Source organism: Oncorhynchus nerka, linkage group LG13, assembly GCF_034236695.1.
Source record: "Oncorhynchus nerka isolate Pitt River linkage group LG13, Oner_Uvic_2.0, whole genome shotgun sequence".
NCBI lineage: Eukaryota > Metazoa > Chordata > Actinopteri > Salmoniformes > Salmonidae > Oncorhynchus > Oncorhynchus nerka.
Window position 1 is genome coordinate 66,647,700 of NC_088408.1, and position 54,888 is coordinate 66,702,587.

Sequence of the window (54,888 nt, forward strand, 5' to 3'; positions counted from 1 at the left end):
CGTCGATTTTAAAACCCCATCAAAATATTTTTGTGTATAGAGCACACTTCTGACAAAACAGAATTATATTGAGACATCTCTAGTTTAAACAGACAGATTTTGATGGGAATTTGTTATGCATCGAGCAGAGCATTGGGGGGGGCTCAAGAGGATAAATTATTTTCATATTTTTTATGCCCAGCTCGTGAGGCCTGAGGCAATTGCCTCTTCTGCGTAATGGTAAATCTGTCAGTGGGGAGACTGCAATCCCTTTATCTGACAGACAGTACAGTATACTAGTCATGTCAAGCTTGAAAATCAATCCATTACTACCCCCTCTTCATCTTGTACTGTTTCTAAACCTTTTCATGAAAACCATGTTTGGAAAGACCGTTACAACTTAAAGCATTAGTAGAATGTTTAAAAATAATTTATTAGGAATTGTAGAAATGTTTAAGAGGGTTAACAGTGTTGACAAGAACCTTTCAGAGTAAACACAGAGTCCAAAGGCTGCAACACCATGGCAATCCATCAGCAGGCTTAGAAAAAATATCAACATCTACAACTTGGTGATAGAAATTGACAGCGCCTCTTGTTCTTAAACTAACCACAAAAGTAAAACACCTTATCTAACCTCCCATTGCAAAAAGGTAACATTTTTAAAAAAGTATATAGCTTCTCATGAGTTTCATGGCTCCAGGCTATCTCATCCAGTAGATGTACAGCGTATCGGTCAGTGTGGAGAAGGGGGGGTTGAGGAGAAATACATACAATCTCATCATGGAAGAGCCTCAGGACCACCTCTGAGTGTTCATTTAGCACTGAAACAAATGAACGAATCCTCTCCACACATCGACAGAGACAAGGACGTTCATTAACAAACCAAAACGAAGATGATAAATTCACATTTGCCACCAATGTATCCATTCCCTGACAATACATTTCACACCTAATTCCAGTGTGACCGCATAGCCATACAATGCACACACACACAAACGCGCAGTCACACAACACAATCTGCGAAAGAATCTAGCCGTGAAATCGTACCACTGTGAAACTGTTTTTACGACTGGTTCCTGCAGGTTTGTCCTTCATTTTCCTTTACAACCACCACATATTCAAAATGATCATTCTAAAAACAACAATAAAATAAGTTCCAAGTAAGGATGAAAGAAACAGTTTTAGGCCTACTCAAAAGAGGAATATCCCCACAAGCTTTGAATTCAAGCGTGAATTCACAGTATAGGAGCAAACCCTTTCACTCTGTCATACCTGGACCAGTCTCACAACTCAGAAAGCTAAAGATTAGGAATCACACAAATACACTATGATACTATGATATGTATGAGTCTGAGTGGCCAACGCCGAACAGTATGAATGAAAGTTAAAAAACATCTGCTGAAAACAAATACCATCACTGCCTTCCCAATACCCCTCATTTTTTTGCAGAATCCAAAAGGCAGTTATATTCACAATATTTTACAAAAAAACAGATATCACGCAGTCCAAATCTGACTGGAAATAGGCTCATGACTATCAATTTTGTTACTTTTATCATTATTAGTATAACAAATGTTTGTTAAAAACATACCAAGATATACATTTTTCAACTTTGTAATACATACAAAAAAAATATGGTATTATCAGCAATGTTCTGTATGTACTGAAAGATAAATATACATTTATTCAGTACAAATACTTGCTCCAGTCCTTCACACATTCCGTACCTGGAGATCACTTTTTCTCCCTCACTGCCACTCAATAAAACACCTTCTGACAAAAGAATCAAATGGAAAAAAAATAAAAAATTAAGACAAAAGAGTCAAATGAAATAAAATTTTAAAAAAGTAGCTAGAATTATCTGCATGTTTTTCTAATACAAGCAGAAATATATTTTTTTAAAGGTTGTTGTTCCTTTCTGCTAACTACAGTAACATGTTAGACAGGAGGGGATGTTAAGACCGAACACAGGAAGTCTGAAGAAAAGAGATCCTCAGTGGGAGGGGCGTGGACATCAGGGGTCAAGGGTCAGTGCTCCCACTGCACCTGCAGGGTCACACAGCCAGAGAGGAGTGTCAGACCAGTTCAAAGCTTTCCATCTCTCAGTTCACAGCTCTGCAGAGAAATTGAGACAATTTTCATGTGTCTATAGGCAACATTATATTGCTACAATAAATGTACAGTAAATTAGAGTGATTTATTTGAATGGAACATGACTCTTCTGAGTATGTGATGCTGTGGGTGGGTATAGTAGCAGACTCACTCTCTCAGTGGTAGCCATTAGTGAAGGCTGTAGCAATCAGAGGACCCTGTAGGGAGCAGTCAGACACAGGAGAGATTAGAGGGAGCACCCAGTCATCAGAACACAACCACCAACACTCAACATCCAACACTCTCAACATCCCCAACATCATATCACATTCAATAATACAACCCTCACCAAATGTGCAAGCAAAATCTGTCAAAATGGACAGTATATTACCCAAGAGCAACATTACTTGTTCCTTTGACTTGACAGTCACACATTGACAGCCAATTCTATGCTCATAACAGACCCCTTGAATGTATACGGTCATAACACAGGATTGGGCAGTATTGCAAGATGGATCTATGAACATGTGCCAAGATCAACATCTTAGGAGCACTGCTCTGTAGCATCGATAGTCTTCCCATGACAAACTGAACAGATAGTATGCAGACACATTTAGCATTTCCAAACATGAATAGGGTCTAAAATACCTACGTGATAAGGGCTGTGTCTTACCCCCAGACTATGGCCGAACCCAGTGTTTGGGGAGGGGCTTGCAGCGCTGAGGTAACTGCTGACAGCAGACTCCTGATTGGCTGCTGCATATAAGTCTGCCATTGGCCCAGGGCTGCCGAACCCCCCAGAGCGAGAGGGGGCGGAGCCTAAAATAACACACAGATGCAAATAAGTAGACAGACACATAATTAGTTACACAGGAGAAATACTGTACATCAAATTGGCAAACATTTCTCAACCCCTCATACATACCTCTTGCTACTGCTGCTGCCGCCACTGCCATTGGTCCGTATGCCGACAGAGGAATGGCTGATAGGGTAGAGGAGGTACAGCAGGTTTCAAATCCAGCTCGGGCTACCAACAGCTTTGACCTCTCTAGAGGTCATGTCCACCTCTAACATATGGGGCTACATTACCCACGACTCTGGTGTGTAATTAGTGTAGTAACTGGTGTCACTGTGTAATAACTGGTGTGTAGCACAGTAAAGAGGTGAGTAGCAGACGGACGGCATGCTGCTCGTAAAGGCCAGAGGAGGGACTGACCTGTGAGCTCAGAAGGGTGTGGCGATGTCAGAAGGGGGGTCCTCTCTAAATGGAATTCTAGAACAGAAACATCAGAGAGTGCTGTTGAAACAACACACCAGCGAGGTAAGGGACACACACACTGGCAGGGAACATACAACTAGGGTGACACCAAGGGAACACATCAATGAGATGGCGTAAGAGGAAGAAATGAAGAGCGAATGGGAAGTGGCAGATTTACATAGAAGAAAGATTCAGCTTAACTGGTGGTTCAAGCCGAATAAATTAGGATGGAATAAGAATATACTGCCCCCCCCACAAACATACCCACTCTTTTTCTTACGAACACATACAATCACACACAAAGCACATGTAATCCACTCCCTGATATTTATAAGCAGCAAATGACACTCAGAGTGCTTTATGAGCTTCCATGGAGGCTGTGTTGGTTAAAGACTCTGTGTTGTGGGAGCTATACACACTATGACGAGTCTAGACACACACCAAGTGAAGATGAATAGGATCACACAACCATCATTAAATGATTGGACTCTTCTACTACTCTGTGACCATCCAGGAACCTCACGAAATGGCCATGCTTGACTCAAGGGAGTATGAATGGGTGGAGGAGTAGGTTCTTACCAGGGAATTGATAGGTATATCCAGGGGTGATGCCAGTGTAACTTCGACTAGTATAAGTAGCTGTCTGAAACCCTGGGTAACCTATGGTGAAAGGACAGTCATGGGTCTGTGTTTGAGTGAAACAGTGCTGCCCCCTGCCTGTGAAAGAGGATACTGTCAATGTAACAACAGGTTCACAAAAACAATGCACTCAATAACATTCTTTATTCTAGATCAGCCAACAGTGTATGTTGTGTACGTATGCTCAGTTTAAAGTTGATCTAACTTAACAACTGTACCCTTGCCTAGAATTCCCTCTTGTCCTGCCAACGTCATTGGGAATATTGCAGTTCTCAGACTGAACAGTACATGAGTGTCATTTCCCCATCTTCAGAGGCATGCTTTAACCACTAAATTATATATATATATATATATATCATCAATAGCAATATTACATACATACATACATGCATGACTTTTTCCTAAGATCATACAGTCCATCAATTCCAGGGTACCTCAAACAAATTTGGTACAAAATGTTTTAATAGACTTGGCAGGTGCAAATATGAAAATATCTTATTAAGGGGAGATGATGTTATGAAGAGTATGTCATCTGTCCACTAGCGGTAGTAACCTCTGTGGTAAATCATCTCTTCATAATATAAAATATGATATTATGAGAGGATGTGTGATGGTATGGGGTAACAGGATGAGGGGCCACATCTTCGTCGACATTACTGTCGTCATCCTCGTCACTATGAGTTTACCCAGCATGCCGATGCCCAGCATAAAGGCATCCATGCCGTAGGGCATCACCCGAGAGCGCCCCCTGGCCGAGCCCGTGGGTGACATCACTTCCTTGGGCTGAGCCTTCTTACACTCCACCTGTCATGAATACACACGAGGGGGAACAAAACAGTCAACAATTACAACTAACAATTACAACTAACAGTTACATTGTGTATTGAATAACGAAGCCTTCTTAGCTCACCATTTTGCTGTTTATCTCATGGAAGTGCATCTCACACACTTTCTCCACCACATCCTCATTCTCAAACGTGACAAAGCCAAACCCTGGAGTGGACAAATACAAATAATGTATGTGAGGAGGGTCAGCTCATGAAGAGCTCGGCAACACCATTGATTAAAGCCCATTATTGAACATCTCAAACCCAAGTTTGGGGAAATCCATTCTGCTGTCTCTGGGGGTTAGTGTGTGGAGCTAATGCACGACTGCTAACCACCTTCCGTATTAGGTACTGTAGTAGCCGTTTAGTACGTTCGCACCCTCCCCCCTCTGGGGTGCTGTTCCTGGCTCATCCCCTCCTCCCTCCCCTCCCTGCTGGCCAGGTCAGCGAGCCTCCCTCCCTCCCTCCCTCAGCAGAGTAAAGCTGGTGGGCTGTCATAATCGATCAGTCCCAGGGTGGGTAGAAGGCGCTTTAGGAGGCTTTATCCTGATCCTCGATTAACAGACTGACTAATTAGCCTAGACGTGTTCCTCTCCTCCTACTCCGTTCCTCCTGTTCAGCCTATGAGGAGGAGATAGCTGATAGTTGCTTTATTCAGGAAAAGTATTACTTACTACGATTGTGATATGTGGTTGTCTTATCTAGCTACCTTAAGATGAACCCACTAACTGCAAGTCGCTCTGGATAAGAGCTTCTGCTAAATGACTTGAATGTAAAAAACTATTGAGGATACAGAGATGTAAGGCTTAGAGTACTGGGGGACTGGACAGAGAGAGGGTTTCTCAGTCTCACCTCTGTGTCTGTTGGTGGTCTTGTCAAACATGAGCATGGCATCATCAACCTAGAGGACACAGAGTTTTACACACATCACCTCACACAATGTACGCACGCGCCATATTGTCTGACCTCACCCCTTCTCAAGTTCTCCAGGGAGGCTCAGCAACAGATGGACAAAAGGGGCAGAGAGAGGAGGGGGACAGGTTTCAAAGGAGGGAGGGGAGCACAGTAGAGGAGGAGAAGAAAACAGAATAAACATCTTAAGAGGGGACATTAGTGATGCATGGGCACAAGATGGCCGCTAGAAAAGGTTTGATTCACAAACACAAAATCAATTCCCTTAGTTAGATGTCTTGCCTCTGAACTGCATAATTGGAATCTCTCTCTGAAAAAGAGGACATAATCCACCCTCGCTCCCCCTACTTTCCAAAGTTTGCCATTCCCATGGCAACTGTGCAAAAAGTTATCTTAAAAATCTTTATCTGGCATCAAGCATTATTTGTTAAGAGAAAGAGAATGTGAGAGAGTTTGAGAGATACAGACAGATAGACAGAGAAAGAGAGGAAGAGTGAGAGATGTAGATAGACAGAAGGTACAATAAGTAAGATAGAAATGTGGGCATGTATAATGTTGGATGTGGGGAAGAGGGACTGGGGAGAGAATACAGGTACAGACCGTGGTGAGGTAGAGATGGGTGTGTGAGAGAGAGGTGAAAGAAACTATCCTGAGATAGAGGTGGAGACAGAAAATGTGGGACTAAATTGGGAGGGAGGAGAACAGAGAGCGACAAAGAATGGGTGCAAGAGAACAAAGAGGTGTGGAGGCTTTGTCTTTTGGCACAGCCTTCCATAACTCCTATTCTCCTAGTGCCCTCTCTTCCTCTCCCTCTATACCTCCCTCCTTCACAGTAGAGGCCCAGGATTCATCTTCAGCTGAACACAGACCAATACATTTCAATACGAAATCGCATAAAAAAAAGCAACTGTCAAACACCTAATATGATTCAAATTAACTCCTGATTTAATTGCTAACTAATATTTTAGTAAAGCAAAATGTGTGCTTTCCACATTCAATATCTAATGCCTTTCAGTTTGCAATAAAGCCAAAGGCAGGTGCACATGGTTCCACCACCTATTTGCCAGAACCACTTATTCACACGCCTATACGGTTCCACGCAGAGCTGACACATTGTGTTAGTCAATGGGCGTGTGTCAGTGTGTGTGTGTGTGTGTGTTCGTGCTTGGGTCCACCCTTGGGTAGCTTGCACGAAGAAAGGTCAAGGGTGAGGGAGGAGGGCTTCCAGCCAGGGTGAAAGAAGACCTGTCAGTCTTAGCTCTCTCAAATCACTGACTCTTTCCACTCTGACATTTCCCTATCACCCCTCCTGTCTCCCTAACCAGGCCTGCCTCTTCACAGTCCAAGCACCATGACACAGACAATGTTGCTCCACAGTTTAGAGCACCAAACTTTAACCAAACTGTATATACTGAATTAGAAGGTGAATTATATGCTGAACTCTACAATCAGCAGGATGATAAAACTGTCCTTACACTTCAGGTATGTTTTTCACATCATCCCCACAAGTACCCAGTGCAATTAAAATGTACACAAGTTAAAACATCAATGTCCTCATTTAACTAAATGTTTCTTAGTATGTCAATAACCGTCCTTCAAAGCTATATATTTCAAACACGGGACATTTTAATGGTGCACTGGACAATATTCCCCTCTTACCCTGCTCATCCTCCCAGTCATTCTCTCCGCCCCCTTGTCCAGAGCAGGAGACAAAAGGTCCAGTGAGGCAGTCGAATCAGAAACTTCCATGGGTGGCTAGAGTTTACATTTCTCCATCTAGCCATCTCTCTCCATCTCATTCCATTAATGCAATTTTATGATTGGGAGTGAAGCACTTCATGTAGAAGTGGCCGTCATTGAAGAAAAGAAGGCCGTCATTGAAAATAAGAATTTGTTCTTAACTGACTTGCCTAGTTAAATAAAGCTCAAATAATAAGTGCCACTTACAGTAGTATGTGATAGGTACAGGAAGTATAGTTTAAATTATCAAGACTGAATTTAATATTACATAATCACAATGGCTAATGGTAAACTACATAAATTAGCTTTGCCTCAGCCTTTTATTGGGGTTGAAAGCTAATCTAGTTAGTATGCAGGCTCATTGGTTTATCTGATTTCCTACTGAATTTGCACCTTACTTTCTTGCATAGGTTACTTGCGACCACTATTTAAAGTTGTCTGTTTAAAATAGTTAGTGTCAACAAAAAGTAAGAAAAGTTTGAAGATTCAACAGAGTAGTAAGAGTGCACCACAGCGCACCTCCTTGTAAATATTGAACTCCTGTACAAACTAGCAAAATATTTGCCTAGCTTTGTTCAAAGACATAATAGTCCTTGCACCCGTTCTCCCTTCTGCCTTTGTTACCTCTTCATTTATTATCTCTGCTCTGCATTTCAAAGCCCTTGGAATCTATGGTGGGAAGCGTCAAAACTGAGTACAATACGGATATTCAAATAAAATCAAAAGCATAAGTTTGAAGAACTGAAGACAGACTGGAAGTGACACGTATGCTGGTTTGGGTCGGTTTGACCGTTGGTCAACCAGTGTTATTGTTACAAAACTCCTGGGTTGACACTCTCCAACCCCCCGCCCCTCCCCACCCTCAACACAAAACCCCTTGCCCGCTGAATTACTTGGGGACAATGGGCAAGCCGGGTCACCACGGTAACGGGCCAGGAGGGGGTTGGGGGTAGGAGCAGCTGTTACATCAGATTAATTCAAATTCTGATAATCCCTCCCCCTTCCCTACCATCACCAAAACTTTTTTCTCCCTCTTTTCCCTAACTAAAGTCTAATGCTCCATACCTCCATTCTACCCTCTCTATCCTTCTCCTCCACCCCTCCCACAAGTAACTCTCCTCCCTTCCAAAACAACTCTTCAATTGCACTTCATTTTTACCCTTAACCTCAGCAATCAGTTTCATCTAAACAACAAAGGTGTGAGACGGGTTGAAGAAAACAGTGGCATGGAGGATGATGCAACATCACACTCATCTCCACTCCCTCTCAACACAGTCCGAGACACAGATCCACACACGTCTACCTTCTACCTCACATTTCAATAGCTATATACCAGCTCCCATGCGGCTTACCTTTCCGAACTGCTCGAAATACGCCTTGACATCCTCAATGGTCGTGTTCACGGACAGACCTCCAACAAAAATCTTCTTGGTCCGAGTCACTAGCTGCAAGGAGAAATGGGTCCGTTCATGAATGGATGGAGAATAACGGGGATAACACCATGGATTAAGATGACCCTTTAACGGTGGCTGTAGATGGGTAGCCTGGTATTGTCCATCTCTATGATAAATTCAGATGCCAATGGAAAAAACCACCAGCAAGGCAAAGCTTCCAATTTACCTCAAAGCTCCTAAAAGACCCCTTTGCATGAAAAATAAAGGAGTCCGATGAAATAATTCTGCCCAAGTATTAGCACCTAATGTTTTTAGACTTTATGTTGATATTTATGTCATCACCACCAACAGTACATTATTAACATAGTTATTACATTGCTTATGTAGGAAATTACTACTGCTACCACCACCTGCATTACTGCCGGTGAACTTGCAGGTTACACGCTCTTCTGAATATACTAATGTACATTATTGTGCTGTATAAGGTGTTAACAAAAGCCACTTGATCACACAAGAGTGTACAGATCACATTGATGTCACAGCAGCAGTCATGTTCATCTCTTGACAAGGCATTAGGCCAGGATAGAATGTGAAAAGCTTAACATGGCAAGCACAGGCTAACCTGCTCCCTCCCAGCAATGCCATTCACACTGAACTCACAGGACTAAGCCCTGACGAACCATGACTAGACCGGCTCACTCACCTTGGGCTGGGCTCTACGAGGGAATGCAACTTTCGGATCAATCTAGAGGAGGGAGTTAAAAGAGGAGAAAGGCCAGTTTAGACACGCAGCTCAATACAGAGCCCATGGAATCAGGTAAATGTGAACCAAGTCCATGGTTGTGGTCTCCTTGGTGCTGCTCCTGGCCTCATCCTGTAAGGGTTCCTTATTAACACGGGTGTCCGGGTTACAATGCTGCACCAGTACATTAGGTCATTATGAAAGCTAGAGGTAAAAGACAACTAGAGGATAGACCCGAGGGATTGTTGTTTTCACAACATGGGAGGCACAGAAGGTGAAAAACATTCATGAGTATAACATTGACTTTCTCTTTGAAAGAATCTGCTGCTAGATTTGAAACTAAGAAGCTCTCGTTTTAACTTCATTGTAACCATAACCCCATTGGCCTAGCCAGGGTTGCTCTCAGTTCTATGAATACTTTTCCAACCCCTGAAGTGGTGGTTTATAGGTGTGCAGGTGGAACGAGTGGGAATGTTTTCCGGCATGCCTGCCTGCCTGCCTTCCACAGCCCTCACCTCCTCTCGTCACCAACGTGTGACCTCCTGGAATCTCACAAAGGCACTACAATCACAGACACATCTCACCTCTACAAAAAAAAGGAAGGACAGCGAAAGAGACACAGTAGGTGAAAGAAAGGGAGGGACAGCACAGAACAAGAGGAAGACGAGGAAGACGAGGAGGAGGGAGAATGGACTGACGTAGACAGAGGAGAAAGACGTCAACCTCACACACTGACAGCACATCAGCCTCATTTTGTTTGCTTTTCTCTCCCGCTAAGACATTACAATGATTTTGTGAGCTATTTAAAAGCCAACATTTCATAGTGTGTTTATCGCCATTCTTCCACACAGTTCTTCAGTAAACGTGGGAGCTAAGCTATCATTAACAGTGCAGAGACTGAAATATTGGACATGTTCAGGAAGACGATAATACTAAATTAATATAACGATAATAAATAACAAAAGCCAAACCATTGAATTCATATATTTCCTATTGACAATATAGTTGTTTGTTCAGATTGGATAAAGAGTAACTACACCATACAAATAAGATGCGACGATAGAGACTATAGTACAGGAATTAGAGACCTCTATATTATTAGTCTCTACTGATCTAATAGAACTAGACTATTCCACGCTGTACTGTTATGCTACAAGACAGTAAGACAGTACAGTGCTAAGAGCACTATATTAGTCCGTAACCATGACAGGGTAGAGTGGAACTACAGTAGAACTACAGTAGAGAGCTAGTGCCTCTGTGGTACACCACATGCGTTTACCAGAGTAAAGTACAGTTATGTCTACGTGTATAGTGTCGACATCACGGCAGGTTCTGTTGAGCAGAGTGAGAAGGCTCGGCTAGACTGAATGGTGTATAGGATGCAGTCTACTGTTTAGTTCTATGGTTGCTAGACTACTCTGATAGTCACCTCCGGTCACCAACCCTCCTGATGTCCAACACTCCTGTGCACATTCAAAAAACAAACAAACAGATACACACAAACAAAATCAACGTACAGCAACCAACACACACCCATGGGTGGAAAATATGGACATTAGACAGGTGAGGGAACTTTTTCATAAAATTATTTTTGAAAACAAAATGAATGACCCGAATAGAGAATTGATTGGAGAAAGATAAATGCCCCCCTTTTCTATATTTATGACACAAAGTAAAATACATAACCACAAACTGCAAAACATCCTGCTTTAAAAAAAATGTAATGATGACATATATATTGGATCATGCTAAACGTGGCAGAGGTGTTGGTGTCAGGGAGATAGGCCGTAACCTAGGCACACCGACTGTCCACAGAGCTGAGCCTTAGAAAAAGACAAGGGGGCTTATCAAATCAGGACAATCCATTTGACCAATTACAGTCCAACCATGCACTCTTTAAAATAAAGGTGCAAGTTGGAACCAAATAAGATTCTTGAGAGCGATGCTATAGGGGAACCATTTTAGGATTTCTGAAGAACCATAAATGGGATGGTTCTTTGAAGATGGTTCTTTGAATAACCATACAATATTGAATAGCCCTGCTGTAGTTTTAAGCCTTAATTGCATATTTCCCATGGCATATTTCCCAGGGTGCCTTTCGGGTGAATTCTAGCGTTACCAGTACCCCCCATGACTGTGTTTATTAGTGACAGAGACATGGCTGTTACATTCATTACTTTTCAGTCCTGTGGCATTCACCAAGTGAGGTCTTAGCTGAATATATTGTCATTAAAATTTAATTATTGAAGACAATACAATACATATTTCATAGGTCCTTCTATTGAGGGCCAGGTTTTACTCTAATTCAATGGCCTGAAACTCAGTTTATATGCCACATCAGCCCTGCAAATCACATTATGCTGGCTTGTGAAGTGATGTGCAATTCCTATTGGAATCCAGACAGAGTTGGGACATCCAACATTTTTGGAATTTGTATTAACACATCACCTGCATTCAGAATGACTGCCAGGTTTAGGAAGACTAAGATATGAGACAATCTTAAATATATAAACTGGAACAACCATAACGGGTGCAATAAGTCCAATAAATATGTTTTTTTAATGTTATTTATATTTGAGTAGCATAAGATTAATTCAATCAATGTACATGTAAAAACATAAATATTGACACAAACAACAACAAAAATCGACCTGCAATAGTGTGCTGGGAAATATGATAATAATGGGAACACCAACACTGGCATTCTTTTACACAATTGAGTGGTAATTTAACTCTTTACGGTGTTAATGTAACTCTTGAATCAACACTAGGAATGTTACACTGAAAGATCCATATTAATCACAGATGGGGTGATCCCACCTGACAACTTCCCGCACTCCCTTCCTCGCTCTCCTCGACGACCTCCTGGGTCAGCATGCTAGTCCCTTCACGTCAGGGCTAACTGAAACCCCTTATCCATACCAATTCTACAATCAATAGAACAAATGATTTTATGATCTCTCAAACTGCTTAGATTTGAATTGGACATTTTCTAGGACAGGTTAACAATCGGAAATCGGTATTTTTGGACACAGACTTGGCCTATTTTCTTTTTTTTTACACCTGTATTTAATTTTTATTTAACTGGGCAAGTCAGTTAAGAACACATTCTTATTTTCAATGGCGGCCTAGGAACAGTGGGTTAACTGCCTGTTCAGGGGCAGAACGACAGATTTTTACCTTGTCAGCTTGGGGATTCAATCTTGCAACCTTACAGTTAACTAGTCCAACGATCCAACCACTTGCCTCTCATTGCACTCCACGAGGAGGCTGCCTGTTACACAAATGCAGTAAGCCAAGGTAAGTTGCTAGCTAGCATTAAACTTATCTTATAAAAAACAATCAATCAATCATAAATCACTAGTTAACTACAGATGGTTGATGATATTATTAGTTTATCTAGCGTGTCCTGCGTTGCATATAATCGATGCGTATTCGCGAAAAAGAACTGTCGTTGCTCCAATATGTACCTAACCATAAACATCAATGCCTTTCTTAAAATCAATACACAAGTATATATTCTTAAACCTGCATATTTAGCTAAAGGAAATCCAGGTTAGCAGGCAATTTTAACTAGGTGAAATTGTGTGTGTTCATTGCACGCAGAGTCAGGTTATATGTAACAGTTTGGGCCACCTAATTTGCCAGAATTTTACGTAATTATGACATAACATTGAAGTTTGTGCAATGTAACAGGAATATTTAGACTTATGGATGCCACCCGTTAGATAAAATACGGAACGGTTCCGTATTTCACTGAAAGAATAAACGTCTTTTTTTCGAGATGATAGTTTGACCATATTAATGACCTAAGGCTCGTATTTCTGTGTGTTATTATATTATACAGTGGGGCAAAAAAGTATTTAGTCAGCCACCAATTATGCAAGTTCTCCCACTTAAAAAGATGAGAGGTCTGTAATTTTCATCATAGGTACACTTCAACTATGACATTCAAAATGAGAGAAAAAAATCCAGAAAATCACATTGTAGGATTTTTAATGAATTTATTTGCAAATTATGGTGGAAAATTAGTATTTGGTCACCTACAAACAAGCAAGATTTCTGGCTCTCACAGACCTGTAACAACTTCTTTAAGAGGCTCCTCTGTCCTCCACTCGTTACCTGTATTAATGGCACCTGTTTGAACTTGGTATCAGTATAAAAGACACCTGTCCACAACCTCAAACAGTCACACTCCAAACTCCACTATGGCCAAGACCAAAGAGCTGTCAAAGGACACCAGAAACAAAATTGTAGACCTGTACCAGGCTGGGAAGACTGAATCTGCAATAGGTAAGCAGCTTGGTTTGAAGAAATCAACTGTGGGAGCAAGTATTAGGAAATGGAAGACATACAAGACCACTGATAATCTCCCTCGATCTGGGGCTCCACGCAAGATCTCACCCCGTGGGGTCAAAATGATCACAAGAACGGTGAGCAAAAATCCCAGAACCACACGGGGGGACCTAGTGAATGACCTGCAGAGAGCTGGGACCAAAGTAACAAAGCCTATCATCAGTAACACACTACGCGGCCAGGGACTCAAATCCTGCAGTGCAAGACGTGTACCCCTGCTTAAGCCAGTACATGTCCAGGCCCGTCTGAAGTTTGCTAGAGAGCATTTGGATGATCCAGGAGGAGATTGGGAGAATGTAATATGGTCAGATGAAACCAAAATAGAACTTTTTGGTAAAAACTCAACTTTTATTTGGAGGACAAAGAATGCTGAGTTGCATCCAAAGAACACCATACCTACTGTGAAGCATGGGGGTGGAAACATAATGCTTTGGGGCTGTTTTTCTGCAAAGGGACCAGGACAACTGATCCGTGTAAAGGAAAGAATGAATGGGGCCATGTATCGCTCCAAAACATCACTGCTCTAGAGGAGATCTGCATGGAGGAATGGGCCAAAATACCAGCAACAGTGTGTGAAGACTTACAGAAAACGTTTGACCTCTGTCATTGCCAACAAAGGGTATATAACAAAGTATTGAGATAAACTTTTGTTATTGACCAAATACTTATTTTCCACCATAATTTGCAAATAAATTCATTCAAAACCCTACAATGTGATTTTCTGGATTTTTTTTCTCACTTTGTCTGTCATAGTTGAAGTGTACCTATGATGAAAATTACACAATTGGTGGCTGGCTAAATACTTTTTTGCCCCACTGTAATTAAGTCTATGATTTGATAGCTGAGCGATGGTAGGCACCAGCAGGCTCGTAAGTATTCATTCAAACAGCACTTTCGTGCGTTTTGCCACTAGCTATTTGCTGTGCTTCAAGCATTGCGCTGTTTATGACTTCAAGCCTATCAACTCCTGAGATTAGGCTGGTGTAACCGATGTGAAATGGCTAGCTAGTTAGCGGGCTAATAGCGTTTCAAACGTCACTCGCTCTGAGACTTGGAGTAGTTATTCCCCTCACTCTGCATGGGTAACGCTGCTTCGAGGGTGGCTGTTGTCCATGTGTTCCTGGTTCGAGCCCAGGTAGGGGCGAGGAGAGGGACGGAAGCTATACTGTTACACTGGCAATATTAAAGTGCCTACAAGAACATCCAATAGTCAAAGGTTAATGAAATACAAATGGTATAGAGAGAAATAGTCCTATAATTCCTATAATAACTACAACCTAAAACTTCTTATGGGAATATTGAAGACTCATGTTAAAAGGAACCACCAGCTTTCATATTTTCTCATGTTCTGAGCAAGGAACTTAAAAAAGTTAGCTTTCTTATATTACACATATTGCACTTTTACTTTCTTCTCCAACACTTTGTTTTTGCATTATTTAAACCAAATTGAACATATTTCATTATTTATTTGAGGCTAAATTGATTTTATTGATGTATTATATTAAGTTAAAATAAGTGTTCATTCAGTATTGTTGTAATTGTCATTATTACAAATAAATATTTATTTTTAAATTTTTAAATTTAAATTTTAATATATATATTTTTTTAAATCGGCCGATTAATCGATATAGTCTTTTTTTGGTCCTCCAATAATCGGTATCGGCGTTGAAAAATCAATATCTGTCGACCTCTAGTGGAGTACACCAATGACATCCATACTAAAGACAGAGTCCGACTGACACAGTTCTCTATGTTTAGATAGAACATGTTTTACGAGCTGCAGGAGTCTTTAACACTCTGTAACTTGAGATTGAACTACTGTTGCCATCATCGATATATTAGCCTGTTGGGAGTATCCGTGTGTTCAAGTTATGCTTGAGAAATGTAGGACTACATAACATCTTGCAAAACTCACTTTACCTCAAACCCTTTTCTAAACCATGACGACAGAGTGCAACATCCCTCCGATGGGAGTAATCTTAAAGCATAATACAATAATTCCACATAGATAGGCTACTCAAGTCACTAGCAGACAGTGTGCCTAGCAGCCACAAATAAAAGTCAATTAAAAAAGTCCTTCTGAGTAAACCCCCCTCCATTCTTGTCCTGGAGCAGGTTAGTCAGTCACAGCATGGTCAATTCTTTCGGTTGCCACTAGAGAAGGTTTCTCGCTCTACTGTCGAACAGGAGAGCCTGCCTGCGGCTGTGAGAGAGAAGAGAGGGAGCCGGGTGTTCTCGCTCTAAACTAAAGCCAACCCTACTCACCATCCCACCCCTGCCGTTGGTCACTGAGCCTTCTCCACCCCAGACACACACTCTAAAGCTGCAACAGAGCACCGGCCACGCAGAGCACAGTCACACCCTGTTACCAACCACACTCAGCCATGCTCCATCCAGCTGACAACACATGGATCTAATCTATTACTGCTCTCGGTTTTTATAGGAGGTTAAACTGTCACCTAGTCTGGTATCTCAGGAATGATCATTTTCAAAGATGTTGGTTTGTGTCCAATCTCTTGGGAGGGAGGAGTCATGGAGACAAAAAAGCCATGGTAACTAACCATTAAAGCCCCATTGTTACTATCATCATGCCAAATCAGACTGATGTAGTAACCTTTGACTTGGTCTGACTTCTTTAATCTATTATTTATCTACAAACGTTTCTCTACACTTCTATACTACTGCACAGAATGTTACTTCGAAACTGTGCCGCTACCATTCCCTAAAGCTCTCCACCCTATGACTCCCTCTCCCATAAAGCTCTCCACCCTATGACTCTCTCTCCCATAAAGCTCTCCACCCTATGACGCTCTCTCCCATAAAGCTCTCCACCCTATGACTCTCTCTCCCATAAAGCTCTCCACCCTATGACTCTCTCTCCCATAAAGCTCTCCACCCTATGACTCTCTCTCCCATAAAGCTCTCCACCCTATGACTCTCCCTCCCATAAAGCTCTCCACCCTATGACTCTCCCTCCCATAAAGCTCTCCACCCTATGACTCTCTCCCATAAAGCTCTCCACCCTATGACTCTCCCTCCCATAAAGCTCTCCACCCTATGACTCTCTCTATCCCATAAAGCTCTCCACCCTATGACTCTCTCTATCCCATAAAGCTCTCCACCCTATGACTCTCTCTATCCCATAAAGCTCTCCACCCTATGACTCTCTCTATCCCATAAAGCTCTCCACCCTATGACTCTCTCTCTCCCATTAAGCCCTCCAACCTCTCTCTCTACCCTATGACTCAGTCTCTCCCGTAAAGTGCTCCACCCGATGACTCTCTCTCTCTCTCCCATAAAGCACTCCACCCTATGACTCTCTCTCCCATAAAGCTCTCCACCCTATGACTCTCTCCCATAAAGCTCTCCACCCTATGACTCTCTCTCCCATAAAGCTCTCCACCCTATGACTCTCTCTCCCATAAAGCTCTCCACCCTATGACTCTCTCTCCCATAAAGCTCTCCACCCTATGACTCTCTCTACCATAAAGCTCTCCACCCTATGACTCTCTCTCTCCCATAAAGCTCTCCACCCTATAACTCTCTCTGTCCCTCCCGTAAAGCTCTCCACCCTATGACTATCTCACCCATAAAGCTCTCCACCCTATGACTTTCACCCATAAAGCTCTCCACCCGATGACTCTCACTCCCATAAAGCTCTCCACCCTATGACTCTCTCTCTCTCCCATAAAGCTCTCCAACCTCTCCCTCTCTCCCATAAAGCTCTTCAACCGCTCTCTCTCTCCCATAAACCTCTCCAACCTCTCTCTTTCTCCGATAACGCTCTCCAACCTATCACTCTCAAAAAGCTCTCCAACCTCTCTCTCTCCCCCATAAAGGTCTCCACCCGACGGCTCTCTCTGTCTCTCCCGTAAAGCTCTCCACCCTATGACTCTCTCTCTATCCCATAAAGCTCTCCAACCTATCACGCACACTCTCTCCCCCATATAAAGCTCTCCACCCTATGACTCTCTCTCCCATAAAGCTCTCCACCCTATCACACACTCTCTCTCTCTCCCATAATGCTCTCCAACCTATCACTCTCTATCTCTCAAAGCTCTCCACCCTATCACTCCCCATAAAGCTCTCCACCCTATGACTCGCTTTCTCTCTCTCTCCCATAAAGCTCTCCACCCTATGACGCTCTCTCCCATAAAGCTCTCCACCCTATGACTCTCTTTCTCTCCCTCTCCCATTAAGCTCTCCACCCTATGACTCTCTCTCTCCCATAACTCTCTCTCTCCCATAAAGCTATCCACCCTATAACTCTCTCTCCCATAAAGCTCTCCACCCTATTGACGCTCTCTCCCATAAAGCTCTCCACCCTATGACTCTCTCTCCAGTAAAGCTCTCCAACCTCTCCCTCTCTCCCATAAAGCTCTTCAACCTCTCCCTCTCTCCCATAAAGCTCTCCAACCTATCACCCTCTCTCTCTCAAAGCTCTCCAACCTATCACACTCTCTCTTTCTCTCAAAAAGCTCCCCAACCTCTCTCTCTCCCCCATAAAGGTCTCCACCCGACGACTCTCTCTGTCTCTCCCGTAAAGCTCTCCACCCTATGACTCTCTCTATCCCATAAAGCTCTCCACCCTATGACTCTCTCTCTATCCCATAAAGCTCTCCACCCTATCACACACTCTCTCTCTCTCCCATAAAGCTCTCCACCCTATTGACTCGCTCTCCCATAAAGCTCTCCACCCTATTGACTCTCTCTCCCATAAAGCTCTCCACCCTATTGACTCGCTCTCCCATAAAGCTCTCCACCCTATTGACTCGCTCTCCCATAAAGCTCTCCACCCTATTGACTCGCTCTCCCATAAAGCTCTCCACCCTATGACTCTCTCTCCCATAAAGCTCTCCACCCTATGACGCTCTCTCCCATAAAGCTCTCCACCCTATGACGCTCTCTCCCAAAAAGCTCTCCACGCTATCACTCTCCCCCATGAAGCTCTCCACCCTATGACTCTCTCCCATAAAGATCTCCACCCTATGAATCTCTCTCGCTCCCATTAAGCTCTCCACCCTATGACGCTCTCTCCCATAAAGCACTCCACCCTATGACGCTCTCTCCCATAAAGCTCTCCACCCTATGACGCTCTCTCCCATAAAGCTCTCCACCCTATGACTCTCTATCCCATAAAGCTCTCCACCCTATGACTCTCTCTCTATCCCATAAAGCTCTCCACCCTATGACTCTCTCTCTCCCATAAAGATCTCCACCCTATGAATCTCTCTCGCTCCCATAAAGCTCCCCACCCTATGACTCTCTCTCCCGTAAACCGCTCCACCCGATGACTCTCTCTGTCCCTCCCGTAAAGCTCTCCACCCTATGACTGTCTCTCCCGTAAAGCTCTCCACCCTATGAATCTCTCTCGCTCCCATAAAGCTCCCCACCCTATGACGCTCTCCCATAAAGCTCTCCACCCTATGACGCTCTCTCCCATAAAGCTCTCCACCCTATGACTCTCTCTATCCCATAAAGCTCTCCACCCTATGACTCTCTATCCCATAAAGCTCTCCACCCTATGACTCTCTCTCTATCCCATAAAGCTCTCCACCCTATCACTCTCTCTCTCTCCCATAAAGCTCTCCACCCTATCACACACTCTCTCTCTCTCCCATAAAGCTCTCCACCCTATTGACTCGCTCTCCCATAAAGCTCTCCACCCTATTGACTCTCTCTCCCATAAAGCTCTCCACCCTATGACGCTCTCTCCCATAAAGCTCTCCACCATATGACGCGCTCTCCCAAAAAGCTCTCCACGCTATCACTCTCCCCCATAAAGCTCTCCACCCTATGACGCTCTCTCCCATAAAGCTCTCCACCCTATGACGCTCACTCCCATAAAGCCCTCCACCCTATGACTCTCTGTCTCACACGTAAACCGCTCCACCCTATGACTCTCTCTCTCTCCCATAAAGCTCTCCAACCTCTCCCTCTCTCCCATAAAGCTCTCCAGCCTCTCTCTCTCCCCCATATAAAGCTCTCCACCCTATGACTCTCTCTCCCATAAAGCTCTCCACCCTATCACACACTCTCTCTCTCTCTCTCTCTCCCCATAAAGCTCTCCACCCTATGACTCTCTCTCCTATAAAGCTCTCCACCCTATTGACTCGCTCTCCCATAAAGCTCTCCACCCTATTGACGCTCTCTCCCAAAAAGCTCTCCACGCTATCACTCTCCCCCATAAAGCTCTCCACCCTATGACTCTCCCATAAAGATCTCCACCCTATGAACCTCTCTCGCTCCCATAAAGCTCTCCACCCTATGACGCTCTCTCCCATAAAGCACTCCACCCTATGACGCTCTCTCCCATAAAGCTCTCCACCCTATGACGCTCTCTCCCATAAAGCTCTCCACCCTATGACTCTCTCTCTATCCCATAAAGCTCTCCACCCTATGACTCTCTCTCTCCCATAAAGCTCTCCACCCTATGACTCTCTCTCTCCCATAAAGATCTCCACCCTATGAATCTCTCTCTACTCCCATAAAGCTCCCCACCCTATGACTCTCCCATAAAGATCTCCACCCTATGACTCTCTCTCTCCCATAAAGATCTCCACCCTATGAATCTCTCTCGCTCCCATAAAGCTCCCCACCCTATGACGCTCTCCCATAAAGCTCTCCACCCTATGACGCTCTCTCCCATAAAGCTCTCCACCCTATGACGCTCTCTCCCATAAAGCTCTCCACCCTATGACTCTCTCTCCCCATAAAGCTCTCCACCCTATTGACTCTCTCTCTCTCCCACAAAGCTCTCCAACCTATCACACACACACACTCTCTCTCCCATAAAGCTCTCCAACCTCTCCCTCTCCCATAAAGCTCTTCAACCTCTCCCTCTCTCCCATAAAGCTCTCTCCCCGTAAACCGCTCCACCCTATGACTCTCTCTCTCTCCCATAAAGCTCTCCAACCTCTCCCTCTCTCCCATAAAGCTCTTCAACCTCTCTCTCTCCCATAAAGCTCTCCAACCTATCACTCTCTCTCTCTCAAAGCTCTTCAACCTATCACGCACACTCTCTCTCTTCCATAATGCTCTCCAGCCTCTCTCTCTCCCCCATATAAAGCTCTCCACCCTATGACTCTCTCTCCCATAAAGCTCTCCACCCTATCACACACTCTCTCTCTCTCTCCCATAAAGCTCTCCACCCTATGACTCTCTCTCCTATAAAGCTCTCCACCCTATTGACTTGCTCTCCCATAAAGCTCTCCACCCTATTGACTCTCTCTCCCATAAAGCTCTCCACCCTATGACTCTCTCTCCCATAAAGCTCTCCACCCTATGACTCTTTCTCCCATAAAGCTCTCCACCCTATGACGCGCTCTCCCATAAAGCTCTCCACCCTATGACGCTCTCTCCCATAAAGCTCTCCACCCTATGACGCTCTCTCCCATAAAGCTCTCCACCCTATGACGCTCTCTCCCAAAAAGCTCTCCACGCTATCACTCTCCCCCATAAAGATCTCCACCCTATGAATCTCTCTCGCTCCCATAAAGCTCCCCACCCTATGACGCTCTCTCCCATAAAGCTCTCCACCCTATGACGCTCTCTCCCATAAAGCTCTCCACCCTATGACGCTCTCTCCCATAAAGCTCTCCACCCTATGACGCTCTCTCCCATAAAGCTCTCCACCCTATGACGCTCTCTCCCATAAAGCTCTCCACCCTATGACTCTCTCTCTATCCCATAAAGCTCCCCACCCTATGACTCTCTCTCTATCCCATAAAGCTCCCCACCCTATGACTCTGTCTCTCTCCCATAAAGCTCTTCAACCTCTCGCTCTCCCGTAAAGCTCTCCAACCTATCACTCTCTCGCTCTCAAAGCTCTTCAACCTATCACGCACACTCTCTCTCTTCCATAATGCTCTCCAGCCTCTCTCTCTCCCCCATATAAAGCTCTCCACCCTATGACTCTCTCTCCCATAAAGCTCTCCACCCTATGACTCTCTCTATCCCATAAAGCTCTCCACCCTATGACTCTCTCTCTCCCATTAAGCCCTCCAACCTCTCTCTCTCTACCCTATGACTCTCAGTCTCTCCCGTAAAGTGCTCCACCCGATGACTCTCTCTCTCTCTCCCATAAAGCACTCCACCCTATGACTCTCTCTCCCATAAAGCTCTCCACCCTATGACTCTCTCCCATAAAGCTCTCCACCCTATGACTCTCTCTCCCATAAAGCTCTCCACCCTATGACTCTCTCTCCCATAAAGCTCTCCACCCTATGACTCTCTCTCCCATAAAGCTCTCCACCCTATGACTCTCTCTACCATAAAGCTCTCCACCCTATGACTCTCTCTCTCCCATAAAGCTCTCCACCCTATAACTCTCTCTGTCCCTCCCGTAAAGCTCTCCACCCTATGACTCTGTCTCTCACCCATAAAGCTCTCCACCCTATGACTTTCACCCATAAAGCTCTCCACCCGATGACTCTCACTCCCATAAAGCTCTCCACCCTATGACTCTCTCTCTCTCCCATAAAGCTCTCCAACCTCTCCCTCTCTCCCATAAAGCTCTTCAACCGCTCTCTCTCTCCCATAAACCTCTCCAACCTCTCTCTTTCTCCGATAACGCTCTCCAACCTATCACTCTCAAAAGCTCTCCAACCTCTCTCTCCCCCCATAAAGGTCTCCACCCGACGGCTCTCTCTGTCTCTCCCGTAAAGCTCTCCACCCTATGACTCTCTCTCTATCCCATAAAGCTCTCCAACCTATCACGCACTCTCTCCCCCATATAAAGCTCTCCACCCTATGACTCTCTCTCCCATAAAGCTCTCCACCCTATCACACACTCTCTCTCTCTCCCATAATGCTCTCCAACCTATCACTCTCTATCTCTCAAAGCTCTCACCCTATCACTCCCCATAAAGCTCTCCACCCTATGACTCGCTTTCTCTCTCTCTCCCATAAAGCTCTCCACCCTATGACGCCTCTCTCCCATAAAGCTCTCCACCCTATGACTCTCTTTCTCTCCTCTCCCATTAAGCTCTCCACCCTATGACTCTCTCTCTCCCATAACTCTCTCTCTCCCATAAAGCTCTCCACCCTATTGACGCTCTCTCCCATAAAGCTCTCCACCCTATGACTCTCTCTCCAGTAAAGCTCTCCAACCTCTCCCTCTCTCCCATAAAGCTCTTCAACCTCTCCCTCTCTCCCATAAAGCTCTCCAACTTATCACCCTCTCTCTCTCAAAGCTCTCCAACCTATCACACTCTCTCTTTCTCTCAAAAAGCTCTCCAACCTCTCTCTCCCCCATAAAGGTCTCCACCCGACGACTCTCTCTATCCCATAAAGCTCTCCACCCTATGACTCTCTCTCTATCCCATAAAGCTCTCCACCCTATCACACACTCTCTCTCTCTCCCATAAAGCTCTCCACCCTATTGACTCGCTCTCCCATAAAGCTCTCCACCCTATTGACTCTCTCTCCCATAAAGCTCTCCACCCTATTGACTCGCTCTCCCATAAAGCTCTCCACCCTATTGACTCGCTCTCCCATAAAGCTCTCCACCCTATTGACTCGCTCTCCCATAAAGCTCTCCACCCTATGACTCTCTCTCCCATAAAGCTCTCCACCCTATGACGCTCTCTCCCATAAAGCTCTCCACCCTATGACGCTCTCTCCCAAAAAAAGCTCTCCACGCTATCACTCTCCCCATGAAGCTCTCCACCCTATGACTCTCTCCCATAAAGATCTCCACCCTATGAATCTCTCTCGCTCCCATTAAGCTCTCCACCCTATGACGCTCTCTCCCATAAAGCACTCCACCCTATGACGCTCTCTCCCATAAAGCTCTCCACCCTATGACGCTCTCTCCCATAAAGCTCTCCACCCTATGACTCTCTCTATCCCATAAAGCTCTCCACCCTATGACTCTCTCTCTATCCCATAAAGCTCTCCACCCTATGACTCTCTCTCTCCCATAAAGCTCTCCACCCTATGAATCTCTCTCGCTCCCATAAAGCTCCCCACCCTATGACTCTCTCTCCCGTAAACCGCTCCACCCGATGACTCTCTCTGTCCCTCCCGTAAAGCTCTCCACCCTATGAATCTCTCTCGCTCCCATAAAGCTCCCCACCCTATGACGCTCTCCCATAAAGCTCTCCACCCTATGACGCTCTCTCCCATAAAGCTCTCCACCCTATGACTCTCTCTATCCCATAAAGCTCTCCACCCTATGACTCTCTATCCCATAAAGCTCTCCACCCTATGACTCTCTCTCTATCCCATAAAGCTCTCCACCCTATCACTCTCTCTCTCCCCCATAAAGCTCTCCACCCTATCACACACTCTCTCTCTCTCCCATAAAGCTCTCCACCCTATTGACTCGCTCTCCCATAAAGCTCTCCACCCTATTGACTCTCTCTCCCATAAAGCTCTCCACCCTATGACGCTCTCTCCCATAAAGCTCTCCACCATATGACGCTCTCCCAAAAAGCTCTCCACGCTATCACTCTCCCCATAAAGCTCTCCACCCTATGACGCTCTCTCCCATAAAGCTCTCCACCCTATGACGCTCACTCCCATAAAGCCCTCCACCCTATGACTCTCTGTCTCACACGTAAACCGCTCCACCCTATGACTCTCTCTCTCTCCCATAAAGCTCTCCAACCTCTCCCTCTCCCCATAAAGCTCTCCAGCCTCTCTCTCTCCCATATAAAGCTCTCCACCCTATGACTCTCTCTCCCATAAAGCTCTCCACCCTATCACACACTCTCTCTCTCTCTCCCATAAAGCTCTCCACCCTATGACTCTCTCTCCTATAAAGCTCTCCACCCTATTGACTCGCTCTCCCATAAAGCTCTCCACCCTATTGACGCTCTCTCCCAAAAAGCTCTCCACGCTATCACTCTCCCCCATAAAGCTCTCCACCCTATGACTCTCCCATAAAGATCTCCACCCTATGAACCTCTCTCGCTCCCATAAAGCTCTCCACCCTATGACGCTCTCTCCCATAAAGCACTCCACCCTATGACGCTCTCTCCCATAAAGCTCTCCACCCTATGACGCTCTCTCCCATAAAGCTCTCCACCCTATGACTCTCTCTCTATCCCATAAAGCTCTCCACCCTATGACTCTCTCTCTCCCCATAAAGCTCTCCACCCTATGACTCTCTCTCTCCCATAAAGATCTCCACCCTATGAATCTCTCTCGCTCCCATAAAGCTCCCCACCCTATGACTCTCCCATAAAGATCTCCACCCTATGACTCTCTCTCTCCCATAAAGATCTCCACCCTATGAATCTCTCTCGCTCCCATAAAGCTCCCCACCCTATGACGCTCTCCCATAAAGCTCTCCACCCTATGACGCTCTCTCCCATAAAGCTCTCCACCCTATGACGCTCTCTCCCATAAAGCTCTCCACCCTATGACTCTCTCTCCCATAAAGCTCTCCACCCTATTGACTCTCTCTCTCTCCCACAAAGCTCTCCAACCTATCACACACACACACTCTCTCTCCCATAAAGCTCTCCAACCTCTCCCTCTCCCATAAAGCTCTTCAACCTCTCCCTCTCTCCCATAAAGCTCTCTCCCGTAAACCGCTCCACCCTATGACTCTCTCTCTCTCCCATAAAGCTCTCCAACCTCTCCCTCTCTCCCATAAAGCTCTTCAACCTCTCTCTCTCCCATAAAGCTCTCCAACCTATCACTCTCTCTCTCTCAAAGCTCTTCAACCTATCACGCACACTCTCTCTCTTCCATAATGCTCTCCAGCCTCTCTCTCTCCCCCATATAAAGCTCTCCACCCTATGACTCTCTCTCCCATAAAGCTCTCCACCCTATCACTCTCTCTCCCATAAAGCTCTCCACCCTATGACTCTCTCTCCTATAAAGCTCTCCACCCTATTGACTTGCTCTCCCATAAAGCTCTCCACCCTATTGACTCTCTCTCCCATAAAGCTCTCCACCCTATGACTCTCTCTCCCATAAAGCTCTCCACCCTATGACTCTTTCTCCCATAAAGCTCTCCACCCTATGACGCTCTCCCATAAAGCTCTCCACCCTATGACGCTCTCTCCCATAAAGCTCTCCACCCTATGACGCTCTCTCCCATAAAGCTCTCCACCCTATGACGCTCTCTCCCAAAAAGCTCTCCACGCTATCACTCTCCCCCATAAAGATCTCCACCCTATGAATCTCTCTCGCTCCCATAAAGCTCCCCACCCTATGACGCTCTCTCCCATAAAGCTCTCCACCCTATGACGCTCTCTCCCATAAAGCTCTCCACCCTATGACGCTCTCTCTCCCATAAAGCTCTCCACCCTATGACGCTCTCTCCCATAAAGCTCTCCACCCTATGACGCTCTCTCCCATAAAGCTCTCCACCCTATGACTCTCTCTCTATCCCATAAAGCTCCCCACCCTATGACTCTCTCTCTATCCCATAAAGCTCCCCACCCTATGACTCTGTCTCTCTCCCATAAAGCTCTTCAACCTCTCGCTCTCCCGTAAAGCTCTCCAACCTATCACTCTCTCGCTCTCAAAGCTCTTCAACCTATCACGCACACTCTCTCTCTTCCATAATGCTCTCCAGCCTCTCTCTCTCCCCCATATAAAGCTCTCCACCCTATCACACACTCTCTCTCTCCCATAAAGCTCTCCACCCTATGACTCTCTCTCCTATAAAGCTCTCCACCCTATTGACTCTCTCTCCCATAAAGCTCTCCACCCTATTGACTCTCTCTCCCATAAAGCTCTCCACCCTATGACTCTCTCTCCCATAAAGCTCTCCACCCTATGACTCTCTCCCATAAAGCTCTCCACCCTATGACGCTCTCTCCCATAAAGCTCTCCACCCTATGACGCTCTCTCCCATAAAGCTCTCCACCCTATGACGCTCTCTCCCAAAAAGCTCTCCACGCTATCACTCTCCCCCATAAAGCTCTCCACCCTATGACGCTCTCTCCCATAAAGCTCTCCACCCTATGACGCTCTCTCTATCCCATAAAGCTCCCCAACCTATGACTCTCTCCGTCCCTCCCGTAAAGCTCTCCACCCTATGACTGTCTCTCCGTAAAGCTCTCCATCCTATGACTCTCTCTCTCCCATAAAGCTCTCCACCCTATGACTCTCTCTCTCCCATAAAGCTCTCCACCCTATGACTCTCTCTCTCCCATAAAGCTCTCCACCCTATGACTCTCTCTCTCCCATAAAGCTCTCCACCCTATGACTCTCTCTCTCTCCCATAAAGCTCTCCACCCTATGACTCTCTCTCTCTCCCATAAAGCTCTCCAACCTCTCCCGCTCTCCCATAAAGCTCTTCAACCGCTCTCTCTCTCCCATAAACCTCTCCCTCTCTCCCATAAAGCTCTTCAACCGCTCTCTCTCCCGTAAAGCTCTCCACCCTATGACTCTCTCTATCCCATAAAGTTCTCCACCCTATGACTCTCTCTCTATCCCATAAAGCTCTCCACCCTATGACTCTCTCTGTCCCTCCCGTAAAGCTCTCCACCCTATGACTGTCTTTTCCGTAAAGCTCTCCACCCTATGAATCTCTCTCGCTCCCATAAAGCTCCCCACCCTATGACGCTCTCCCATAAAGCTCTCCACCCTATGACGCTCTCTCCCATAAAGCTCTCCACCCTATGACTCTCTCTCCCATAAAGCTCTCCACCCTATTGACTCTCTCTCTCCCACAAAGCTCTCCAACCTATCACACACACTCTCTCTCCCATAAAGCTCTCCAACCTCTCCCTCTCTCCCATAAAGCTCTTCAACCTCTCCCTCTCTCCCATAAAGCTCTCCACCCTATGACGCTCTCTCCCATAAAGCTCTCCACCCTATGACTCTCTCTCTCCCATAAAGCTCTCCACCCTATGACGCTCACTCCCATAAAGCCCTCCACCCTATGACTCTCTCTCTCCCATAAAGCTCTCCAACCTCTCCCTCTCTCCCATAAAGCTCTTCAACCTCACTCTCTCCCATAAAGCTCTCCAACCTATCACTCTCTCTCTCTCTCTTCCATAATGCTCTCCAGCCTCTCTCTCTCCCCCATATAAAGCTCTCCACCCTATGACTCTCTCTCCCATAAAGCTCTCCACCCTATCACACACTCTCTCTGTCTCTCTCTCTCTCCCATAAAGCTCTCCACCCTATGACTCTCTCTCCCATAAAGCTCTCCACCCTATGACTCTCTCTCCCATAAAGCTCTCCACCCTATGACGCTCTCTCCCATAAAGCTCTCCAACCTATGACGCTCTCTCCCATAAAGCTCTCCACCCTATAACGCTCTCTCCCAAAAAGCTCTCCACGCTATCACTCTCCCCCATAAAGCTCTCCACCCTATGACTCTCTCTCTCCCATAAAGATCTCCACCCTATGAATCTCTCTCGCTCCCATAAAGCTCTCCACCCTATTGACTCTCTCTCCCATAAAGCTCTCCACCCTATGACTCTCTCTCCCATAAAGCTCTCCACCCTATGACTCTCTCTCCCATAAAGCTCTCCACCCTATGACGCTCTCTCCCATAAAGCTCTCCACCCTATGACTCTCTCTCTATCCCATAAAGCTCTCCACCCTATGACTCTCTCTCTATCCCATAAAGCTCCCCACCCTATGACGCTCTCTCCCATAAAGCTCTCCACCCTATGACTCTCTCTCTCCCATAAAGCTCTCCACCCTATGACGCTCACTCCCATAAAGCCCTCCACCCTATGACTCTCTGTCTCTCCCGTAAACTGCTCCACCCGATGACTCTGTCCCTCCCGTAAAGCTCTCCACCCTATGACTCTCTCTCTCCCATAAAGCTCTCCAACCTCTCCCTCTCTCCCATAAAGCTCTTCAACCTCACTCTCTCCCATAAAGCTCTCCAACCTATCACTCTCTCTCTCTCTTCCATAATGCTCTCCAGCCTCTCTCTCTCCCCCATATAAAGCTCTCCACCCTATGACTCTCTCTCCCATAAAGCTCTCCACCCTATCACACACTCTGTCTCTCTCTCTCTCCCATAAAGCTCTCCACCCTATGACTCTCTCTCCCATAAAGCTCTCCACCCTATGACGCTCTCTCCCATAAAGCTCTCCAACCTATGACGCTCTCTCCCATAAAGCTCTCCACCCTATAACGCTCTCTCCCAAAAAGCTCTCCACGCTATCACTCTCCCCCATAAAGCTCTCCACCCTATGACTCTCTCTCTCCCATAAAGATCTCCACCCTATGAATCTCTCTCGCTCCCATAAAGCTCTCCACCCTATTGACTCTCTCTCCCATAAAGCTCTCCACCCTATGACTCTCTCTCCCATAAAGCTCTCCACCCTATGACGCTCTCTCCCATAAAGCTCTCCACCCTATGACGCTCTCTCCCATAAAGCTCTCCACCCTATGACTCTCTCTCTATCCCATAAAGCTCTCCACCCTATGACTCTCTCTATCCCATAAAGCTCCCCACCCTATGACTCTCTCTCTATCCCATAAAGCTCCCCACCCTATGACTCTGTCTCTCCCGTGAAGCTCTCCACCCTATGACTCTCTCTGTCTCTCCCGTAAACCGCTCCACCCGATGACCCTCTCTGTCCCTCCCGTAAAGCTCTCCACCCTATGACTGTCTCTCCCGTAAAGCTCTCCATCCTATGACTATCTCTCTCCCATAAAGCTCTCCACCTATGACTCTCTCTCCCATAAAGCTCTCCACCCTATTGACTCTCTCGCCCATAAAACTCTCCACCATATTGACTCTCTCTCTCCCACAAAGCTCTCCAACCTATCACACACACACTCTCTCTCCCATAAAGCTCTCCAACCTCTCCCTCTCTCCCATAAAGCTCTCCACCCTATTGAATCTCTCTCTCTCCCATAAAGCTCTCCAACCTCTCCCTCTCTCCCATAAAGCTCTTCAACCTCTCTCTCTCCCATAAAGCTCTCCACCCTATGACTCTCTCCCATAAAGCTCTCCACCCTATGACACTCACTCCCATAAAGCTCTCCACCCTATGACTCTCACTCCCGTGAAGCTCTCCACCCTATGACTCTCTCTCCCGTGAAGCTCTCCACCCTATGACTCTCTGTCTCTCCCGTAAACCGCTCCACCCGATGACTCTCTGTCCCTCCCGTAAAGCGCTCCACCCTATGACTGTCTCTCCCGTAAAGCTCTCCATCCTATGACTCTCTCTCTCCCATAAAGATCTCCACCCTATGACTCTCTCTCTCTCCCATAAAGCTCTCCACCCTATGACTCTCTCTCCCATAAAGCTCTCCACCCTATTGACTCTCCCTCTCTCCCATAAAGCTCACCACCCTATGACACTCTCTCTCTCTCTCCCATAATGCTCTCCAACCTATCACTCTATCTCTCTCTCTCAAAAAGCTCTCCAACCTCTCTCTCTCTTCCATAATGCTCTCCAACCTCTCTCTCCCCACATAAAGCTCTCCACCCTATGACTCTCTCTCTCTCCCATAAAGCTCCACCCTATTGAATCTCTCTCTCTCTCCCATAAAGCTCTCCAACCTATCACACACACTCTCTCTCCCATAAAGCTCTCCAACCTCTCCCTCTCTCCCATAAAGCTCTTCAACCTCTCTCTCTCCCATAAAGCTCTCCACCCTATGACTCTCTCTCCCATAAAGCTCTCCACCCTATGACGCTCACTCCCGTGAAGCTCTCCACCCTATGACTCTCTCTCCCGTGAAGCTCTCCACCCTATGACTCTGTCTCTCCCGTAAACCGCTCCACCCGATGACTCTCTGTCCCTCCCGTAAAGCTCTCCACCCTATGACTCTCTCTCTCTCCCATAAAGCTCTCCACCCTATGACTCTCTCTCTCATAAAGCTCTCCACCCTATGACTCTCTCCCCCATAAAGCTCTCCACCCTAGGACTCTCTCTCTCCCATAAAGCTCTCCACCCTATGACTATCTCTCCTATAAAGCTCTACACCCTATTGACTCTCTCTCCCATAAAGCTCTCCACCCTATTGACTCTCTCTCCCATAAAGCTCTCCACCCTATTGACTCTCTCTCCCATAAAGCTCTCCACCCTATTGACTCTCTCTCCCATAAAGCTCTCCACCCTATTGACTCTCTCCCGTGAAGCTCTCCACCCTATTGACTCGCTCTCCCATAAAGCTCTCCACCCTATTGACTCTCTCTCCCATAAAGCTCTCCACCTTATGACTCTCTCTCCCATAAAGCTCTCCACCCTATGACTCTCTCTCCCATAAAGCTCTCCACCCTATGACGCTCTCTCCCATAAAGCTCTCCACCCTATGACTCTCTCTCTATCCCATAAAGCTCTCCAACCTATCACTCTCTCTCAAAGCTCTTCAACCTATCACGCACACTCTCTTCCATAATGCTCTCCAGCCTCTCTCCCCCATATAAAGCTCTCCACCCTATGACTCTCTCTCCCATAAAGCTCTCCACCCTATCACACACTCTCTCTCTCTCCCATAAAGCTCTCCACCCTATGACTCTCTCCTATAAAGCTCTCCACCCTATTGACTCTCTCTCCCATAAAGCTCTCCACCCTATTGACTCTCTCTCCCATAAAGCTCTCCACCCTATTGACTCTCTCCCATAAAGCTCTCCACCCTATTGACTCTCTCCCATAAAGCTCTCCACCCTATTGACTCTCTCTCCCATAAAGCTCTCCACCCTATTGACTCTCTCTCCCATAAAGCTCTCCACCCTATTGACTCTCTCTCCCATAAAGCTCTCCACCCTATTGACTCTCTCCCATAAAGCTCTCCACCCTATTGACTCTCTCTCCCATAAAGCTCTCCACCCTATTGACTCTCTCTCCCATAAAGCTCTCCACCCTATTGACTCTCTCTCCCATAAAGCTCTCCACCTTATGACTCTCTCTCCCATAAAGCTCTCCACCCTATGACTCTCTCTCCCATAAAGCTCTCCACCCTATGACGCTCTCTCCCATAAAGCTCTCCACCCTATGACTCTCTCTCTATCCCATAAAGCTCTCCACCCTATGACGCTCTCCCCCATAAAGCTCTCCACCCTAGGACTCTTTCTATCCCATAAAGCTCTCCTACCTATCACACACTCTCTCTCTCCCCCATAACGCTCTCCAACCTATCACTCTCTCTCGCTCTCAAAGCTCTCCAACCTATCACACACTCTCTCTCTCAAAAAGCTATCCAACCTCTCTCTCTCTCCCGTAAAGCTCTCGACCCTATGACTCTCTGTCTCTCCCATAACGCTGTCCAACCTATCACTCTCTCAAAGCTCTCCAACCTATCACACTCTCTCTCTCTCTCTCAAAAGCTCTCCACCCGATGACTCTCTCTCTCCCATAACGCTCTCCAACCTATCACTCTCTCAAAGCTCTCCAACCTATCACACCCTCTCTCTCTCCCAAAAAGTTCTCAACCCTATCACTCTCCCCCATAAAGCTCTCCAACCTCTCTCTCCCCCATTAAGGTCTCCACCCTATGACTCTCTTTCTCCCCCGTAAAGCTCTCCACCCTATGACGTTCTCTCTCTCCCTTAAAGCACTCCACCCTATGACGTTCTCTCTCTCCCGTAAAGCACTCCACCCTATGACGTTCTCTCTCTCCCGTAAAGCTCTCCCCCTATGACTCTCTCTCCCGTAAAGCTCTCCCCCTATGACTCTCTCCATCTCTCCCCTATGAAGCTCTCCCCTATGACTCTCTCCCGTAAAGCTCTCCCCTATGACTCTCTCTCCCGTAAAGCTCTCCCCCTATGACTCTCTCTCCCATAAAGCTCTCCCCCTATGATTCTCTCTCCCGTAAAGCTCTGCCCCTATGACTCTCTCTCCGTAAAGCTCTCCCCTATGACTCTCTCTCCCGTAAAGCTCTCCAACCTATCACTCTCTCTCCCCAAAAAGCTATCCAACCTCTCTCTCTCTCTCTGTTTCTGTCTCTCTCTCTCTCAAAGCTCCAACCTCACTCTCTCAAAGCTCTCCAACCTATCACTCTCTCTCCCTCTCCCATAAAGCTCTCTAACCTCGCTCTCTCCCATAAAGCTCTCATGCTCTCCAACTCTCCCTCTCAAAAGCTCTCCAACTCTCCCTCCCAAAAAGCTCTCCAGCTCTCCCTCCCAAAAAGCTCTCCAACCTCTCTCTCTCCCCATAAAGCTCTCCAACCTCTCTCTCCCATAAAGCTCTCCAACCTCTCTCTCTCCCATAAAGCTCTCCAACCTCTCTCTCTCCCATAAAGCTCTCAACCTCTCTCTCTCCCATAAAGCTCTCCAACCTCTCTCTCTCCCATAAAGCTCTCAACCTCTCTCTCTCCCATAAAGCTCTCCAACCTCTCTCTCCCATAAAGCTCTCCAACCTCTCTCTCTCCCATAAAGCTCTCCAACCTCTCTCTCTCCATAAAGCTCTCCAACCTCTCTCTCTCCCATAAAGCTCTCCAACCTCTCTCTCTCCCATAAAGCTCTCCAACCTCTCTCTCTCCCATAAAGCTCTCCAACCTCTCTCTCTCTCCATAAAGCTCTCCAACCTCTCTCTCTCCCATAAAGCTCTCCAACCTCTCTCTCTCCCCCATAAAGCTCTCCAACCTCTCTCTCTCCCCATAAAGCTCTCCAACCTCTCTCTCTCCCATAAAGCTCTCAACCTCTCTCTCCCCATAAAGCTCTCCAACCTCTCTCTCTCCCATAAAGCTCTCCAACCTCTCTCTCTCCCATAAAGCTCTCAACCTCTCTCTCTCCCATAAAGCTCTCCAACCTCTCTCTCTCCCATAAAGCTCTCCAACCTCTCTCTCTCCCATAAAGCTCTCAACCTCTCTCTCTCCCATAAAGCTCTCCAACCTCTCTCTCTCCCATAAAGCTCTCCAACCTCTCTCTCTCCCATAAAGCTCTCCAACCTCTCTCTCTCCCATAAAGCTCTCCAACCTCTCTCTCTCCCATAAAGCTCTCCAACCTCTCTCTCCCATAAAGCTCTCCAACCTCTCTCTCTCCCATAAAGCTCTCCAACCCCTCTCTCTCCCATAAAGCTCTCCAACCTCTCTCTCTCCCATAAAGCTCTCCAACCTCTCTCTCTCCCATAATGCTCTCCAGCCTCTCTCTCTCCCCCATATAAAGCTCTCCACCCTATCACACACTCTCTCTCTCTCCCATAAAGCTCTCCACACTATGACTCTCTCTCCCATAAAGCTCTCCACCCTATTGACTCTCTCTCCCATAAAGCTCTCCACCCTATTGACTCGCTCTCCCATAAAGCTCTCCACCCTATTGACTCTCTCTCCCATAAAGCTCTCCACCCTATTGACTCTCTCTCCCATAAAGCTCTCCACCCTATGACGCTCTCTCCCATAAAGCTCTCCACCCTATGACTCTCTCTCTATCCCATAAAGCTCCCCACCCTATGACTCTCTGTCTCTCCCGTGAAGCTCTCCACCCTATGACTCTCTCTGTCTCTCCCGTAAACCACTCCACCCGATGACTCTCTGTCCCTCCCGTAAAGCTCTCCACCCGATGACTCTCTCTCTCCCATAACGCTCTCCAACCTATCACTCTCTCAAAGCTCTCCAACCTATCACACCCTCTCTCTCTCCCAAAAAGTTCTCAACCCTATCACTCTCCCCCATAAAGCTCTCCAACCTCTCTCTCCCCCCCATTAAGGTCTCCACCCTATGACTCTCTCTTTCTCCCCGTAAAGCTCTCCACCCTATGACGTTCTCTCTCTCCTTAAAGCACTCCACCCTATGACGTTCTCTCTCTCCCGTAAAGCACTCCACCCTATGACGTTCTCTCTCTCCCGTAAAGCTCTCCCCCTATGACTCTCTCTCCCGTAAAGCTCTCTCCCCTATGACTCTCTCTCCCGTAAAGCTCTCCCCCTATGACTCTCTCTCCCGTAAAGCTCTCCCCCTATGACTCTCTCTCCCGTAAAGCTCTCCCCCTATGACTCTCTCTCCCGTAAAGCTCTCCCCCTATGACTCTCTCTCCCGTAAAGCTCTCCCCCTATGACTCTCTCTCCCGTAAAGCTCTCCCCCTATGATTCTCTCTCCCGTAAAGCTCTCCCCCTATGACTCTCTCTCCCGTAAAGCTCTCCCCCCTATGACTCTCTCTCCCGTAAAGCTCTCCAACCTATCACTCTCTCTCTCCCAAAAAGCTATCCAACCTCTCTCTCTCTCTGTTTCTGTCTCTCTCTCTCTCAAAGCTCCAACCTCACTCTCTCAAAGCTCTCCAACCTATCACTCTCTCTCCCTCTCCCATAAAGCTCTCTAACCTCGCTCTCTCCCATAAAGCTCTCCAACTCTCCCTCTCCCTCCCAAAAAGCTCTCCAACTCTCCCTCTCAAAAAGCTCTCCAACTCTCCCTCCCAAAAAGCTCTCCAACCTCTCTCTCTCCCAAAAAGCTCTCCAACCTCTCTCTCTCCCAAAAAGCTCTCCAACCTCTCTCTCTCCCATAAAGCTCTCCAACCTCTCTCTCCCATAAAGCTCTCCAACCTCTCTCTCTCCCATAAAGCTCTCCAACCTCTCTCTCTCCCATAAAGCTCTCCAACCTCTCTCTCTCCCATAAAGCTCTCCAACCTCTCTCTCTCCCATAAAGCTCTCCAACCTCTCTCTCTCCCATAAAGCTCTCCAACCTCTCTCTCTCCCATAAAGCTCTCCAACCTCTCTCTCTCCCATAAAGCTCTCCAACCCCTCTCTCTCCCATAAAGCTCTCCACCCTATCACACACTCTCTCTCTCTCCCATAAAGCTCTCCACACTATGACTCTCTCTCCCATAAAGCTCTCCACCCTATTGACTCGCTCTCCCATAAAGCTCTCCACCCTATTGACTCTCTCTCCCATAAAGCTCTCCACCCTATTGACTCTCTCTCCCATAAAGCTCTCCACCCTATGACGCTCTCTCCCGTGAAGCTCTCCACCCTATGACTCTCTCTGTCTCTCCCGTAAACCACTCCACCCGATGACTCTCTGTCCCTCCCGTAAAGCGCTCCACCCTATGACTGTCTCTCCCGTAAAGCTCTCCATCCTATGACTCTCTCTCTCCCATAAAGCTCTCCACCCTATGACTCTCTCTCTCTCCCATAAAGCTCTACACCCTATTGACTCTCTCTCCCATAAAGCTCTCCACCCTATGACGCTCTCTCCCGTGAAGCTCTCCACCCTATGACTCTCTCTGTCTCTCCCGTAAACCACTCCACCCGATGACTCTCTGTCCCTCTCGTAAAGCTCTCCACCCTATGACTCTCTCCCATAAAGCTCTCCACCCTATTGACTCTCTCTCTCCCATAAAGCTCTCCACCCTATGACTCTCTCTCTATCCCATATAGCTCTCCAACCTATCACTCTCTCTCAAAGCTCTTCAACCTATCACGCACACTCTCTTCCATAATGCTCTCCAGCCTCTCTCCCCCATATAAAGCTCTCCACCCTATGACTCTCTCTCCCATAAAGCTCTCCACCCTATTGACTCTCTCCCATAAAGCTCTCCACCCTATTGACTCTCTCTCCCATAAAGCTCTCCACCCTATTGACTCTCTCTCCCATAAAGCTCTCCACCCTATTGACTCTCTCTCCCATAAAGCTCTCCACCCTATTGACTCTCTCTCCCATAAAGCTCTCCACCCTATGACTCTCTCTCCCATAAAGCTCTCCACCCTATGACTCTCTATCCCATAAAGCTCTCCACCCTATGACTCTCTCTCTACCATAAAGCTCTCCACCCTATGACGCTCTCCCCCATAAAGCTCTCCACCCTAGGACTCTCTTTCTATCCCATAAAGCTCTCCTACCTATCACACACTCTCTCTCTCTCCCCCATAACGCTCTCCAACCTATCACTCTCTCTCGCTCTCAAAGCTCTCCAACCTATCACACACTCTCTCTCCCATAAAGCTCTCCACCCCATGACTCTCCGTCTCTCCCGTAAAGCTCTCCACCCTATGACTCTCTGTCTCTCCCATAAAGCTCTCCACCCTATGACTCTCTGTCTCTCCCATAAAGCTCTCCACCCGATGACTCTCTCTCTCCCATAACGCTCTCCAACCTATCACTCTCTCAAAGCTCTCCAACCTATCACACTCTCTCTCTCTCTCTCCCAAAAAGCTCTCAACCCTATCACTCTCCCCCATAAAGCTCTCCAACCTCTCTCTCTCCCCCATTAAGGTCTCCACCCTATGACTCTCTTTCTCCCCCGTAAAGCTCTCCACCCTATGACGTTCTCTCTCTCCCGTAAAGCACTCCACCCTATGACGTTCTCTCTCTCCCGTAAAGCACTCCACCCTATGACTCTCTCTCCCGTGAAGCTCTCCACCCTATGACTCTCTCTCCCGTAAACCGCTCCACCCTATGACTCTCTGTCCCTCTCGTAAAGCTCGTAAAGCTCTCCACCCTATGACTCTCTCCCATAAAGCTCTCCACCCTATTGACTCTCTCTCTCCCATAAAGCTCTCCACCCTATGACTCTCTGTCCCTCTCGTAAAGCTCTCCACCCTATGACTCTCTCCCATAAAGCTCTCCACCCTATGACTCTTTCTCCCCCGTAAAGCTCTCCACCCTATGACGTTCTCTCTCTCCCGTAAAGCACTCCACCCTATGACGTTCTCTCTCTCCCGTAAAGCTCTCCATCCTATGACTCTCTCTCCCATAAAGCTCTCCCCCCTATGACTCTCTCTCCCGTAAAGCTCTCCCCCTATGACTCTCTCTCCCGTAAAGCTCTCCCCTATGACTCTCTCTCCCCGTAAAGCTCTCCCCCTATGACTCTCTCTCCCGTAAAGCTCTCCAACCTATCACTCTCTCTCTCAAAGCTCTCCAACCTGTCACTCTCGCTCTCCCAAAAAGCTATCCAACCTCTCTCTCTCTCTGTTTCTGTCTCTCTCTCTCTCTCAAAGCTCCAACCTCACTCTCTCAAAGCTCTCCAACCTATCACTCTCTCTCCCTCTCCCATAAAGCTCTCCAACTCTCCCTCTCAAAAAGCTCTCCAACTCTCCCTCCCAAAAAGCTCTCCAACTCTCCCTCCCAAAAAGCTCTCCAACCTCTCTCTCTCCCAAAAAGCTCTCCAACCTCTCTCTCTCCCAAAAAGCTCTCCAACCTCTCTCTCTCCCAAAAAGCTCTCCAACCTCTCTCTCTCCCAAAAAGCTCTCCAACCTCTCTCTCTCCCAAAAAGCTCTCCAACCTCTCTCTCTCTCCCATAAAGCTCTCAACCTCTCTCTCTCTCCCATAAAGCTCTCCAACCTCTCTCTCTCTCCCATAAAGCTCTCCAACCTCTCTCTCTCTCCCATAAAGCTCTCCAACCTCTCTCTCTCTCCCATAAAGCTCTCCAACCTCTCTCTCTCTCCCATAAAGCTCTCCAACCTCTCTCTCTCTCCCATAAAGCTCTCCAACCTCCCTCTCTCTCCCATAAAGCTCTCCAACCTCTCTCTCTCTCCCATAAAGCTCTCAACCTCTCTCTCTCTCCCATAAAGCTCTCCAACCTCTCTCTCTCTCCATAAAGCTCTCCAACCTCTCTCTCTCTCCCATAAAGCTCTCCAACCTCTCTCTCTCTCCCATAAAGCTCTCCAACCTCTCTCTCTCTCCCATAAAGCTCTCCAACCTCTCTCTCTCTCTCCCATAAAGCTCTCCAACCTCTCTCTCTCTCCCATAAAGCTCTCCAACCTCTCTCTCTCTCCCATAAAGCTCTCCAACCTCTCTCTCTCTCTCCCATAAAGCTCTCCAAACTCTCTCTCTCTCCCATAAAGCTCTCCAAACTCTCTCTCTCTCCCATAAAGCTCTCCAACCTCTCTCTCTCTCTCTCCCATAAAGCTCTCCAACCTCTCTCTCTCTCCCATAAAGCTCTCCAACCTCTCTCTCTCTCCCATAAAGCTCTCCAACCTCTCTCTCTCTCCCATACAGCTCTCCAACCTCTCTCTCTCTCTCCCATAAAGCTCTCCAACCTCTCTCTCTCTCCCATACAGCTCTCCAACCTCTCTCTCTCTCCCATACAGCTCTCCAACCTCTCTCTCTCTCTCCGTAAAGCTCTCCACCCTGACTCTCTCTGTCTCTCTCGTAAAGCCCTCCACCCTATGACTCTCTCGTAAAGCCCTCCACCCTATGACTCTCTCGTAAAGCCCTCCACCCTATGACTCTCTCGTAAAGCCCTCCACCCTATGACTCTCTCGTAAAGCCCTCCACCCTATGACTCTCTCGTAAAGCCCTCCACCCTATGACTCTCTCGTAAAGCCCTCCACCCTATGACTCTCTCGTAAAGCCCTCCACCCTATGACTCTCTCGTAAAGCCCTCCACCCTATGACTCTCTCGTAAAGCCCTCCACCCTATGACTCTCTCGTAAAGCCCTCCACCCTATGACTCTCTCGTAAAGCCCTCCACCCTATGACTCTCTCGTAAAGCCCTCCACCCTATGACTCTCTCGTAAAGCCCTCCACCCTATGACTCTCTCGTAAAGCCCTCCACCCTATGACTCTCTCGTAAAGCCCTCCACCCTATGACTCTCTCGTAAAGCCCTCCACCCTATGACTCTCTCGTAAAGCCCTCCACCCTATGACTCTCTCGTAAAGCCCTCCACCCTATGACTCTCTCGTAAAGCCCTCCACCCTATGACTCTCTCGTAAAGCCCTCCACCCTATGACTCTCTCGTAAAGCCCTCCACCCTATGACTCTCTCGTAAAGCCCTGCACCCTATGACTCTCTCTGTCTCTCCCATAAAGCCCTCCACCCTATGACTTGCTTTATGGCTTTTTTGGCATGGGAAACATATGTTAACATTGCCAAAGCAAGGGAAGTGGATAATAAACAAGGGTGAAAAACTAAATTAAGAGTCAACATTACACTCACAGAAGTTCCAAAAGAAAAGACATTTTAAATGTCATAATGTCTTTTTACAGTGTTGTAACAAAGTGCAAATAGTTAAAGTACAAAAGGAAAAATAAATAAACATAAATATGCGTTGTATTTACAATGGTGTTTGCTCTTCACTGGTTGTCCTTTTCTTGTAGCAACAGGTCACACATCTGGCGGCTGTGATGGCACACTGTGCTATTTCACCCAGTAGATATGGGAGTTTATCAAAATTAGGTTTGTTTTTGAATTCTTTGTGGATCTGTGTAATCTGAGGGAAATATGTGTCCCTAATATGGTCATACATTTGGCAGGGGGTTCGGAAGTGCAGCACAGTTTCCACCTAATTTTGTGGGCAGTGTGCACATAGCCGTCTGCCTACGATGGCCTCTCAATAGCAATGCTCACTGAGTCTGTACATAGTCAAAGCTTTCCTTAAGTTTGAGTCAGTCACAGTGGTCAGGTATTCTGCCACTGTGTACTCTCTGTTTAGGGCTAAATCACATTCTAGTTTGCAGTTTTTTTGTTGTTAATTGCTGGACATATGGGAAAGAATTATCTTTTTGTTTTCTCATGATTTGGTTGGGTGTAATTGTGTTGCTGTCCTGGGGCTCTGTGGGGTGTGTTTGTGAACAGAGCCCCAGGACCAGCTTGCTTAAGGGACTCTTCTCGAGATTCATCCCTCTGTAGGCAATGGCTTTGTTATGGAAGGTTTGGGAATCGCTTCCTTTTAGGTGGTTGTAGAATTTAACGGCTTTTCTGAATTTGGATAATTAGCGGGTATCAACCCAATTCTGCTCTGCATGCATTATTTGGCGTTTTGCACAGAGGATATTTTTGCAGAACTCTGCATGCAGTCTCAATTTGGTGTTTGTCCCATTTTGTGAATTCTTGGTTGGTGCGCAGACCCCAGACCTCACAACCATAAAGGACAATGGGTTCTAGAACTGATTCAAGATTTTTTTTAGCCAGATCATAATTGTTATGTTGAATTGTATGTTCCTTTTGATTGCATAAAGGCCTTCATTGCCTTGTCTCTTAGCTCGTTCACAGTTCTCTGGAAGTTACCTGTGGCGCTGATGTTTAGGCTGAGGTCTGTATAGTTTGTGTGCTCTAGGGCAACGGTGTCTAGATGGAATTTGTATTTGTGGTCCTGGTGACTGGACCTTTTTTTGCGCACCATTATTTTTTGTCTTACTGAGATTTACTCGCGCTCTCTTTCCCATATAGCTCTCCACCCTAACTATGACCCTCCTTCCTTCCTTCCTTCCCTCCCTCCCTCCCTCGAGTGGTGTCCTCTTTAGTCTCATTTTCCTTGTGTATATCTGTAGATATGTTGAGATGGTGTACCTCTCCGAACACAAAAGGGAAGAGGGAGCCTCAGCACATTTCAATACACTGACCTACCCCCAACCATCACCACTCCCACCCAGTAAGGGGGAACTCAGCCATCCCTATGACGACCAACAGGCAGCATTGTTCCCAAACCAGCCCACATTCATTAATAACAAAACCCCCAGAGTTTTAAAAACGCAAGTTCTACACACTCCCTCATGCATATGTACACATAGAAACAGATTGTTCGAAACAATAGTGCATGTCTTTGATCTGGCTAACGGAGTTCTGAGATTTCCTTTGGTTTTCCTACAAGGGATCATAATGCCCCTCCATATGGTAGTGGTTGTTCTGACACTCCCCCCCTATCGAATAGCACCGATATGACAATGTTGGGAATATCACTATCTTGTCCCAACTACATAAACACCTGTAGCTTACTAATTTCAGGGTGCAGAGGCACAAGTTAATGAATTGATGTGTTTAAAGAAGACAGTTATGGAGGTCATTTTCACCCTAGGAATAAATGACTTGCGAACTGAAGGATAAAACAGCATGCAAAACGTTTGACGATGAGTTTACACTTGCTATGAAGCAGAAACGGTGCAATTGAGCACAACCCTGTCTGGGTCCCCCAGTTTCCATGGCAATTGACACTGTGTAACACTTTCTTGACCGGTTCACTGTGGGGGGGGGTAAGGGAAAGAGAGCACATTCTGTAGCCCAGTCTATTCCTGAACTTTACTCCACGGCTCAACATGTAGTTTTTAGACCACATTAAGTGTCACGTGTAAAGAATACTTGCAAATAATATTGGGAAGAGCAAAGTATTTTACTAATAGCATAGTTTAGTAGTCTAGATTAAATTAAAAGGCAGCTATGGCAACTCTTTAATAGTGCCATATAAAGGCAATAATATATCTACATATACTTAATTTTGTATTTACATTTGACTTATTTCCCAGAGATAATGTAATAACTTTACAAAAGTTAAAAAAAATTGAAAATGTCTAAAATAATTAAAAATTGATAAAACTACTACAGCCATATGAAATATGGTTTTAGTTAGTTCTTGAGAACAAAAAAACATGTTTTGGGTAAAAAAATAGAAGTGATAATATTAGAAAAGTATTCTAGTCTACAGAAATACTTTAAGTGGATTAATAACTCACTGTTTTTGAATCCAACTCATGCCTGGTTACTGCCAAAACTGAATCCACACCGGCCTGGTCAACAAACGTGACAAATCCAAAACCCCTGCAAATAAATATCAGCATATACAGTGCTTTCAGAAAGTATTCACACCCCTTGACTTTTTACACATGTTGTTGTGTTACAGCCTGAATTTAAAATGGAGTAAATTGAGATTGTCACTGGCCTAATACCCCATCATGTCAAAGTGCAGTTATGTTTTTAGAAATAATTAAACATGAAACGCTGAAATGTCTTGATTAATAAGTATTCAACCCCTTTTTATGGCAATACAACACATGAATGAGAACCACTCTTCATATTTTCAAAGTATAGTGGTGGCTGCATCATGTTATGGGTATACTTGTAATCGTTAAAGGACTGGGAAGTTATAGGATAAAAAATAAACGCAATGGAACTTTTGCACAGGCAAAATCCTAAAGGAAAACTGTTTTTCATTTTTTATTTAACTAGGCAAGTCAGTTAAGAACAAATTCTTATTTACAATGACAGCCTACTCTGGCCAAACCCTCCCCTAACCAGGACGACGCTGAGTCAATTGTGCACTGCCCTATGGGACTCCCGATCACAGCCGGTTGAGATAAAGCCTGGGATCAAACCTGGTTCAGTCTGCTTTCCCCCCCAGACACTGGAAGACGAATTCACCTTTCAGCAAGACAATAACCTGAAATCTAGACTGGAGTTGCTTACCAAGAAGACAGTGAATGTTCCTGAGTGGCAGAGTTACAGTTTTGACTTACATATGCTTGAAAATCTATGGCAAGACCTGAAAATGGTTGTCTAGCAATGGTCAACAACCTTTTTGACAGAGCTGAAATAATTTTGAAAAAGAATAATGGGCAAATATGATAAAATCCAGGTGTGGAAAGCTCTTAGACACGTAGCCAGAAAGACTCACTGCTGTAATCACTGACAAAGGTGAGTCTAACATTTGGGGTATGAATGCCGAATGAGATATCTATATTTTATTTTCAATAAATGTTTTTTTTTTTAAAATTATATATTTATTTATTTTTTTACAATTTTCACTTTGTCATTATGTGATATTGTGTAGATGGGTGAGACAAATCTATTTATTCCATTTTGAACTCGGCCTGTAACACAAAACGTGGAATAAGTCAAGCGGTATGAATACTTTCTGAAGGCACTGTAAAATAATTCAAACACAAAGAAAGTATGGACACATAATAATCATGTGAATTAAGTAGGCCTGTGTAGTCACGAGCAGTTGTAACTGGTGTGATGTGTCTTGAGCGGGCTTGGGCTTTTCTGATAGGGCGCTGCACCGCGCACACCCCCCTCACCTAGAGCGCTTGGTAACTGGATCCCGCATCACCATGCACTCCTTCACCTCGCCATACTTGCAAAAGTACTCTTTCAATCCCTCTGAAAGAAAGAAGATCAACAAACTGAGAAACTATTTTTTTGTATGTCTGGTGCATAAAGCAGGTGGTGTGTGAGACGCTACAGCCTACTACGGTAGAATTGTAGCCACCATTGTTCAACTTTCTGATGGTCGCTGTCTGTGATTCGGTTCAAACGTCAACAATGTTAATTTCCAGTAATGAGAACATAAAATAAGGAATATTTAAATTGGACCATGACAGCCTATACAGAATCTGATATATTTCGGTTATATCAACATGCATACCGCATAAAAGAAATGATACAATATCCAATGACAGAATCAAGACAAAACTCATCCCCTCAAGGAATGCAATTCTCTTTCTTCCTGCGATGTGCTCAATTATTGTCTTGAACAATAGCCTATTGCCAAAGATATACGGACAGTTGTAGTTGTCTCGTTACTTTAGCATTGATTCATTTTCATCTTGCCATTCTGTATTATATCCCCCTGTATGCTAGGCTACTGATCTGTGTTGAATGAGGGACTTTGATTTTAGCAAAGGACCTCTGATTGAATTTATCTAGATGCCAAGCGAGTGTAGCACAACTCATTCATCACTTTTAGAAATCTTTAATCAAAACAAGAATTTAGGCTAATAGCTACAGATGATTATTTCCTACTCTCACTGTGACTTTAAAAACACATGACAGAATCACATACGAGAATAAACGGCAGATAAAAGTTTGATAAAGTTTGGAGAAAAAGCTCACCTTGTGTCGTCTGCCAGCTGAGACCGCCTATAAACATTTTGCTAAAAGAAATAACACGTAAGTGAAAATGCACATTAAACAGGGCTACGTAATGTGTAAGCTTTGATGTTTGGTAAACAAGGGCAGTTCAATCATTTAGAAATGTCGACCCGTTACAGCAATATTTAACTCGCTTAATATAAATTATAACACCGTTATCGAAGCCTAAGAATAACTTAGTTGTTCACAAAAATACTATGAATGGGCGGTCTCTCTTTGAAGATGAGAAGCCCATGGACCAACAACACAAAAAGTGCGAGCACGCTCTCCGTCTCAGTAAAATAGGTAGTTTCTCTCAACTCCAGGGTTTGTCTCTGAGGTGTATCAATCTCATGACTAGGTATAGCCGAATGAGGAAGGTAGGTTTTACCAGGGGTCGTGAGGGGAGTCCGTGGAGGACAGGCTGCTCTGGCTCCCTTCCGTATCCATTTCGTGCCGGTGTGTTCAGACTGTACGGTATCGAAAAACAGACCGAGTGGAGAGATGGTGCGGGGGTTTGGCAAAGGTTTAAGAGAGGAACGGGCTGTTGCAGAGAGGAGGGACGAGTGCATTTGGCTCAAGAAGCTGGTCGACTCCTCCTCCTTGTGCTGTGCCCGCGTGTTCCTCTCATCCTAGCGGTACGCACATTTTACGCATGCTTATAAATACAAAAATGTGTTACAATTTGTAAAATAAACAAATAGAGATATCAATATGTATTTTAGTTTGGGTAAATGATAATACTGTATGAAATCATTAGAATTATCATTTTTGTTGGTGTAAGCTAAAGATATTTCGTACCGGTTCAAGGTTTTAAACGAGGCACATACATACACTTATATATTCAAAAGTATGTGGACACCCCTTCAAATTAGTGGATTCGGCTATTTCAGCCACACCCCTGGCTGGTGTATAAAATCGAGCATACAACCATGCAATCTCGATAGATAAACATTGGCAATAGGTCTTACTTAAGAGCTCAGTGACTTTCAACATGACACCATCATAGGATGCCACCTTTCCAACAAGTCAGTTTGTAAGATTTATGCCTTGCTAGCGCTGCCCCTGTCAACTGTAAGTGCTGTTATTATGAAGTGGAAACGTCTAGGAGCAACAAAGGCTCAGCCATTGAGTGCTGAAGTGCGCAGCGCGTAAAAAATTATTAAAATGGCCTGTCCTCGGTGGCAACACTCGCTACCGAGTTGCAAACTGCCTCTGGAAGCAACTTCAACACAATAACTGTTCATCGGGAGCTTCATGAAATGGGTTTCCATAGCTGAGAAGCCGCACACAAGCTTAAGATCCCCATACGCAATGCCTAGCGTCGGCTGGAGTGGTGTAAAGCTCATCACCATTGGACACTTGAGCAGTGGAAATGTGTTCTCTGGAGTGATGAATCACGCTTCACCATCTGGCAGTCCGACAGGACGACTCTGGGTTTGGCAGATCCCAGGAGAACACTACATGCCCAAATGCATAGTGCCAACTGTAAAGTTTGGTGGAGGATAAATAATAGTCTGGGTCTGTTTTTCATTGTGCGGGCTATGCCCCTTAGTTCCAATGAAGGGAAATCTTAATGCTACAACATACAATGACATTCTAGATGATTAAGTGCCTCCAACTTTGTGGCAACAGTTTGGGGAAGGCCCTTTCCTGTTTCAGCATGACTATGCCCCCATGCACAAAGTGAGGTCCATACAGAAATGGTTTGTCGAGATCAGCGTGGAAGAACTTGACTGGCCTGCACAGAACTCTGACCTCAACCCCATCGAACATCAGTGACCGACCTCACTAATGCTCTTGTGGCTGAATGGAATCAAGTCCCCACAGCAATGTTCCAACATCTAGTGGAAAACCTTCCCAGAAGAGTGGAGGCTATAGCAGCAAAGGGGAGGACCAACTCTATATTAATGCCCATGATTTTGGGATGACGTTCAACGAGCAGGTGTCCACATACTTTTGGTCATGTAGTGAAATAGAAGTAGACATGTAACGTGTGCTACTATGCCTTCTGCTAAGAAGCCTGGACCTTTCTGGCACATGAGGAATAGAGCTTTCCCAGTTACTGCATAACCACTGGACCATGGTGGTTGTCTCCAGTCAATCGCAACAATGGTGGCAGTGATGGGATATTTAAAGAGTTCCTTGTCTTTTTGTAAGTGGGATTCAATCTGTAAGCATTGGGTATAACTTGTGTGCCCAGTCCTCAATGTATGAACATTTACTGGCCTCTTCCAAGAGAATTGTCTAATGCACAGGAGGTAGTGCACTTTCCTTATAACCTTTGGGGTTGCTGGTTCAAACCCCAATGTGGGTGCTCCCCTTCAATAGGTTTAATTGAGATTCTACAGGTACAGTGGGGCAAAAAAGTATTTAGTCAGCCACCAATTGTGCAAGTTCTCCCACTTAAGAAGATGAGAAGCCTGTAATTTTCATCATAGGTACAACTATGACAGACAAAGTGAGAGAAAAAAATCCAGAAAATCACATTGTAGGATTTTTAATTAATTTATTTGCAAATTATGGTGGAAAATAAGTATTTGGTCAAAAACAAAAGTTTATCTCAATACTTTGTTATATATACCCTTTGTTGGCAATGACAGAGGTCAAACGTTTTCTGTAAGTCTTCACAAGGTTTTCACACACTGTTGCTGGTATTTTGGCCCATTCCTCCATGCAGATCTCCTCTAGAGCAGTGATATTTTGGGGCTGTTGCTGGGCAACACAGACTTTCAACTCCCTCAAAAGATTTTCTATGGGGTTGAGATCTGGAGACTGGCTAGGCCACTCCAGGACCTTGAAATGCTTCTTAAGAAGCCACTCCTTCGTTGCCCGGGCGGTGTGTTTGGGATCATTGTCATGCTGAAAGACCCAGCCACGTTTCATCTTCAATGCCCTTGCTGATGGAAGGAGGTTTTCACTCAAAATCTCACGATACATGGCCCCATTCATTCTTTCCTTTACACGGATCAGTCGTCCTGGTCCCTTTGCAGAAAAACATCCCCAAAGCATGATGTTTCCACCCCCATGCTTCACAGTAGGTATGGTGTTCTTTGGATGCAACTCAGCATTCTTTGTCCTCCAAACACAACGAGTTTAGTTTTTACCAAAAAGTTATATTTTGGTTTCATCTGACCATATGACATTCTCCCAATCTTCTTCTGGATCATCCAAATGCTCTCTAGCAAACTTCAGACGGGCCTGGACATGTACTGGCTTAAGCAGGGGGACACATCTGGCACTGCAGGATTTGAGTCCCTGGCGGCGTAGTGTGTTACTGATGGTAGGCTTTGTTACTTTGGTCCCAGCTCTCTGCAGGTCATTCACTAGGTCCCCCCGTGTGGTTCTGGGATTTTTGCTCACCGTTCTTGTGATCATTTTGACCCCACGGGGTGAGATCTTGCGTCTTCCATTTCCTAATAATTGCCCCCACAGTTGATTTCTTCAAACCAAGCTGCTTACCTATTGCAGATTCAGTCTTCCCAGCCTGGTGCAGGTCTACAATTTTGTTTCTGGTGTCCTTTGACAGCTCTTTGGTCTTGGCCATAGTGGAGTTTGGAGTGTGACTGTTTGAGGTTGTGGACAGGTGTCTTTTATACTGATAACAAGTTCAAACAGGTGCCATTAATACAGGTAACGAGTGGAGCACAGAGGAGCCTCTTAAAGAAGTTGTTACAGGTCTGTGACAGCCAGAAATCTTGCTTGTCTGTAGGTGACCAAATACTTATTTTCCACCATAATTTGCAAATAAATTCATTAAAAATCCTACAATGTGATTTGCTGGATGTTTCCCCCTCATTTTGTCTGTCATAGTTGAAGTGTACCTATGATGAAAATGACAGGCCTCTCTCATCTTTTTAAGAGGGAGAACTTGCACAATTGGTGGCTGACTAAATACTTTTTTGCCCCACTGTAACTGTCAAAATAAAAGAAACACCAACAATAAAATGTCTTAGTAAGGCATTGGGCCACCAGCCAGAACAGCTTAATGCACCTTGGTAAAGATTCTACAAGTGTCTGGAACCTTATTGGAGGGATGCGACAACAGCCTTCCACAAGAAATTCCATATTTTGAGGTTTTATTGATGGTGCTGGAAAACACTGTCTCCGGCACCTCTCCAGAATCTCCCGTAGGTGTTCAATTGGGTTGAGATCTAGTGACAGACAGCCATAGCATTTGGTTTCCATGGTTTTCATGCTTGTCAAACCATTCAGTGACCACTCGTACCCTGTGGATGGGCACATTGTCATCCTATGGGGGGCATAGCCATGGTAGCTAAAATATTTTTTTCTCTGTAATAAAGCCCATTTGTGGGGAAGGGTCATTCGGATTGGCTAGGCCTGGCTCCATAGTGGGGTAGCCTGGCTGCTAAGTTGGTGGGCCTATGCCCTCCAAGGCCCACCCATGGCTGCACCCCTGCCCAGTCATGTGAAATCCATAGAATAGGGCCTCATTTATTTATTTCAATTGACTGATTTCCTTCTATGAACTGTGTGGTTCCGGAGTTAAGCAATTAACATCTCATGTTTAGGATCATGTTGACAGAGACCAAAAATATAAACGCAACATTCAACAAGTTCAAAGATTTTACTGAGTTACAGTGTGTATCCCTCATTTACTCAAGTGTTTCCATTATTTTGGTAGTTACCTGTGTTGTAAAAACCTGTTTTAAAAAGAGAACGCTTTTTGATTAGTTTGACAAAATGGTTTTCAATGAAACAATCCTGAAATGAACGTGCCACCATCTCTTCATTTAGTTGAGATAATAGGATTGAATGAACTGTCCTACGGGCATAGATCCACAGGTCTCGATCCACAGGCCTAATACACATGCTTGAGTTCACCCAACTCCCTCATGTGACATACAATGCATTTGGAAAATATTCAAACCTCTTCACTTTTTTCACATTTTGTTATGTTTACTGCCTTATTCTAAAATGTATTTTAAAAATCCTCAGCAATCTACAAACAGTGTTACATAATGACAAAATGAAAACAGGTCTTTAGAAATGTTTGCAAATGTATGAGAAATAAAAATAAGTATTCAGACCCTTTGCTATGAGACTCAAAATGGAGCTCAGGTGCACCCTGTTAACATTGATCATCCTTGAGATGTTTCTGCAACTTGATTGGAGTCCACCTGTGGTAAATTCAATTGACTGGACATAATTTGGAAAGGAACACACCGGTCTATATAAGGTCCCACAGTTGACAGTACATGTCAGAGCAAAAACCAAGCCATGAGTACAAAGGTATTGTCCGTAGAGCTCTGAGACAGGATTGTGTCAAAGCACAGATCTGGGGAGGGTACCAAAACATTTCTGCAGCATTGAAGGTCCCCAAGAACACAGTGGCTTCTTATAATTCTAACATGGAAGAAGTTTGGAACCACCAAGACTCTTCCTAGAGCTGGCCGCCTGGCCAAACTGAGCAATCAGGGGCGAAGGGCCTTGGTCAGGGAGGTGACCAAGAACCCGATGATCACTCTGACAGAGCTCCAGAGTTCCTCTGTGGAGATGGGAGAACCTTCCAGAAGGGCAACCATCTCTGCAGCACTCCACCAATCAGGCCTTTATGGTAGAGTGGCCAGATGGAAGCCACTCCTCAGTAAAAGGCACATGAAAGCCCGCTTGGAGTTTGCCAAAAGGCACCTAAAGGACTCTCAGACCATGAGAAACAAGATTCTCTGGTCTGATGAAACCAAGATTGAACTCTTTGGCCTGAATGCCAAGTGTCACGTCTGGAGGAAACCAGGCACCATTCCTACGGTAAAGCATGGTGGTGGCAGCATCATGCTGTGGGGATGTTTTTCAGCGGCAAGGACAGCGTCTAGTCAGGATCGAGGGATAGGTTAATGGAGCAGGATAGAGAGAGATCCTTGATGAAAACCTGTTCAAGAGTGTTCAGGACCTCAGACTGGGGTGAAGGTTCACCTTCTAAAAGGCCAACGACCCTAAGCACAATGCCAATACGCTTCGGGACAAGTCTCTGATTGTCCTTGATTGGCCAAGCCAGAGCCCAGACTTGAACCCGATCTAACATCTCTGGAGAGAACTGAAAATAGCTGTGCAGCAACGCTCCCCATCCAAAATGACAGAAATTGAGAGGATCTACAAAGAACAATGGGAGAAACTACCAAAATACAGGTGTGCCAAGCTTGTAGTGGCATACCCATGAAAACTCGAGGCTGTAATTGCTGCCAAAGCTGCTTCAAAAGTACTGAGTAAAGAGTCTAAATACTTCTGTAAATGTGATGGTTTATTTTCAATACATTTTGCAAAAATGTCAAAAACCCTTTTTGCTTTGTCATTATGGAGTATTGTGTGTAGATTGATGAGAGGAAAAAACAATTTATATCAATTTTAGAATAAGTAAATGTAACAAAAAGGGGTCTGAATACTTTGAATGCACTGTAAGCTGCTGCAACACTTTACAAGACATAGACAAGAAAATAAATGACTAAGCTTGGTGAACATATGACACCAAATTACGCTCAGACTAATCCAAATTGTATCCAACACTGTACAGATGACATATTTTGAAATCTATTTTGTTTGACAGTAGGTCATGTATAGCATCTAGTTATTTGTTACCTTATTGACAACTGCATTACTAAATATTGAACAATGAAGCTAGCCTTGAAATATCTGCTCTCCACTTTCAATCAATCTCACAAAACATGCCATTGTACAGCTACAGTATAGGCCTTCATGAAAATGTGCAGTTTTTGGTCTACAAATAAAATGGATTGAGAAAATACAACTTTTGGGCTAGTTGATGTTCTTTGAAGGACAGATGTCATATCAGTGCCCACATTGTCTTAAACTGTGTGTCATTAGCCACATTCCACCCAGTTATTAGAGTGAAGGCATAACATATAAAGAAAAATCACGACAGCTGTGATGGAAACAGGAAGTTTCGCTACAATTGTATAAATGACAGATAATTCTTCGCTTGACATAGTGGGATCTTTGTGTGTCTAAAATGAATTACGCTTTTACAAGAAACGGCGGTGGAAACGCCTTTATGCGCAAATATTAATATAATAACCATCATATCGAAGTACATTTACGATGATATGGTGTGTGGTCCTCTTACTAAGACTTGGGAAACCATGCAGTTTATTAGGCTACAGATGAAATAAGTTATGATGAACTTCAGAGTGACGCAAGTGCACGGTGATGAGCTTGATGCTGCTTTCCAATAAATATTGAGGGTAATATGACTGCCGTTCAAGAAAAAGAATATATTCTCCATAATAATCTCATCAGGAAGACTAGTCTACCCGCACTGTATCTGTTAGCTGTTGGCTAGAGCACCTGTCAAGACCAGAGCAGACACATTTGCTATTTAACGCAACAGTTTGTGATAAAAAAAAAATATCTGTAGAGTTGAAAATGGAATGGAAACACATTGAACTTTAGATTTTTATTTGGTACATGAAAACTTAAGCAAAAAAAATACATTGTGTCTGCACTGTCATCACGTTCTGATTTCCTTTATCTGCAACAAGTCAGTTAAGTGGAAACACCACTGCTGGGAAAATGTGGAGATTTTCTTTATGCAGAGTTTAGAATATTCACATGTAAATGTGTTACTAATTGGATGGAAACCTAGTCAGTCTCCAGGCATTGGTTCGCCTACACCTGAACAGTCCTGACACTAGCATCAGTAATCCAGTCGCTCACTCTAGCACAATCCACCCCATACTCTAACCCGCTGACAATGAGGCGATTTTGGGTAGTGCACTTGCTCATTCACTGCTGGGTCTTCAGTATTTCATTATTGCCAAAACCAGCTCCAGTTAATCTCCTCTCCAACACATCATGTGACTTGTTAACCGATTGGAGGCCGATCACAATGTTACCTCAAAGAAACAGCTACTCAAATAATTCAAGCAATGGCAATGCATTAGCACCAATGCCTAGGGTGATAAAGGTGAACAATGTTGTTGATTCACATGCCTCCGAATGCCTGAGAGGGAACTTTGGAAAGACTTTCAAATCTGTATTAACACTTCAAATAGACTAACCGTAACTACTGTATTGTCCTAGAAGCCTCTGGTTCTTCCGACTCCCCTTTACACACTCAGCTCATTCCATTAGGGGGTGCACTCTCAAAGTAAGCCGCTAAACTAACACCAGATGACAATAAGAATGAGAGACTGGACAAACACGCATTCACACTGCCTACTCAAGAATATGTGAAAGCTATGTCTATTGACTACTTATTTTTGTTCTGTTTATGGTAACCTCCGTTTGTGTGTGAAGTGTCCATTAAGTTTATACTGGGTGAGCTGTTGGACATTTTTGGAGGCACACAGCCTCTCCTCCCTGCAGAGGAAACTACACAAATGTGGACAGTGCTTATTCGGGCAGGAACTAAGGGGTGTGTTAAATTTCTGCATGCATGATCAATGGGGTTGAATAGTATTGGAGGGGGAAGGGGGTCTTGGGTGGCATGGACACAAGGCTGAAAGAGGAGGGGGCAGAAACGGAGGTTTGCTGACTAATGAGACTGAGGACAGCAGGGAAAATAGCAGTTCTGTTAGTGAGCTACTTTTCCAGTAAACAAAGTGTGGTTCTTTATTTCTAGAACAGAAGATACTGTAGGCTACTTACGAACACATGCAAACACACTTTTTCTTTGATAATAAAATTACAACTTTATATTTACTTTCTCACACCAAATGCCTGCTAGAATGTGTGATATAATGAACTGTATGGGATTTAAATGCAGTACAGGCCACACTACCCTGCCTCTCTCACTGGGCTGTCCTCTGAACAGTGCAAATTCAGGCACAATTGGACTTAATTACAGGGCAGTAGTGTTTCAGAGAGATAGAGGGAGCCCTGTTCCCCCCTTTCATATACTGCACAATGCCATCTTCCCTAGTGTAGGGTGGGGTGAGGAAAGAGGCTGAACCGGAGGAAGCACAGGTAAAGAGAGAGAGAGCGTTATTGGAGATGAATCCACACTGCGAAAGCAATACCTACACAGCATAGCTACAATGCCACCTGTAGGGGTTCTTAAGTATTACTGATTTCGATGTACGCTTGAAGTTAGACAAAGTCATCTAGGATAATACAGAACAGACGTGTGATAGTAACGACCTGCGAGTCTGAAATATATGAAATCTTTAGCGAAAGCTTTGATGTGACATCTACGTCTGATGTAATCACAGGAGGTAAAGCACTTTCAATGAGACAGAGGAAGGAATGAATGAGAAAAGGGTTGGACAAAGGGGGGGGATGCTTTTGTTTGGGTTTTATGGCCAGATTGTCTCCTGCTCTGGGAAAGTGAAAACCCAACCTTAGTTTAAGTTACCTGGGGGAGAAAAAGACCCAGGAAGAGGGTCAGAGGAAAGGTTAGGTGACTGTCAAGGGACAGCAGACATATTCAAGCGAGCAGAGAGAAACAGAACCCAAAGTCAGTGAATACTAGCAGGTGTTCTCTGGGATCTAAAAGCTACCTCTATCATACCTTGTCTTTCTAGAATGATGCAGTAGTGCCCTCTAGTGCTGTGCAGGACAACAGTTACTTTTCATTTCTCTGTCCAAATCATTCCAAACCGCTCAAAACACACCGATCAGGTTTTCATGATAACTGTTAAACTACAACATCCATTCCATTTGGCCTTTACATTACAATTGATTTGAAATAGAATAGCATAGTTATACTAGCCATAAATTACATCAAGGCAGTCTAAAATATGCATTTTGCTGTTATCCTTTTTGGATCCTAAAACGAATGCCTATAAGTGTCATGGAGAATTGTGTCGGTTTAGAATATATTGAAAAATAAATATGCTAGGTTTTAATGTGCGTATGAAGATGCAGTTTGCTTATTTTTGTAACCTCTCACATATGTATTGCATTTGTGTGTTATACAGGAGGCTGTATGAATGTGCAGTTTATTTTCATTAATAGTTTGACTGCACTTTGCTCACTGTTAGGGATGGACGGAGATGAGGACAAAGTTCACAGAAAGCGCATGGGGAGGAGGGGGAGGGAAAAAAATACCTTTTAAAGCATAACAGCAGGTGGAGGGCTAAAACCAGACAGCTCAGCTCAGAACGGAACGAGGAGAAAAATCAAACGGGGGAAAATGAAAGCAAACTTTCTCTATTCCTAAACTGAAGGACAGAAATGCAATGATTCCAGAAGCCAATTGCTCTGTTTTTTGTGTAAGCGCATGACTGCAGTGTGTCTGTGTTGGTGTGTGAGTGTGTGTTTGTGACCTGTGGCCTGCGTAGTCTGTGTGCTGTGTTAGTGAGGTAAAGATTAGGCAACAGCGTAATGGAGGGAGAGGAGAGGAAAGGAGAAGCAGGGCCCGGCCCTGGGCGTCTGTCTGCTCTCCAGGAGCAGCTGATCTGGGCTCTGCTGGGCTCTGGACTGTCCCGGGAGGTCCTGGTCCATGCCCTGGGAGAACTGGAGCGAGAGAGGGTCACCCCTGGAGCAGAGAAGGGGGACAGGGGGGATGGCGAGAGTTCGGAGGAGGGAGAAATGGATTTTCCACCCCCCATATTCCAGGAGCTGGAGGCCCTAGCCCCAGAGGAGGCAGCCAGGCA

The 54,888-nt window shown here is 45.5% G+C and overlaps 2 protein-coding genes across 9 annotated transcripts in view; one reads left to right on the forward strand and one right to left on the reverse strand.

Annotated features, from left to right (window-relative positions):
* Positions 1-391: 391 nt before the first annotated feature.
* On the reverse strand, positions 392-44,940 carry LOC115139939 (RNA-binding protein Musashi homolog 1-like). Of its 7 annotated transcripts, none has more exons than XM_029677838.2 (15): positions 44,709-44,940; positions 44,300-44,340; positions 43,486-43,567; positions 42,142-42,226; positions 9,544-9,585; positions 8,799-8,891; positions 5,647-5,695; positions 4,878-4,960; positions 4,654-4,771; positions 3,908-3,988; positions 3,287-3,343; positions 2,996-3,052; positions 2,744-2,889; positions 2,243-2,288; positions 392-2,094 (listed from the first exon to the last, which is right to left on the reverse strand). In XM_029677838.2, exons 1-14 carry the CDS (start codon positions 44,765-44,767, stop codon positions 2,247-2,249), a joined length of 1,035 nt encoding a protein of 344 aa, XP_029533698.1. In that variant the 5' UTR covers positions 44,768-44,940; the 3' UTR covers positions 392-2,094; positions 2,243-2,246. The 7 variants fall into 7 exon arrangements, with proteins under 7 accessions (XP_029533698.1, XP_029533697.1, XP_029533696.1 ...); XM_029677837.2 differs by having other exon boundaries at positions 2,723-2,889; XM_029677836.2 differs by having other exon boundaries at positions 392-2,025; positions 3,908-4,045.
* A 9,400-nt stretch (positions 44,941-54,340) lies between these two features.
* The window catches only part of hnf1a (HNF1 homeobox a), a 7,289-nt gene continuing 6,741 nt past the window's right edge, over positions 54,341-54,888 (forward strand). The window contains exon 1 of one of the 2 annotated variants that reach the window (XR_010465614.1): positions 54,341-54,888. This exon is cut by the window's right edge and continues 27 nt beyond it. Coding sequence is in view for 1 of the 2 variants with exons in the window: in XM_029677841.1 (XP_029533701.1) it covers positions 54,617-54,888 (272 nt within the window). In the remaining variant the exon portion in view is untranslated. The other variant, XM_029677841.1, reaches the window with a different exon arrangement.

Bases quoted from the DNA above. Each gene is read 5' to 3' on its own strand.
- LOC115139939 (XM_029677834.2), bottom strand. From the start codon at position 44,767: ATGGATACGGAAGGGAGCCAGAGCAGCCTGTCCTCCACGGACTCCCCT. The intron at 42,227-43,485 runs GTGAGGGGGGTG...ATTTATTTGCAG, and splicing joins CCAGTTACCAAGCGCTCTAG to GGGTTTTGGATTTGTCACGT. The intron at 2,289-2,722 runs GTAGGTATTTTA...TGCTCCCTACAG, and splicing joins TAAGACACAGCCCTTATCAC to GGTCCTCTGATTGCTACAGC.